The 72089-nt window shown below is 48.5% G+C and overlaps 2 non-coding genes across 2 annotated transcripts; both read right to left on the bottom strand.

Annotated features, from left to right (window-relative positions):
- Window positions 1–27759: 27759 nt before the first annotated feature.
- Trnat-ugu (transfer RNA threonine (anticodon UGU)) lies at window positions 27760–27833 on the bottom strand. Its single transcript has one exon. It is a non-coding gene; the product is annotated as a tRNA-Thr (tRNA).
- A 3085-nt stretch (window positions 27834–30918) lies between these two features.
- Trnat-ugu (transfer RNA threonine (anticodon UGU)) lies at window positions 30919–30992 on the bottom strand. The gene has a single exon. It is a non-coding gene; the product is annotated as a tRNA-Thr (tRNA).
- Window positions 30993–72089: the final 41097 nt, after the last annotated feature.

The following is a 72089-nucleotide window of genomic DNA, read 5'->3' as shown; positions in this document are numbered from 1 at the left end:
AAAGTTCCAAGTAGTTTCGATGCTCTGGTATTACAAATGCAAATTCCGTCTGTTTTTAACGTCTTAAATTGAAAGAGCCGTCACAAATTGCTACGTTTTCACTCCTTGTCGACAATCATACAGCACCTGAGGTAACAAACACATCTCGAGCCCCATTGTGCACTCCATTATTCATGCCAACTCAGTGCCTCGCTCTTTACTACTGTGTACCAATCTTGTCGTCCAACTGCAAAACACTGGGCCACAACAAGTTTCCGCGTCTCCACTGCACTGCGCATACTACGAAACGCTCCCCAAACTTGGCACTCACCCTCGCAGCCGACTTTTCCGACTTTCCACGACGCTCACGCTAGTGACAGCATTATTTATAGTTCGACGTCGCGCTAAAGCGAATGAGCACATTTCGCCTACGGCTTAGGCCGCCCTCCTAGTGTGGCTGCTCGGTGTCTGCAGGCAGCGAGGGTCTGCAAGCTTCCTGTGTTCGCACCTATGTCACCTGTGCTTGCTTGTCAGAGACACACTATCGCAAAACATACAACTCCCTCCATGAATTGATTGCTACGGCATCTGTTATCAGCAGTCACAACTAACAACACCAGTAGCAGCTGACTGCATGCAAAGAATAGGAATGTGCAGTGGGATTTACGTGAACTCAGCGCAAGGCAGATCTTTCAGACATAGTCTTGAGAATCTTACAGGAAAACTTGTACTGTTTCTAAATTAAGTGTAGGCGTGGGAGGAGGGTGCTTCCTGCGCACTAATAACAGCACGCTTGTCAATTGTGGATGCTAATCATTCGCTTGTATCTTCCTAGACACATCTGCTGGTTGTGAATTATTCCACTTGCATGGCAAGGTGCGCATGTAGGTGTGTTAAAAATTCTGGAGGCACTGGGTATTGATCCCAGTACCTCTCGCATACTAAGCGAGCGCTCTACCATCTGAGCTACGCCCGCCCCCCCTAAGATTACTGGTGCTACATACAGCCATATAGACGACACAGACCCTTGCACTCCCATTATTCAGCAGACAAACACTACTCTCTATGTATCCGTTAGGGTGTCTTTCAGGTTTCGTGCATTCTGTATCGAATCGTAGTTGGCCACAATGAAAGTGGCACGTATAACGTCGAAAATAGAATTCGGACACCGCTCTGAGTAAGACCAACGTGTTGTCCACCCTCTAGACTTCAATGAGGTTAAGCCGCGATACCTAAGACAGATCTGCACTCGATGACACCTCGATAACAGCCGGTCCCCACACTTACATCTTGCTCTCCTTACGTCAGTATACATCATATCAGTCTGTGACGCTGGCTTTGCAACATTTTGCGTGCCTTTAGGTTCGCCGCGACCAACACTTACCATGCACTGACCACAAAAAATGGAGGCGCTGCGGCTTGAACACTGGACCTTTCACATGCCAAGCGAACGCTCTACCAACTGAGCTACGCCCCATGCACGAGCAAACTGCGCTATTCCCCATTCTTTGCGACTCAGATGCGCACGGACACGATGGTTGGTTGGTTTGTAGCGGTGAAGGGAGCAGAGTACAAAGGCGCGGACCCGTTCATATACACAAAAGTACCAAGTAGTTTCGAATATCTGGTATTACAAATGCAAATTCCGTCTGTTTTTAACGTCTTAAATTGAAAGAGCCGTCACAAATTGCTCCGTTTTCACTCCTTGACGACAATCATACAGCACCTGAGGTAACAAACACATCTCGAGCCCCATTGTGCACTCCATTATTCATGCCAACTCAGTGCCTCGCTCTTTACTACTGTGTACCAATCTTGTCGTCCAACTGCAAAACACTGGGCCACAACAAGTTTCCGCGTCTCCATTGCACTGCGCATACTACGAAACGCTCCCCAAACTTGGCACTCACCCTCGAAGCCGACTTTTCAGACTTTCCACGACGCTCACGCTAGTGACAGCATTATTTATAGTTCGACGTCGCGCCATAGCGAATGAGCACATTTCGCCTACGGCTTAGGCCGCCCTCCTAGTGTGGCTGCTCGGTGTCTGCAGGCAGCGAGGGTCTGCAAGCTTCCTGTGTTCGCACCTATGTCACCTGTGCTTGCTTGTCAGAGAAAGACTATCGCAAATCATACAACTCCCTCCATGAATTGATTGCTACGGCATCTGTTATCAGCAGTCACAACTAACAACACCAGTAGCAGCTGACTGCATGCAAAGAATAGGAATGTGCAGTGGGATTTACGTGAACTCAGCGCAAGGCAGATCTTTCAGACATAGTCTTGAGAATCTTACAGGAACACTTGTACTGTTTCTAAATTAAGTGTAGGCGTGGGAGGAGGGTGCTTCCTGCGCACTAATAACAGCACGCTTGTCCATTGTGGATGCTAATCATTCGCTTGTATCTTCCTAGACACATCTGCTGGTTGTGAATTATTCCACTTGCATGGCAAGGTGCGCATGTAGGTGTGTTAAAAATTCTGTAGGCACTGGGTATTGATCCCAGTTCCTCTCGCATACTAAGCGAGCGCTCTACCATAAGAGCTACGCCCGCCCCCCCCCCCCCCCCCCCCCGAAGACTACTGGTGCTACATACAGCCATATAGACGACACAGACCCTTGCACTCCCATTATTCAGCAGACAAACACTACTCTCTATGTATCCGTTAGGGTGTCTTTCAGGTTTCGTGCATTCTGTATCGAATCGTAGTTGGCCACAATGAAAGTGGCACGTATAACGTCGAAAATAGAATTCGGACACCGCTCTGAGTAAGACCAACATGTTGTCCACCCTCTAGACTTCAATGAGGTTAAGCCGCGATACCTAAGACAGATCTGCACTCGATGACACCTCGATAACAGCCGGTCCCCACACTTACATCTTGCTCTCCTTACGTCAGTATACATCATATCAGTCTGTGACACTGGCTTTGCAACATCTTGCGTGCCTTTAGGTTCGCCGCGACCAACACTTACCATGCACTGACCACAAAAAATGGAGGCGCCGCGGCATGAACACTGGACCTTTCACATGCCAAGCGAACGCTCTACCAACTGAGCTACGCCCCATGCACGAGCAAACTGCGCTATTCCCCATTCTTTGCGACGCAGATGCGCACGGACACGATGGTTGGTTGGTTTGTAGCGGTGAAGGGAGCAGAGTACAAAGGCGCGGACCCGTTCATATACACAAAAGTTCCAAGTAGTTTCGATGCTCTGGTATTACAAATGAAAATTCCGTCTGTTTTTAACGTCTTAAATTGAAAGAGCCGTCACAAATTGCTCCGTTTTCACTCCTTGTCGACAATCATACAGCACCTGAGGTAACAAACACATCTCGAGCCCCATTGTGCACTCCATTATTCATGCCAACTCAGTGCCTCGCTCTTTACTACTGTGTACCAATCTTGTCGTCCAACTGCAAAACACTGGGCCACAACAAGTTTCCGCGTCTCCATTGCACTGCGCATACTACGAAACGCTCCCCAAACTTGGTACTCACCCTCGCAGCCGACTTTTCCGACTTTCCACGACGCTCACGCTAGTGACAGCATTATTTATAGTTCGACGTCGCGCCAAAGCGAATCAGCACATTTCGCCTACGGCTTAGGCCGCCCTCCTAGTGTGGCTGCTCGGTGTCTGCAGGCAGCGAGGGTCTGCAAGCTTCCTGTGTTCGCACCTATGTCACCTGTGCTTGCTTGTCAGAGACAGACTATCGCAAAACATACAACTCACTCCATGAATTGATTGCTACGGCATCTGTTATCAGCAGTCACAACTAGCAACACCAGTAGCAGCTGACTGCACGCAAAGAATAGGAATGTGCAGTGGGATTTACGTGAACTCAGCGCAAGGCAGATCTTTCCGACATAGGCTTGAGAATCTTACAGGAACACTTGTACTGTTTCTAAATTAAGTGTAGGCGTGGGAGGAGGGTGCTTCCTGCGCACTAATAACAGCACGCTTGTCAATTGTGGATGCTAATCATTCGCTTGTATCTTCCTAGACACATCTGCTGGTTGTGAATTATTCCACTTGCATGGCAAGGTGCGCATGTAGGTGTGTTACAGAAGTCTGGAGGCACTGGGTATTGATCCCAGTTCCTCTCGCATACTAAGCGAGCGCTCTACCATAAGAGCTACGCCCGCCCCCCCGAAGACTAATGGTGCTACATACAGCCATATAGACGACACAGACCCTTGCACTCCCATTATTCAGCAGACAAACACTACTCTCTATGTATCCGTTAGGGTGTCTTTCAGGTTTCGTGCATTCTGTATCGAATCGTAGTTGGCCACAATGAAAGTGGCACGTATAACGTCGAAAATAGAATTCGGACACCGCTCTGAGTAAGACCAACGTGTTGTCCACCCTCTAGACTTCAATGAGGTTAAGCCGCGATACCTAAGACAGATCTGCACTCGATGACACCTCGATAACAGCCGGTCCCCACACTTACATCTTGCTCTCCTTACGTCAGTATACATCATATCAGTCTGTGACGCTGGCTTTGCAACATCTTGCGTGCCTTTAGGTTCGCCGCGACCAACACTTACCATGCACTGACCAAAAAAATGGTGGTGCGGCGGCTTGAACACTGCACCTTTCACATGCCCAGCGAACGCTCTACCAAGTGAGCTACGCCCCATGCACGAGCAAACTGCGCTATTCCCCATTGTTTGCGACTCAGATGCGCACGGACACGATGGTTGGTTGGTTTGTAGCGGTGAAGGGAGCAGAGTACAAAGGCGCGGACCCGTTCATATACACAAAAGTACCAAGTAGTTTCGATGCTCTGGTATTACAAATGCAAATTCCGTCTGTTTTTAACGTCTTAAATTGAAAGAGCCGTCACAAATTGCTCCGTTTTCACTCCTTGACGACAATCATACAGCACCTGAGGTAACAAACACATCTCGAGCCCCATTGTGCACTCCATTATTCATGCCAACTCAGTGCCTCGCTCTTTACTACTGTGTACCAATCTTGTCGTCCAACTGCAAAACACTGGGCCACAACAAGTTTCCGCGTCTCCATTGCACTGCGCATACTACGAAACGCTCCCCAAACTTGGCACTCACCCTCGCAGCCGACTTTTCCGACTTTCCACGACGCTCACGCTAGTGACAGCATTATTTATAGTTCGACGTCGCGCCAAAGCGAATGAGCACATTTCGCCTACGGCTTAGGCCGCCCTCCTAGTGTGGCTGCTCGGTGTCTGCAGGCAGCGAGGGTCTGCAAGCTTCCTGTGTTCGCACCTATGTCACCTGTGCTTGCTTGTCAGAGACAGACTATCGCAAAACATACAACTCACTCCATGAATTGATTGCTACGGCGTCTGTTACCAGCAGTCACAACTAGCAACACCAGTACCAGCTGACTGCACGCAAAGAATAGTAATGTGCAGTGGGATTTACGTGAACTCAGCGCAAGGCAGATCTTTCCGACATAGGCTTGAGAATCTTACGGGAACACTTGTACTGTTTCTAAATTAAGTGTAGGCGTGGGAGGAGGGTGCTTCCTGCGCACTAATAACAGCACGCTTGTCAATTGTGGATGCTAATCATTCGCTTGTACCTTCCTAGACACATCTGCTGGTTGTGAATTATTCCACTTGCATGGCAAGGTGCGCATGTAGGTGTGTTAAAAATTCTGGAGGCACTGGGTATTGATCCCAGTTCCTCTCACATACTAAGCGAGCGCTCTACCATCTGAGCTACGCCCGCCACCCCGAAGACTAATGGTGCTACATACAGCCATATAGACGACACAGACCCTTGCACTCCCATTATTCAGCAGACAAACACTACTCTCTATGTATCCGTTAGGGTGTCTTTCAGGTTTCGTGCATTCTGTATCGAATCGTAGTTGGCCACAATGAAAGTGGCACGTATAACGTCGAAAATAGAATTCGGACACCGCTCTGAGTAAGACCAACGTGTTGTCCACCCTCTAGACTTCAATGAGGTTAAGCCGCGATACCTAAGACAGATCTGCACTCGATGACTCCTCGATAACAGCCGGTCCCCACACTTACATCTTGCTCTCCTTACGTCAGTATACATCATATCAGTCTGTGACGCTGGCTTTGCAACATCTTGCGTGCCTTTAGGTTCGCCGCGACCAACACTTACCATGCACTGACCACAAAAAATGGAGGCGCCGCGGCATGAACACTGGACCTTTCACATGCCAAGCGAACGCTCTACCAACTGAGCTACGCCCCATGCACGAGCAAACTGCGCTATTCCCCATTCTTTGCGACGCAGATGCGCACGGACACGATGGTTGGTTGGTTTGTAGCGGTGAAGGGAGCAGAGTACAAAGGCGCGGACCCGTTCATATACACAAAAGTTCCAAGTAGTTTCGATGCTCTGGTATTACAAATGAAAATTCCGTCTGTTTTTAACGTCTTAAATTGAAAGAGCCGTCACAAATTGCTCCGTTTTCACTCCTTGTCGACAATCATACAGCACCTGAGGTAACAAACACATCTCGAGCCCCATTGTGCACTCCATTATTCATGCCAACTCAGTGCCTCGCTCTTTACTACTGTGTACCAATCTTGTCGTCCAACTGCAAAACACTGGGCCACAACAAGTTTCCGCGTCTCCATTGCACTGCGCATACTACGAAACGCTCCCCAAACTTGGTACTCACCCTCGCAGCCGACTTTTCCGACTTTCCACGACGCTCACGCTAGTGACAGCATTATTTATAGTTCGACGTCGCGCCAAAGCGAATCAGCACATTTCGCCTACGGCTTAGGCCGCCCTCCTAGTGTGGCTGCTCGGTGTCTGCAGGCAGCGAGGGTCTGCAAGCTTCCTGTGTTCGCACCTATGTCACCTGTGCTTGCTTGTCAGAGACAGACTATCGCAAAACATACAACTCACTCCATGAATTGATTGCTACGGCATCTGTTATCAGCAGTCACAACTAGCAACACCAGTAGCAGCTGACTGCACGCAAAGAATAGGAATGTGCAGTGGGATTTACGTGAACTCAGCGCAAGGCAGATCTTTCCGACATAGGCTTGAGAATCTTACGGGAACACTTGTACTGTTTCTAAATTAAGTGTAGACGTGGGAGGAGGGTGCTTCCTGCGCACTAATAACAGCACGCTTGTCAATTGTGGATGCTAATCATTCGCTTGTATCTTCCTAGACACATCTGCTGGTTGTGAATTATTCCACTTGCATGGCAAGGTGCGCATGTAGGTGTGTTACAGAAGTCTGGAGGCACTGGGTATTGATCCCAGTTCCTCTCGCACACTAAGCGAGCGCTCTACCATAAGAGCTACGCCCGCCCCCCCGAAGACTAATGGTGCTACATACAGCCATATAGACGACACAGACCCTTGCACTCCCATTATTCAGCAGACAAACACTACTCTCTATGTATCCGTTAGGGTGTCTTTCAGGTTTCGTGCATTCTGTATCGAATCGTAGTTGGCCACAATGAAAGTGGCACGTATAACGTCGAAAATAGAATTCGGACACCGCTCTGAGTAAGACCAACGTGTTGTCCACCCTCTAGACTTCAATGAGGTTAAGCCGCGATACCTAAGACAGATCTGCACTCGATGACACCTCGATAACAGCCGGTCCCCACACTTACATCTTGCTCTCCTTACGTCAGTATACATCATATCAGTCTGTGACGCTGGCTTTGCAACATCTTGCGTGCCTTTAGGTTCGCCGCGACCAACACTTACCATGCACTGACCAAAAAAATGGTGGTGCCGCGGCTTGAAAACTGCACCTTTCACATGCCCAGCGAACGCTCTACCAACTGAGCTACGCCCCATGCACGAGCAAACTGCGCTATTCCCCATTGTTTGCGACTCAGATGCGCACGGACACGATGGTTGGTTGGTTTGTAGCGGTGAAGGGAGCAGAGTACAAAGGCGCGGACCCGTTCATATACACAAAAGTACCAAGTAGTTTCGATGCTCTGGTATTACAAATGCAAATTCCGTCTGTTTTTAACGTCTTAAATTGAAAGAGCCGTCACAAATTGCTCCGTTTTCACTCCTTGACGACAATCATACAGCACCTGAGGTAACAAACACATCTCGAGCCCCATTGTGCACTCCATTATTCATGCCAACTCAGTGCCTCGCTCTTTACTACTGTGTACCAATCTTGTCGTCCAACTGCAAAACACTGGGCCACAACAAGTTTCCGCGTCTCCATTGCACTGCGCATACTACGAAACGCTCCCCAAACTTGGCACTCACCCTCGCAGCCGACTTTTCCGACTTTCCACGACGCTCACGCTAGTGACAGCATTATTTATAGTTCGACGTCGCGCCAAAGCGAATCAGCACATTTCGCCTACGGCTTAGGCCGCCCTCCTAGTGTGGCTGCTCGGTGTCTGCAGGCAGCGAGGGTCTGCAAGCTTCCTGTGTTCGCACCTATGTCACCTGTGCTTGCTTGTCAGAGACAGACTATCGCAAAACATACAACTCACTCCATGAATTGATTGCTACGGCATCTGTTATCAGCAGTCACAACTAGCAACACCAGTAGCAGCTGACTGCACGCAAAGAATAGGAATGTGCAGTGGGATTTACGTGAACTCAGCGCAAGGCAGATCTTTCCGACATAGGCTTGAGAATCTTACGGGAACACTTGTACTGTTTCTAAATTAAGTGTAGGCGTGGGAGGAGGGTGCTTCCTGCGCACTAATAACAGCACGCTTGTCAATTGTGGATGCTAATCATTCGCTTGTACCTTCCTAGACACATCTGCTGGTTGTGAATTATTCCACTTGCATGGCAAGGTGCGCATGTAGGTGTGTTAAAAATTCTGGAGGCACTGGGTATTGATCCCAGTTCCTCTCGCATACTAAGCGAGCGCTCTACCATCTGAGCTACGCCCGCCCCCCCGAAGACTAATGGTGCTACATACAGCCATATAGACGACACAGACCCTTGCACTCCCATTATTCAGCAGACAAACAGTACTCTCTATGTATCCGTTAGGGTGTCTTTCAGGTTTCGTGCATTCTGTATCGAATCGTAGTTGGCCACAATGAAAGTGGCACGTATAACGTCGAAAATAGAATTCGGACACCGCTCTGAGTAAGACCAACGTGTTGTCCACCCTCTAGACTTCAATGAGGTTAAGCCGCGATACCTAAGACAGATCTGCACTCGATGACACCTCGATAACAGCCGGTCCCCACACTTACATCTTGCTCTCCTTACGTCAGTATACATCATATCAGTCTGTGACGCTGGCTTTGCAACATCTTGCGTGCCTTTAGGTTCTCCGCGACCAACACTTACCATGCACTGACCAAAAAAATGGTGGTGCCGCGGCTTGAACACTGCACCTTTCACATGCCAAGCGAACGCTCTACCAACTGAGCTACGCCCCATGCACGAGCACACTGCGCTATTCCCCATTCTTTGCGACTCAGATGCGCACGGACACGATGGTTGGTTGGTTTGTAGCGGTGAAGGGAGCAGAGTACAAAGGCGCGGACCCGTTCATATACACAAAAGTACCAAGTAGTTTCGATGCTCTGGTATTACAAATGCAAATTCCGTCTGTTTTTAAAGTCTTAAATTGAAAGAGCCGTCACAAATTGCTCCGTTTTCACTCCTTGACGACAATCATACAGCACCTGAGGTAACAAACACATCTCGAGCCCCATTGTGCACTCCATTATTCATGCCAACTCAGTGCCTCGCTCTTTACTACTGTGTACCAATCTTGTCGTCCAACTGCAAAACACTGGGCCACAACAAGTTTCCGCGTCTCCATTGCACTGCGCATACTACGAAACGCTCCCCAAACTTGGCACTCACACTCGCAGCCGACTTTTCCGACTTTCCACGACGCTCACGCTAGTGACAGCATTATTTATAGTTCGACGTCGCGCCAAAGCGAATGAGCACATTTCGCCTACGGCTTAGGCCGCCCTCCTAGTGTGGCTGCTCGGTGTCTGCAGGCAGCGAGGGTCTGCAAGCTTCCTGTGTTCGCACCTATGTCACCTGTGCTTGCTTGTCAGAGACAGACTATCGCAAAACATACAACTCACTCCATGAATTGATTGCTACGGCATCTGTTATCAGCAGTCACAACTAGCAACACCAGTAGCAGCTGACTGCACGCAAAGAATAGGAATGTGCAGTGGGATTTTCGTGAACTCAGCGCAAGGCAGACCTTTCCGACATAGGCTTGAGAATCTTAGAGGAACACTTGTACTGTTTCTAAATTAAGTGTAGGCGTGGGAGGAGGGTGCTTCCTGCGCACTAATAACAGCACGCTTGTCAATTGTGGATGCTAATCATTCGCTTGTATCTTCCTAGACACATCTGCTGGTTGTGAATTATTCCACTTGCATGGCAAGGTGCGCATGTAGGTGTGTTAAAAATTCTGGAGGTACTGGGTATTGATCCCAGTACCTCTCGCATACTAAGCGAGCGCTCTACCATCTGAGCTACGCCCGCCCCCCCGAAGACTAATGGTGCTACATACAGCCATATAGACGACACAGACCCTTGCACTCCCATTATTCAGCAGACAAACACTACTCTCTATGTATCCGTTAGGGTGTCTTTCAGGTTTCGTGCATTCTGTATCGAATCGTAGTTGGCCACAATGAAAGTGGCACGTATAACGTCGAAAATAGAATTCGGACACCGCTCTGAGTAAGACCAACGTGTTGTCCACCCTCTAGACTTCAATGAGGTTAAGCCGCGATACCTAAGACAGATCTGCACTCGATGACACCTCGATAACAGCCGGTCCCCACACTTACATCTTGCTCTCCTTACGTCAGTATACATCATATCAGACTGTGACGCTGGCTTTGCAACATCTTGCGTGCCTTTAGGTTCGCCGCGATCAACACTTACCATGCACTGACCACAAAATATGGAGGCGCCGCGGCTTGAACCCTGGACCTTTCCAATGCCAAGCGAACGCTCTACCAACTGAGCTACGCCCCAGGCACGAGCAAACAGCGCTATTCCCCATTCTTTGCGACTCAGATGCGCACGGACACGATGGTTGGTTGGTTTGTAGCGTGAAGGGAGCAGAGTACAAAGGCGCGGACCCGTTCATATACACAAAACTTCCAAGTAGTTTCGATGCTCTGGTATTACAAATGCAAATTCCGTCTGTTTTTAACGTCTTAAATTGAAAGAGCCGTCACAAATTGCTCCGTTTTCACTCCTTGACGACAATCATACAGCACCTGAGGTAACAAACACATCTCGAGCCCCATTGTGCACTCCATTATTCATGCCAACTCAGTGCCTCGCTCTTTACTACTGTGTACCAATCTTGTCGTCCAACTGCAAAACACTGGGCCACAACAAGTTTCCACGTCTCCATTGCACTGCGCATACTACGAAACGCTCCCCAAACTTGGCACTCACCCTCGCAGCCGACTTTTCCGACTTTCCACGACGCTCACGCTAGTGACAGCATTATTTATAGTTCGACGACGCGCCAAAGCGAATGAGCACATTTCGCCTACGGCTTAGGCCGCCCTCCTAGTGTGGCTGCTCGGTGTCTGCAGGCAGCGAGGGTCTGCAAGCTTCCTGTGTTCGCACCTATGTCACCTGTGCTTGCTTGTCAGAGACAGACTATCGCAAAACATACAACTCACTCCATGAATTGATTGCTACGGCTTCTGTTATCAGCAGTCACAACTAGCAACACCAGTAGCAGCTGACTGCACGCAAAGAATAGGATTGTGCAGTGGGATTTACGTGAACTCAGCGCAAGGCAGATCTTTCCGACATAGGCTTGAGAATCTTACGGGAACACTTGTACTGTTTCTAAATTAAGTGTAGGCGTGGGAGGAGGGTGCTTCCTGCGCACTAATAACAGCACGCTTGTCAATTGTGGATGCTAATCATTCGCTTGTATCTTCCTAGACACATCTGCTGGTTGTGAATTATTCCACTTGCATGGCAAGGTGCGCATGTAGGTGTGTTAAAAATTCTGGAGGCACTGGGTATTGATCCCAGTTCCTCTCGCATACTAAGCGAGCGCTCTACCATCTGAGCTACGCCCGCCCCCCCAGAGACTGATGGTGCTACATACAGCCATATAGACGACACAGACCCTTGCACTCCCATTATTCAGCAGACAAACACTACTCTCTATGTATTCGTTAGGGTGTCTTTCAGGTTTCGTGCATTCTGTATCGAATCGTAGTTGGCAACAATGAAAGTGGCACGTATAGCGTCGAAAATAGAATTCGGACACCGCTCTGAGTAAGACCAACGTGTTGTCCACCCTCTAGACTTCAATGAGGTTAAGCCGCGATACCTAAGACAGATCTGCACTCGATGACACCTCGATAACAGCCGGTCCCCACACTTACATCTTGCTCTCCTTACGTCAGTATACATCATATCAGTCTGTGACGCTGGCTTTGCAACATCTTGCGTGCCTTTAGGTTCGCCGCGACCAACACTTACCATGCACTGACCAAAAAAATGGTGGCGCCGCAGCTTCAACACTGGACCTTTCACATGCCAAGCGAACGCTCTTCCAACTGAGCTACGCCCCATGCACGAGCAAACTGCGCTATTCCCCATTCTTTGCGACTCAGATGCGCACGGACACGATGGTTGGTTGGTTTGTAGCGGTGAAGGGAGCAGAGTACAAAGGCGCGGACCCATTCATATACACAAAAGTACCAAGTAGTTTCGATGCTCTGGTATTACAAATGCCAATTCCGTCTGTTTTTAACGTCTTAAATTGAAAGAGCCGTCACAAATTGCTCCGTTTTCACTCCTTGACGACAATCATACAGCACCTGAGGTAACAAACACATCTCGAGCCCCATTGTGCACTCCATTATTCATGCCAACTCAGTGCCTCGCTCTTTACTACTGTGTACCAATCTTGTCGTCCAACTGCAAAACACTGGTCCACAATAAGTTTCCGCGTCTCCATTGCACTGCGCATACTACGAAACGCTCCCCAAACTTGGCACTCACCCTCGCAGCCGACTTTTCCGACTTTCCACGACGCTCACGCTAGTGACAGCATTATTTATAGTTCGACGACGCGCCAAAGCGAATGAGCACATTTCGCCTACGGCTTAGGCCGCCCTCCTAGTGTGGCTGCTCGGTGTCTGCAGGCAGCGAGGGTCTGCAAGCTTCCTGTGTTCGCACCTATGTCACCTGTGCTTGCTTGTCAGAGACAGACTATCGCAAAACATACAACTCACTCCATGAATTGATTGCTACGGCTTCTGTTATCAGCAGTCACAACTAGCAACACCAGTAGCAGCTGACTGCACGCAAAGAATAGGAATGTGCAGTGGGATTTACGTGAACTCAGCGCAAGGCAGATCTTTCCGACATAGGCTTGAGAAACTTACGGGAACACTTGTACTGTTTCTAAATTAAGTGTAGGCGTGGGAGGAGGGTGCTTCCTGCGCACTAATAACAGCACGCTTGTCAATTGTGGATGCTAATCATTCGCTTGTATCTTCCTAGACACATCTGCTGGTTGTGAATTATTCCACTTGCATGGCAAGGTGCGCATGTAGGTGTGTTAAAAATTCTGGAGGCACTGGGTATTGATCCCAGTTCCTCTCGCATACTAAGCGAGCGCTCTACCATATGAGCTACGCCCCCCCCCCCCCCCCCGAAGACAAATGGTGCTACATACAGCCATATAGACGACACAGACCCTTGCACTCCCATTATTCAGCAGACAAACACTACTCTCTATGTATCCGTTAGGGTGTCTTTCAGGTTTCGTGCATTCTGTATCGAATCGTAGTTGGCCACAATGAAAGTTGCACGTATAACGTCGAAAATAGAATTCGGACACAGCTCTGAGTAAGACCAACGTGTTGTCCACCCTCTAGACTTCAAAGAGGTTAAGCCGCGATACCTAAGACGTATCTGCACTCGATGACACCTCGATAACAGCCGGTCCCCACACTTACATCTTGCTCTCCTTACGTCAGTATACATCATATCAGTCTGTGACGCTGGCTTTGCAACATCTTGCGTGCCTTTAGGTTCGCCGCGACCAACACTTACCATGCACTGACCAAAAAAATGGTGGCGCCGCAGCTTCAACACTGGACCTTTCACATGCCAAGCGAACGCTCTACCAACTGAGCTACGCCCCATGCACGAGCAAACTGCGCTATTCCCCATTCTTTGCGACTCAGATGCGCACGGACACGGTGGTTGGTTGGTTTGTAGCGGTGAAGGGAGCAGAGTACAAAGGCGCGGACCCGTTCATATACACAAAAGTACCAAGTAGTTTCGATGCTCTGGTATTACAAATGCAAATTCCGTCTGTTTTTAACGTCTTAAATTGAAAGAGCCGTCACAAATTGCTCCGTTTTCACTCCTTGACGACAATCATACAGCACCTGAGGTAACAAACACATCTCGAGCCCCATTGTGCACTCCATTATTCATGCCAACTCAGTGCCTCGCTCTTTACTACTGTGTACCAATCTTGTCGTCCAACTGCAAAACACTGGGCCACAATAAGTTTCCGCGTCTCCATTGCACTGCGCATACTACGAAACGCTCCCCAAACTTGGCACTCACCCTCGCAGCCGACTTTTCCGACTTTCCACGACGCTCACGCTAGTGACAGCATTATTTATAGTTCGACGACGCGCCAAAGCGAATGAGCACATTTCGCCTACGGCTTAGGCCGCCCTCCTAGTGTGGCTGCTCGGTGTCTGCAGGCAGCGAGGGTCTGCAAGCTTCCTGTGTTCGCACCTATGTCACCTGTGCTTGCTTGTCAGAGACAGACTATCGCAAAACATACAACTCACTCCATGAATTGATTGCTACGGCATCTGTTATCAGCAGTCACAACTAGCAACACCAGTAGCAGCTGACTGCTCGCAAAGAATAGGAATGTGCAGTGGGATTTACGTGAACTCAGCGCAAGGCAGATCTTTCCGACATAGGCTTGAGAATCTTACGGGAACCCCTTTACTGTTTCTAAATTAAGTGTAGGCGTGGGAGGAGGGTGCTTCCTGCGCACTAATAACAGCACGCTTGTCAATTGTGGATGCTAATCATTCGCTTGTATCTTCCTAGACACATCTGCTGGTTGTGAATTATTCCACTTGCATGGCAAGGTGCGCATGTAGGTGTGTTAAAAATTCTGGAGGTACTGGGTATTGATCCCAGTACCTCTCGCATACTAAGCGAGCGCTCTACCATCTGAGCTACGCCCGCCCCTCCCCGAAGACTAATGGTGCTACATACAGCCATATAGACGACACAGACCCTTGCACTCCCATTATTCAGCAGACAAACACTACTCTCTATGTATCCGTTAGGGTGTCTTTCAGGTTTCGTGCATTCTGTATCGAATCGTAGTTGGCCACAATGAAAGTGGCACGTATAACGTCGAAAATAGAATTCGGACACCGCTCTGAGTAAGACCAACGTGTTGTCCACCCTCTAGACTTCAATGAGGTTAAGCCGCGATACCTAAGACAGATCTGCACTCGATGACACCTCGATAACAGCCGGTCCCCACACTTACATCTTGCTCTCCTTACGTCAGTATACATCATATCAGACTGTGACGCTGGCTTTGCAACATCTTGCGTGCCTTTAGGTTCGCCGCGATCAACACTTACCATGCACTGACCACAAAATATGGAGGCGCCGCGGCTTGAACCCTGGACCTTTCCAATGCCAAGCGAACGCTCTACCATCTGAGCTACGCCCCAGGCACGAGCAAACAGCGCTATTCCCCATTCTTTGCGACTCAGATGCGCACGGACACGATGGTTGGTTGGTTTGTAGCGTGAAGGGAGCAGAGTACAAAGGCGCGGACCCGTTCATATACACAAAACTTCCAAGTAGTTTCGATGCTCTGGTATTACAAATGCAAATTCCGTCTGTTTTTAACGTCTTAAATTGAAAGAGCCGTCACAAATTGCTCCGTTTTCACTCCTTGACGACAATCATACAGCACCTGAGGTAACAAACACATCTCGAGCCCCATTGTGCACTCCATTATTCATGCCAACTCAGTGCCTCGCTCTTTACTACTGTGTACCAATCTTGTCGTCCAACTGCAAAACACTGGGCCACAACAAGTTTCCACGTCTCCATTGCACTGCGCATACTACGAAACGCTCCCCAAACTTGGCACTCACCCTCGCAGCCGACTTTTCCGACTTTCCACGACGCTCACGCTAGTGACAGCATTATTTATAGTTCGACGACGCGCCAAAGCGAATGAGCACATTTCGCCTACGGCTTAGGCCGCCCTCCTAGTGTGGCTGCTCGGTGTCTGCAGGCAGCGAGGGTCTGCAAGCTTCCTGTGTTCGCACCTATGTCACCTGTGCTTGCTTGTCAGAGACAGACTATCGCAAAACATACAACTCACTCCATGAATTGATTGCTACGGCTTCTGTTATCAGCAGTCACAACTAGCAACACCAGTAGCAGCTGACTGCACGCAAAGAATAGGATTGTGCAGTGGGATTTACGTGAACTCAGCGCAAGGCAGATCTTTCCGACATAGGCTTGAGAATCTTACGGGAACACTTGTACTGTTTCTAAATTAAGTGTAGGCGTGGGAGGAGGGTGCTTCCTGCGCACTAATAACAGCACGCTTGTCAATTGTGGATGCTAATCATTCGCTTGTATCTTCCTAGACACATCTGCTGGTTGTGAATTATTCCACTTGCATGGCAAGGTGCGCATGTAGGTGTGTTAAAAATTCTGGAGGCACTGGGTATTGATCCCAGTTCCTCTCGCATACTAAGCGAGCGCTCTACCATCTGAGCTACGCCCGCCCCCCCAGAGACTGATGGTGCTACATACAGCCATATAGACGACACAGACCCTTGCACTCCCATTATTCAGCAGACAAACACTACTCTCTATGTATTCGTTAGGGTGTCTTTCAGGTTTCGTGCATTCTGTATCGAATCGTAGTTGGCAACAATGAAAGTGGCACGTATAGCGTCGAAAATAGAATTCGGACACCGCTCTGAGTAAGACCAACGTGTTGTCCACCCTCTAGACTTCAATGAGGTTAAGCCGCGATACCTAAGACAGATCTGCACTCGATGACACCTCGATAACAGCCGGTCCCCACACTTACATCTTGCTCTCCTTACGTCAGTATACATCATATCAGTCTGTGACGCTGGCTTTGCAACATCTTGCGTGCCTTTAGGTTCGCCGCGACCAACACTTACCATGCACTGACCAAAAAAATGGTGGCGCCGCAGCTTCAACACTGGACCTTTCACATGCCAAGCGAACGCTCTTCCAACTGAGCTACGCCCCATGCACGAGCAAACTGCGCTATTCCCCATTCTTTGCGACTCAGATGCGCACGGACACGATGGTTGGTTGGTTTGTAGCGGTGAAGGGAGCAGAGTACAAAGGCGCGGACCCATTCATATACACAAAAGTACCAAGTAGTTTCGATGCTCTGGTATTACAAATGCCAATTCCGTCTGTTTTTAACGTCTTAAATTGAAAGAGCCGTCACAAATTGCTCCGTTTTCACTCCTTGACGACAATCATACAGCACCTGAGGTAACAAACACATCTCGAGCCCCATTGTGCACTCCATTATTCATGCCAACTCAGTGCCTCGCTCTTTACTACTGTGTACCAATCTTGTCGTCCAACTGCAAAACACTGGTCCACAATAAGTTTCCGCGTCTCCATTGCACTGCGCATACTACGAAACGCTCCCCAAACTTGGCACTCACCCTCGCAGCCGACTTTTCCGACTTTCCACGACGCTCACGCTAGTGACAGCATTATTTATAGTTCGACGACGCGCCAAAGCGAATGAGCACATTTCGCCTACGGCTTAGGCCGCCCTCCTAGTGTGGCTGCTCGGTGTCTGCAGGCAGCGAGGGTCTGCAAGCTTCCTGTGTTCGCACCTATGTCACCTGTGCTTGCTTGTCAGAGACAGACTATCGCAAAACATACAACTCACTCCATGAATTGATTGCTACGGCATCTGTTATCAGCAGTCACAACTAGCAACACCAGTAGCAGCTGACTGCACGCAAAGAATAGGAATGTGCAGTGGGATTTACGTGAACTCAGCGCAAGGCAGATCTTTCCGACATAGGCTTGAGAATCTTACGGGAACACTTGTACTGTTTCTAAATTAAGTGTAGGCGTGGGAGGAGGGTGCTTCCTGCGCACTAATAACAGCACGCTTGTCAATTGTGGATGCTAATCATTCGCTTGTATCTTCCTAGACACATCTGCTGGTTGTGAATTATTCCACTTGCATGGCAAGGTGCGCATGTAGGTGTGTTAAAAATTCTGGAGGCACTGGGTATTGATCCCAGTTCCTCTCGCATACTAAGCGAGCGCTCTACCATATGAGCTACGCCCCCCCCCCCCCCCCCGAAGACAAATGGTGCTACATACAGCCATATAGACGACACAGACCCTTGCACTCCCATTATTCAGCAGACAAACACTACTCTCTATGTATCCGTTAGGGTGTCTTTCAGGTTTCGTGCATTCTGTATCGAATCGTAGTTGGCCACAATGAAAGTTGCACGTATAACGTCGAAAATAGAATTCGGACACAGCTCTGAGTAAGACCAACGTGTTGTCCACCCTCTAGACTTCAAAGAGGTTAAGCCGCGATACCTAAGACGTATCTGCACTCGATGACACCTCGATAACAGCCGGTCCCCACACTTACATCTTGCTCTCCTTACGTCAGTATACATCATATCAGTCTGTGACGCTGGCTTTGCAACATCTTGCGTGCCTTTAGGTTCGCCGCGACCAACACTTACCATGCACTGACCAAAAAAATGGTGGCGCCGCAGCTTCAACACTGGACCTTTCACATGCCAAGCGAACGCTCTACCAACTGAGCTACGCCCCATGCACGAGCAAACTGCGCTATTCCCCATTCTTTGCGACTCAGATGCGCACGGACACGGTGGTTGGTTGGTTTGTAGCGGTGAAGGGAGCAGAGTACAAAGGCGCGGACCCGTTCATATACACAAAAGTACCAAGTAGTTTCGATGCTCTGGTATTACAAATGCAAATTCCGTCTGTTTTTAACGTCTTAAATTGAAAGAGCCGTCACAAATTGCTCCGTTTTCACTCCTTGACGACAATCATACAGCACCTGAGGTAACAAACACATCTCGAGCCCCATTGTGCACTCCATTATTCATGCCAACTCAGTGCCTCGCTCTTTACTACTGTGTACCAATCTTGTCGTCCAACTGCAAAACACTGGGCCACAATAAGTTTCCGCGTCTCCATTGCACTGCGCATACTACGAAACGCTCCCCAAACTTGGCACTCACCCTCGCAGCCGACTTTTCCGACTTTCCACGACGCTCACGCTAGTGACAGCATTATTTATAGTTCGACGACGCGCCAAAGCGAATGAGCACATTTCGCCTACGGCTTAGGCCGCCCTCCTAGTGTGGCTGCTCGGTGTCTGCAGGCAGCGAGGGTCTGCAAGCTTCCTGTGTTCGCACCTATGTCACCTGTGCTTGCTTGTCAGAGACAGACTATCGCAAAACATACAACTCACTCCATGAATTGATTGCTACGGCATCTGTTATCAGCAGTCACAACTAGCAACACCAGTAGCAGCTGACTGCTCGCAAAGAATAGGAATGTGCAGTGGGATTTACGTGAACTCAGCGCAAGGCAGATCTTTCCGACATAGGCTTGAGAATCTTACGGGAACCCCTTTACTGTTTCTAAATTAAGTGTAGGCGTGGGAGGAGGGTGCTTCCTGCGCACTAATAACAGCACGCTTGTCAATTGTGGATGCTAATCATTCGCTTGTATCTTCCTAGACACATCTGCTGGTTGTGAATTATTCCACTTGCATGGCAAGGTGCGCATGTAGGTGTGTTAAAAATTCTGGAGGTACTGGGTATTGATCCCAGTACCTCTCGCATACTAAGCGAGCGCTCTACCATCTGAGCTACGCCCGCCCCTCCCCGAAGACTAATGGTGCTACATACAGCCATATAGACGACACAGACCCTTGCACTCCCATTATTCAGCAGACAAACACTACTCTCTATGTATCCGTTAGGGTGTCTTTCAGGTTTCGTGCATTCTGTATCGAATCGTAGTTGGCCACAATGAAAGTGGCACGTATAACGTCGAAAATAGAATTCGGACACCGCTCTGAGTAAGACCAACGTGTTGTCCACCCTCTAGACTTCAATGAGGTTAAGCCGCGATACCTAAGACAGATCTGCACTCGATGACACCTCGATAACAGCCGGTCCCCACACTTACATCTTGCTCTCCTTACGTCAGTATACATCATATCAGTCTGTGACGCTGGCTTTGCAACATCTTGCGTGCCTTTAGGTTCGCCGCGATCAACACTTACCATGCACTGACCACAAAATATGGAGGCGCCGCGGCTTGAACCCTGGACCTTTCACATGCCAAGCGAACGCTCTACCAACTGAGCTACGCCCCAGGCACGAGCAAACTGCGCTATTCCCCATTCTTTGCGACTCAGATGCGCACGGACACGATGGTTGGTTGGTTTGTAGCGGTGAAGGGAGCAGAGTACAAAGGCGCGGACCCGTTCATATACACAAAAGTACCAAGTAGTTTCGATGCTCTGGTATTACAAATGCAAAATCCGTCTGTTTTTAACGTCTTAAATTGAAAGAGCCGTCACAAATTGCTCCGTTTTCACTCCTTGACGACAATCATACAGCACCTGAGGTAACAAACACATCTCGAGCCCCATTGTGCACTCCATTATTCATGCCAACTCAGTGCCTCGCTCTTTACTACTGTGTACCAATCTTGTCGTCCAACTGCAAAACACTGGGCCACAACAAGTTTCCGCGTCTCCATTGCACTGCGCATACTACGAAACGCTCCCCAAACTTGGCACTCACCCTCGCAGCCGACTTTTCCGACTTTCCACGACGCTCACGCTAGTGACAGCATTATTTATAGTTCGACGACGCGCCAAAGCGAATGAGCACATTTCGCCTACGGCTTAGGCCGCCCTCCTAGTGTGGCTGCTCGGTGTCTGCAGGCAGCGAGGGTCTGCAAGCTTCCTGTGTTCGCACCTATGTCACCTGTGCTTGCTTGTCAGAGACAGACTATCGCAAAACATACAACTCACTCCATGAATTGATTGCTACGGCATCTGTTATCAGCAGTCACAACTAGCAACACCAGTAGCAGCTGACTGAACGCAAAGAATAGGAATGTGCAGTGGGATTTACGTGAACTCAGCGCAAGGCAGATCTTTCCGACATAGGCTTGAGAATCTTACGGGAACACTTGTACTGTTTCTAAATTAAGTGTAGGCGTGGGAGGAGGGTGCTTCCTGCGCACTAATAACAGCACGCTTGTCAATTGTGGATGCTAATCATTCGCTTGTATCTTCCTAGACACATCTGCTGGTTGTGAATTATTCCACTTGCATGGCAAGGTGCGCATGTAGGTGTGTTAAAAATTCTGGAGGTACTGGGTATTGATCCCAGTACCTCTAGCATACTAAGCGAGCGCTCTACCATCTGAGCTACGCCCGCCCCCCCGAAGACTAATGATGCTACATACAGCCATATAGACGACACAGACCCTTGCACTCCCATTATTCAGCAGACTAACACTACTCTCTATGTATCCGTTAGGGTGTCTTTCAGGTTTCGTGCATTCTGTATCGAATCGTAGTTGGCCACAATGAAAGTGGCACGTATAACGTCGAAAATAGAATTCGGACACCGCTCTGAGTAAGACCAACGTGTTGTCCACCCTCTAGACTTCAATGAGGTTAAGCCGCGATACCTAAGACAGATCTGCACTCGATGACACCTCGATAACAGCCGGTCCCCACACTTACATCTTGCTCTCCTTACGTCAGTATACATCATATCAGTCTGTGACGCTGGCTTTGCAACATCTTGCGTGCCTTTAGGTTCGCCGCGATCAACACTTACCATGCACTGACCACAAAATATGGAGGCGCCGCGGCTTGAACCCTGGACCTTTCACATGCCAAGCGAACGCTCTACCAACTGAGCTACGCCCCAGGCACGTGCAAACTGCGCTATTCCCCATTCTTTGCGACTCAGATGCGCACGGACACGATGGTTGGTTGGTTTGTAGCGGTGAAGGGAGCAGAGTACAAAGGCGCGGTCCCGTTCATATACACAAAAGTTCCAAGTAGTTTCGATGCTCTGGTATTACAAATGCAAATTCCGTCTGTTTTTAACGTCTTAAATTGAAAGAGACGTCACAAATTGCTCCGTTTTCACTCCTTGACGACAATCATACAGCACCTGAGGTAACAAACACATCTCGAGCCCCATTGTGCACTCCATTATTCATGCCAACTCAGTGCCTCGCTCTTTACTACTGTGTACCAATCTTGTCGTCCAACTGCAAAACACTGGGCCACAATAAGTTTCCGCGTCTCCATTGCACTGCGCATACTACGAAACGCTCCCCAAACTTGGCACTCACCCTCGCAGCCGACTTTTCCGACTTTCCACGACGCTCACACTAGTGACAGCATTATTTATAGTTCGACGTCGCGCCAAAGCGAATGAGCACATTTCGCCTACGGCTTAGGCCGCCTTCCTAGTGTGGCTGCTCGGTGTCTGCAGGCAGCGAGGGTCTGCAAGCTTCCTGTGTTCGCACCTATGTCACCTGTGCTTGCTTGTCAGAGACAGACTATAGCAAAACATACAACTCACTCCATGAATTGATTGCTACGGCATCTGTTATCAGCAATCACAACTAGCAACACCAGTAGCAGCTGACTGCACGCAAAGAATAGGAATGTGCAGTGGGATTTACGTGAACTCAGCGCAAGGCAGATCTTTCCGACATAGGCTTGAGAATCTTGCGGGAACACTTGTACTGTTTCTAAATTAAGTGTAGGCGTGGGAGGAGGGTGCTTCCTGCGCACTAATAACAGCACGCTTGTCAATTGCGGATGCTAATCATTCGCTTGTATCTTCCTAGACACATCTGCTGGTTGTGAATTATTCCACTTGCATGGCAAGGTGCGCATGTAGGTGTGTTAAAAATTCTGGAGGTACTGGGTATTGATCCCAGTTCCTCTCGCATACTAAGCGAGCGCTCTACCATATGAGCTACGCCCGCCCCCCCGAAGACTAATGGTGCTACATACAGCCATATAGACGACACAGACGCTTGCACTCCCATTATTCAGCAGACAAACACTACTCTCTATGTATCCGTTAGGGTGTCTTTCAGGTTTCGTGCATTCTGTATCGAATCGTAGTTGGCCACAATGAAAGTGGCACGTATAACGTCGAAAATAGAATTCGGACACCGCTCTGAGTAAGACCAACGTGTTGTCCACCCTCTAGACTTCAATGAGGTTAAGCCGCGATACCTAAGACAGATCTGCACTCGATGACACCTCGATAACAGCCGGTCCCCACACTTACATCTTGCTCTCCTTACGTCAGTATACATCATATCAGTCTGTGACGCTGGCTTTGCAACATCTTGCGTGACTTTAGGTTCGCCGCGATCAACACTTACCATGTACTGACCACAAAATATGGAGGCGCCGCGGCTTGAACCCTGGACCTTTCACATGCCAAGCGAACGCTCTACCAACTGAGCTACGCCCCAGGCACGAGCAAACTGCGCTATTCCCCATTCTTTGCGACTCAGATGCGCACGGACACGATGGTTGGTTGGTTTGTAGCGGTGAAGGGAGCAGAGTACAAAGGCGCGGACCCGTTCATATACACAAAAGTTCCAAGTAGTTTCGATGCTCTGGTATTACAAATGCAAATTCCGTCTGTTTTTAACGTCTTAAATTGAAAGAGCCGTCACAAATTGCTCCGTTTTCACTCCTTGACGACAATCATACAGCACCTGAGGTAACAAACACATCTCGAGCCCCATTGTGCACTCCATTATTCATGCCAACTCAGTGCCTCGCTCTTTACTACTGTGTACCAATCTTGTCGTCCAACTGCAAAACACTGGGCCACAACAAGTTTCCGCGTCTCCATTGCACTGCGCATACTACGAAACGCTCCCCAAACTTGGCACTCACCCTCGCAGCCGACTTTTCCGACTTTCCACGACGCTCACGCTAGTGACAGCATTATTTATAGTTCGACGTCGCGCCAAAGCGAATGAGCACATTTCGCCTACGGCTTAGGCCGCCCTCCTAGTGTGGCTGCTCGGTGTCTGCAGGCAGCGAGGGTCTGCAAGCTTCCTGTGTTCGCACCTATGTCACCTGTGCTTGCTTGTCAGAGACAGACTATCGCAAAACATACAACTCACTCCATGAATTGATTGCTACGGCATCTGTTATCAGCAGTCACAACTAGCAACACCAGTAGCAGCTGACTGCACGCAAAGAATAGGAATGTGCAGTGGGATTTACGTGAACTCAGCGCAAGGCAGATCTTTCCGACATAGGCTTGAGAATCTTACGGGAACACTTGTACTGTTTCTAAATTAAGTGTAGGCGTGGGAGGAGGGTGCTTCCTGCGCACTAATAACAGCACGCTTGTCAATTGTGGATGCTAATCATTCGCTTGTATCTTCCTAGACACATCTGCTGGTTGTGAATTATTCCACTTGCATGGCAAGGTGCGCATGTAGGTGTGTTAAAAATTCTGGAGGTACTGGGTATTGATCCCAGTACCTCTAGCATACTAAGCGAGCGCTCTACCATCTGAGCTACGCCCGCCCCCCCCCCCCCCCCCGAAGACTAATGGTGCTACATACAGCCATATAGACGACACAGACCCTTGCACTCCCATTATTCAGCAGACAAACACTACTCTCTATGTATCCGTTAGGGTGTCTTTCAGGTTTCGTGCATTCTGTATCGAATCGTAGTTGGCCACAATGAAAGTGGCACGTATAACGTCGAAAATAGAATTCGGACACCGCTCTGAGTAAGACCAACGTGTTGTCCACCCTCTAGACTTCAATGAGGTTAAGCCGCGATACCTAAGACAGATCTGCACTCGATGACACCTCGATAACAGCCGGTCCCCACACTTACATCTTGCTCTCCTTACGTCAGTATACATCATATCAGTCTGTGACGCTGGCTTTGCAACATCTTGCGTGCCTTTAGGTTCGCCGCGATCAACACTTACCATGCACTGACCACAAAATACGGAGGCGCCGCGGCTTGAACCCTGGACCTTTCACATGCCAAGCGAACGCTCTTCCAACTGAGCTACGCCCCAGGCACGAGCAAACTGCGCTATTCCCCATTCTTTGCGACTCAGATGCGCACGGACACGATGGTTGGTTGGTTTGTAGCGGTGAAGGGAGCAGAGTACAAAGGCGCGGTCCCATTCATATACACAAAAGTTCCAAGTAGTTTCGATGCTCTGGTATTACAAATGCAAATTCCGTCTGTTTTTAACGTCTTAAATTGAAAGAGCCGTCACAAATTGCTCCGTTTTCACTCCTTGACGACAATCATACAGCACCTGAGGTAACAAACACATCTCGAGCCCCATTGTGCACTCCATTATTCATGCCAACTCAGTGCCTCGCTCTTTACTACTGTGTACCAATCTTGTCGTCCAACTGCAAAACACTGGGCCACAATAAGTTTCCGCGTCTCCATTGCACTGCGCATACTACGAAACGCTCCCCAAACTTGGCACTCACCCTCGCAGCCGACTTTTCCGACTTTCCACGACGCTCACACTAGTGACAGCATTATTTATAGTTCGACGTCGCGCCAAAGCGAATGAGCACATTTCGCCTACGGCTTAGGCCGCCCTCCTAGTGTGGCTGCTCGGTGTCTGCAGGCAGCGAGGGTCTGCAAGCTTCCTGTGTTCGCACCTATGTCACCTGTGCTTGCTTGTCAGAGACAGACTATCGCAAAACATACAACTCACTCCATGAATTGATTGCTACGGCATCTGTTATCAGCAATCACAACTAGCAACACCAGTAGCAGCTGACTGCACGCAAAGAATAGGAATGTGCAGTGGGATTTACGTGAACTCAGCGCAAGGCAGATCTTTCCGACATAGGCTTGAGAATCTTGCGGGAACACTTGTACTGTTTCTAAATTAAGTGTAGGCGTGGGAGGAGGTTGCTTCCTGCGCACTAATAACAGCACGCTTGTCAATTGCGGATGCTAATCATTCGCTTGTATCTTCCTAGACACATCTGCTGGTTGTGAATTATTCCACTTGCATGGCAAGGTGCGCATGTAGGTGTGTTAAAAATTCTGGAGGCACTGGGTATTGATCCCAGTTCCTCTCGCATACTAAGCGAGCGCTCTACCATATGAGCTACGCCCGCCCCCCCCCGAAGACTAATGGTGCTACATACGGCCATATAGACGACACAGACGCTTGCACTCCCATTATTCAGCAGACAAACACTACTCTCTATGTATCCGTTAGGGTGTCTTTCAGGTTTCGTGCATTCTGTATCGAATCGTAGTTGGCCACAATGAAAGTGGCACGTATAACGTCGAAAATAGAATTCGGACACCGCTCTGAGTAAGACCAACGTGTTGTCCACCCTCTAGACTTCAATGAGGTTAAGCCGCGATACCTAAGACAGATCTGCACTCGATGACACCTCGATAACAGCCGGTCCCCACACTTACATCTTGCTCTCCTTACGTCAGTATACATCATATCAGTCTGTGGCGCTGGCTTTGCAACATCTTGCGTGCCTTTAGGTTCGCCGCGATCAACACTTACCATGCACTGACCACAAAATATGGAGGCGCCGCGGCTTGAACCCTGGACCTTTCACATGCCAAGCGAACGCTCTACCAACTGAGCTACGCCCCATGCACGAGCAAACTGCGCTGTTCCCCATTCTTTGCGACTCAGATGCGCACGGACACGATGGTTGGTTGGTTTGTAGCGGTGAAGGGAGCAGAGTACAAAGGCGCGGACCCGTTCGTATACAAAAAGTTCCAAGTAGTTTCGATGCTCTGGTATTACAAATGCAAATTCCGTCTGTTTTTAACTTCTTAAATTGAAAGAGCCGTCACAAATTGCTCCGTTTTCACTCCTTGACGACAATCATACAGCACCTGAGGTAACAAACACATCTCGAGCCCCATTGTGCACTCCATTATTCATGCCAACTCAGTGCCTCGCTCTTTACTACTGTGTACCAATCTTGTCGTCCAACTGCAAAACACTGGGCCACAACAAGTTTCCGCGTCTCCATTGCACTGCGCATACTACGAAACGCTCCCCAAACTTGGCACTCACCCTCGCAGCCGACTTTTCCGACTTTCCACGACGCTCACGCTAGTGACAGCATTATTTATAGTTCGACGTCACGCCAAAGCGAATGAGCACATTTCGCCTACGGCTTAGGCCGCCCTCCTAGTGTGGCTGCTCGGTGTCTGCAGGCAGCGAGGGTCTGCAAGCTTCCTGTGTTCGCACCTATGTCACCTGTGCTTGCTTGTCAGAGACAGACTATCGCAAAACATACAACTCACTCCATGAATTGATTGCTACGGCATCTGTTATCAGCAGTCACAACTAGCAACACCAGTAGCAGCTGACTGCACGCAAAGAATAGGAATGTGCAGTGGGATTTACGTGAACTCAGCGCAAGGCAGATCTTTCCGACATAGGCTTGAGAATCTTACGGGAACACTTGTACTGTTTCTAAATTAAGTGTAGGCGTGGGAGGAGGGTGCTTCCTGCGCACTAATAACAGCACGCTTGTCAATTGTGGATGCTAATCATTCGCTTGTATCTTCCTAGACACATCTGCTGGTTGTGAATTATTCCACTTGCATGGCAAGGTGCGCATGTAGGTGTGTTAAAAATTCTGGAGGCACTGGGTATTGATCCCAGCACCTCTCGCATACAAAGCGAGCGCTCTACCATCTGAGCTACGCCCGCCCCCCCGAAGACTAATGGTGCTACATACAGCCATATAGACGACACAGACCCTTGCACTCCCATTATTCAGCAGACAAACACTACTCTCTATGTATCCGTTAGGGTGTCTTTCAGGTTTCGTGCATTCTGTATCGAATCGTAGTTGGCCACAATGAAAGTGGCACGTATAACGTCGAAAATAGAATTCGGACACCGCTCTGAGTAAGACCAACGTGTTGTCCACCCTCTAGACTTCAATGAGGTTAAGCCGCGATACCTAAGACAGATCTGCACTCGATGACACCTCGATAACAGCCGGTCCCCACACTTACATCTTGCTCTCCTTACGTCAGTATACATCATATCAGTCTGTGACGCTGGCTTTGCAACATCTTGCGTGCCTTTAGGTTCGCCGCGATCAACACTTACCATGCACTGACCACAAAATACGGAGGCGCCGCGGCTTGAACCCTGGACCTTTCACATGCCAAGCGAACGCTCTACCAACTGAGCTACGCCCCAGGCACGAGCAAACTGCGCTATTCCCCATTCTTTGCGACTCAGATGCGCACGGACACGATGGTTGGTTGGTTTGTAGCGGTGAAGGGAGCAGAGTACAAAGGCGCGGTCCCATTCATATACACAAAAGTTCCAAGTAGTTTCGATGCTCTGGTATTACAAATGCAAATTCCGTCTGTTTTTAACGTCTTAAATTGAAAGAGCCGTCACAAATTGCTCCGTTTTCACTCCTTGACGACAATCATACAGCACCTGAGGTAACAAACACATCTCGAGCCCCATTGTGCACTCCATTATTCATGCCAACTCAGTGCCTCGCTCTTTACTACTGTGTACCAATCTTGTCGTCCAACTGCAAAACACTGGGCCACAATAAGTTTCCGCGTCTCCATTGCACTGCGCATACTACGAAACGCTCCCCAAACTTGGCACTCACCCTCGCAGCCGACTTTTCCGACTTTCCACGACGCTCACACTAGTGACAGCATTATTTATAGTTCGACGTCGCGCCAAAGCGAATGAGCACATTTCGCCTACGGCTTAGGCCGCCCTCCTAGTGTGGCTGCTCGGTGTCTGCAGGCAGCGAGGGTCTGCAAGCTTCCTGTGTTCGCACCTATGTCACCTGTGCTTGCTTGTCAGAGACAGACTATCGCAAAACATACAACTCACTCCATGAATTGATTGCTACGGCATCTGTTATCAGCAATCACAACTAGCAACACCAGTAGCAGCTGACTGCACGCAAAGAATAGGAATGTGCAGTGGGATTTACGTGAACTCAGCGCAAGGCAGATCTTTCCGACATAGGCTTGAGAATCTTGCGGGAACACTTGTACTGTTTCTAAATTAAGTGTAGGCGTGGGAGGAGGTTGCTTCCTGCGCACTAATAACAGCACGCTTGTCAATTGCGGATGCTAATCATTCGCTTGTATCTTCCTAGACACATCTGCTGGTTGTGAATTATTCCACTTGCATGGCAAGGTGCGCATGTAGGTGTGTTAAAAATTCTGGAGGCACTGGGTATTGATCCCAGTTCCTCTCGCATACTAAGCGAGCGCTCTACCATATGAGCTACGCCCGCCCCCCCCCGAAGACTAATGGTGCTACATACGGCCATATAGACGACACAGACGCTTGCACTCCCATTATTCAGCAGACAAACACTACTCTCTATGTATCCGTTAGGGTGTCTTTCAGGTTTCGTGCATTCTGTATCGAATCGTAGTTGGCCACAATGAAAGTGGCACGTATAACGTCGAAAATAGAATTCGGACACCGCTCTGAGTAAGACCAACGTGTTGTCCACCCTCTAGACTTCAATGAGGTTAAGCCGCGATACCTAAGACAGATCTGCACTCGATGACACCTCGATAACAGCCGGTCCCCACACTTACATCTTGCTCTCCTTACGTCAGTATACATCATATCAGTCTGTGGCGCTGGCTTTGCAACATCTTGCGTGCCTTTAGGTTCGCCGCGATCAACACTTACCATGCACTGACCACAAAATATGGAGGCGCCGCGGCTTGAACCCTGGACCTTTCACATGCCAAGCGAACGCTCTACCAACTGAGCTACGCCCCATGCACGAGCAAACTGCGCTGTTCCCCATTCTTTGCGACTCAGATGCGCACGGACACGATGGTTGGTTGGTTTGTAGCGGTGAAGGGAGCAGAGTACAAAGGCGCGGACCCGTTCGTATACAAAAAGTTCCAAGTAGTTTCGATGCTCTGGTATTACAAATGCAAATTCCGTCTGTTTTTAACTTCTTAAATTGAAAGAGCCGTCACAAATTGCTCCGTTTTCACTCCTTGACGACAATCATACAGCACCTGAGGTAACAAACACATCTCGAGCCCCATTGTGCACTCCATTATTCATGCCAACTCAGTGCCTCGCTCTTTACTACTGTGTACCAATCTTGTCGTCCAACTGCAAAACACTGGGCCACAACAAGTTTCCGCGTCTCCATTGCACTGCGCATACTACGAAACGCTCCCCAAACTTGGCACTCACCCTCGCAGCCGACTTTTCCGACTTTCCACGACGCTCACGCTAGTGACAGCATTATTTATAGTTCGACGTCACGCCAAAGCGAATGAGCACATTTCGCCTACGGCTTAGGCCGCCCTCCTAGTGTGGCTGCTCGGTGTCTGCAGGCAGCGAGGGTCTGCAAGCTTCCTGTGTTCGCACCTATGTCACCTGTGCTTGCTTGTCAGAGACAGACTATCGCAAAACATACAACTCACTCCATGAATTGATTGCTACGGCATCTGTTATCAGCAGTCACAACTAGCAACACCAGTAGCAGCTGACTGCACGCAAAGAATAGGAATGTGCAGTGGGATTTACGTGAACTCAGCGCAAGGCAGATCTTTCCGACATAGGCTTGAGAATCTTACGGGAACACTTGTACTGTTTCTAAATTAAGTGTAGGCGTGGGAGGAGGGTGCTTCCTGCGCACTAATAACAGCACGCTTGTCAATTGTGGATGCTAATCATTCGCTTGTATCTTCCTAGACACATCTGCTGGTTGTGAATTATTCCACTTGCATGGCAAGGTGCGCATGTAGGTGTGTTAAAAATTCTGGAGGCACTGGGTATTGATCCCAGCACCTCTCGCATACAAAGCGAGCGCTCTACCATCTGAGCTACGCCCGCCCCCCCGAAGACTAATGGTGCTACATACAGCCATATAGACGACACAGACCCTTGCACTCCCATTATTCAGCAGACAAACACTACTCTCTATGTATCCGTTAGGGTGTCGTTCAGGTTTCGTGCATTCTGTTTCGAATCGTAGTTGGCCACAATGAAAGTGGCACGTATAACGTCGAAAATAGAATTCGGACACCGCTCTGAGTAAGACCAACGTGTTGTCCACCCTCTAGACTTCAATGAGGTTAAGCCGCGATACCTAAGACAGATCTGCACTCGATGACACCTCGATAACAGCCGGTCCCCACACTTACATCTTGCTCTCCTTACGTCAGTATACATCATATCAGTCTATGACGCTGGCTTTGCAACATCTTGCGTGCCTTTAGGTTCGCCGCGACCAACACTTACCATGCACTGACCAAAAAAATGGTGGCGCCGCGGCTTGAACACTGGACCTTTCACATGCCAATCGAACGCTCTACCAACTGAGCTACGCCCCATGAACGAGCAAACTGCGCTATTCCCCATTCTTTGCGACTCAGATGCGCACGGACACGATGGTTGGTTGGTTTGTAGCGGTGAAGGGAGCAGAGTACAAAGGCGCGGACCCGTTCATATACACAAAAGTACCAAGTAGTTTCGATGCTCTGGTATTACAAAAGGAAAATCCGTCTGTTTTTAACGTCTTAAATTGAAAGAGCCGTCACAAATTGCTCCGTTTTCACTCCTTGACGACAATCATACAGCACCTGAGGTAACAAACACATCTCGAGCCCCATTGTGCACTCCATTATTCATGCCAACTCAGTGCCTCGCTCTTTACTACTGTGTACCAATCTTGTCGTCCAACTGCAAAACACTGGGCCACAACAAGTTTCCGCGTCTCCATTGCACTGCGCATACTACGAAACGCTCCCCAAACTTGGCACTCACCCTCGCAGCCGACTTTTCCGACTTTCCACGACGCTCACGCTAGTGACAGCATTTTTTATAGTTCGACGACGCGCCAAAGCGAATGAGCACATTGCTTCTACGGCTTAGGCCGCCCTCCTAGTGTGGCTGCTCGGTGTCTGCAGGCAGCGAGGGTCTGCAAGCTTCCTGTGTTCGCACCTATGTCACCTGTGCTTGCTTGTCAGAGACAGACTATCGCAAAACATACAACTCACTCCATGACTTGATTGCTACGGCATCTGTTATCAGCAGTCACAACTAGCAACACCAGTAGCAGCTGACTGCACGCAAAGAATAGGAATGTGCAGTGGGATTTACGTGAACTCAGCGCAAGGCAGATCTTTCCGACATAGGCTTGAGAATCTTACGGGAACACTTGTACTGTTTCTAAATTAAGTGTAGGCGTGGGAGGAGGGTGCTTCCTGCGCACTAATAACAGCACGCTTGTCAATTGTGGATGCTAATCATTCGCTTGTATCTTCCTAGACACATCTGCTGGTTGTGAATTATTCCACTTGCATGGCAAGGTGCGCATGTAGGTGTGTTAAAAATTCTGGAGGTACTGGGTATTGATCCCACTATCATTGTGGCCAACTACGATTCGATACAGAATGCACGAAACCTGAAAGACACCCTAACGGATACATAGAGAGTAGTGTTTGTCTGCTGAATAATGGGAGTGCAAGGGTCTGTGTCGTCTATATGGCTGTATGTAGCACCATTAGTCTTCGGGGGTGCGGGCGTAGCTCAGATGGTAGAGCGCTCGCTTAGTATGCGAGAGGTACTGGGATCAATACCCAGTACCTCTCGCATACTAAGCGAGCGCTCTACCATCTGAGCTACGCCCGCACCCCCGAAGACTAATGGTGCTACATACAGCCATATAGACGACACAGACCCTTGCACTCCCATTATTCAGCAGACAAACACTACTCTCTATGTATCCGTTAGGGTGTCTTTCAGGTTTCGTGCATTCTGTATCGAATCGTAGTTGGCCACAATGATAGTGGCACGTATAACGTCGAAAATAGAATTCGGACACCGCTCTGAGTAAGACCAACGTGTTGTCCACCCTCTAGACTTCAATGAGGTTAAGCCGCGATACCTAAGACAGATCTGCACTCGATGACACCTCGATAACAGCCGGTCCCCACACTTACATCTTGCTCTCCTTACGTCAGTATACATCATATCAGTCTGTGACGCTGGCTTTGCAACATATTGCGTGCCTTTAGGTTCGCCGCGATCAACACTTCACATGCACTGACCACAAAATATGGAGGCGCCGCGGCTTGAACCCTGGACCTTTCACATGCCAAGCGAACGCTCTACCAACTGAGCTACGCCCAAGGCACGGGCAAACTGCGCTATTCCCCATTCTTTGTGACTCAGATGCGCACGGACACGATGGTTGGTTGGTTTGTAGCGGTGAAGGGAGCAGAGTACAAAGGCGCGGACCCGTTCATATACACAAAAGTTCCAAGTAGTTTCGATGCTCTGGTATTACAAATGCAAATTCCGTCTGTTTTTAACGTCTTAAATTGAAAGAGCCGTCACAAATTGCTCCGTTTTCACTCCTTGACGACAATCATACAGCACCTGAGGTAACAAACACATCTCGAGCCCCATTGTGCACTCCATTATTAATGCAACTCAGTGCCTCGCTCTTTACTACTCTGTACCAATCTTGTCGTCCAACTGCAAAACACTGGGCCACAACAAGTTTCCGCGTCTCCATTGCACTGCGCATACTACGAAACGCTCCCCAAACTTGGCACTCACCCTCGCAGCCGACTTTTCCGACTTTCCACGACGCTCACGCTAGTGACAGCATTATTTATAGTTCGACGACGCGCCAAAGCGAATGAGCACATTTCGCCTACGGCTTAGTTGCTGCTCGGTGTCTGCAGGCAGCGAGGGTCTGCAAGCTTCCTGTGTTCGCACCTATGTTACCTGTGCTTGCTTGTCAGAGACAGACTATCGCAAAACATACAACTCACTCCATGGATTGATTGCTACGGCATCTGTTATCAGCAGTCACAACTAGCAACACCAGTAGCAGCTGACTGCACGCAAAGAATAGGAATGTGCAGTGGGATTTACGTGAACTCAGCGCAAGGCAGATCTTTCCGACATAGGCTTGAGAATCTTACGGGAACACTTGTACTGTTTCTAAATTAAGTGTAGGCGTGGGAGGAGGGTGCTTCCTGCGCACTAATAACAGCACGCTTGTCAATTGTGGATGCTAATCATTCGCTTGTATCTTCCTAGACACATCTGCTGGTTGTGAATTATTCCACTTGCATGGCAAGGTGCGCATGTAGGTGTGTTAAAAATTCTGGAGGTACTGGGTATTGATCCCAGTACCTCTCGCATACTAAGCGAGCGCTCTACCCTCTGAGCTACGCCCGCCCCCCTAAGACTAATGGTGCTACATACAGCAATATAGACGACACAGACCCTTGCACTCCCATTATTCAGCAGACAAACACTACTCTCTATGTATCCGTTAGGGTGTCTTTCAGGTTTCGTGCATTCTGTATCGAATCGTAGTTGGCCACAATGAAAGTGGCACGTATAACGTCGAAAATAGAATTCGGACACCGCTCTGAGTAAGACCAACGTGTTGTCCACCCTCTAGACTTCAATGAGGTTAAGCCGCGATACCTAAGACAGATCTGCACTCGATGACACCTCGATAACAGCCGGTCCCCACACTTACATCTTGCTCTCCTTACGTCAGTATACATCATATCAGTCTGTGACGCTGGCTTTGCAACATCTTGCGTGCCTTTAGGTTCGCCGCGATCAACACTTACCATGCACTGACCACAAAATATGGAGGCGCCGCGGCTTGAACCCTGGACCTTTCACATGCCAAGCGAACGCTCTACCAACTGATCTACGCCCCAGGCACGAGCAAACTGCGCTATTCCCCATTCTTTGCGACTCAGATGCGCACGGACACGATGGTTGGTTGGTTTGTAGCGGTGAAGGGAGCAGAGTACAAAGGCGCGGACCCGTTCATATACGCAAAAGTTCCAAGTAGTTTCGATGCTCTGGTATTACAAATGCAAATTCCGTCTGTTTTTAACGTCTTAAAATGAAAGAGCCGTCACAAATTGCTCCGTTTTCACTCCTTGACGACAATCATACAGCACCTGAGGTAACAAACACATCTCGAGCCCCATTGTGCATTCCATTATTCATGCCAACTCAGTGCCTCGCTCTTTACTACTTTGTACCAATCTTGTCGTCCAACTGCAAAACACTGGGCCACAACAAGTTTCCGCGTCTCCATTGCACTGCGCATACTACGAAACAATCCCCAAACTTAGCACTCACCCTCGCAGCCGACTTTTCCGACTTTCCACGACGCTCACGCTAGTGACAGCATTATTTATAGTTCGACGTCGCGCCAAAGCGAATGAGCACATTTCGCCTACGGCTTAGGCCGCCTTCCTAGTGTGGCTGCTCGGTGTCTGCAGGCAGCGAGGGTCTGCCACCTTCCTGTGTTCGCACCTATGTCACCTGTGCTTGCTTGTCAGAGACAGACTATCGCAAAACATACAACTCACTCCATGAATGGATTGCTACGGCATCTGTTATCAGCAATCACAACTAGCAACACCAGTAGCAGCTGACTGCACGCAAAGAATAGGAATGTGCAGTGGGATTTACGTGAACTCAGCGCAAGGCAGATCTTTCCGACATAGTCTTGAGAATCTTACGGGAGCACATGTAGTGTTTCTAAATTAAGTGTAGGCGTGGGAGGGGGGTGCTTCCTGCGCACTAATAACAGCACGCTTGTCAATTGTGGATGCTAATCATTCGCTTGTATCTTCCTAGACACATCTGCTGGTTGTGAATTATTCCACTTGCATGGCAAGGTGCGCATGTAGGTGTGTTAAAAATTCTAGAGGCACTGGGTATTGATCCCAGTTCCTCTCACATACTAAGCGAGCGCTCTACCATATGAGCTACGCCCGACCCCCCGAAGACTAATGGTGCTACATACAGCCATATAGACGACACAGACCCTTGCACTCCCATTATTCAGCAGACAAACACTACTCTCTATGTATCCGTTGGGGTGTCTTTCAGGTTTCGTGCATTCTGTATCGAATCGTAGTTGGCCACAATGAAAGTGGCACGTATAACGTCGAAAATAGAATTCGGACACCGCTCTGAGTAAGACCAACGTGTTTTCCACCCTCTAGACTTCAATGATGTTAAGCCGCGATACCTAAGACAGATCTGCACTCGATGACACCTCGATAACAGCCGGTCCCCACACTTACATCTTGCTCTCCTTACGTCAGTATACATCATATCAGTCTGTGACGCTGGCTTTGCAACATCTTGCGTGCCTTTAGGTTCGCCGCGACCATCACTTAACATGCACTGACCACAAAAAATGGAGGCGCCGCGGGTTGAACCCTGGACCTTTCACATGCCAAGCGAACGCTCTACCAACTGAGCTACGCCCCATGCACGAGCAAACTGCGCTATTCCCCATTCTTTGCGACTCAGATGCGCACGGACACGATGGTTGGTTGGTTTGTAGCGGTGAAGGGAGCAGAGTACAAAGGCGCGGACCCGTTCATATACACAAAAGTTCCAAGTAGTTTCGATGCTCTGGTATTACAAATGCAAATTCCGTCTGTTTTTAACGTCTTAAATTGAAAGAGCCGTCACAAATTGCTCCGTTTTCACTCCTTGACGACAATCATACAGCACCTGAGGTAACAAACACATCTCGAGCCCCATTGTGCACTCCATTATTCATGCCAACTCAGTGCCTCGCTCTTTACTACTGTGTACCAATCTTGTCGTCCAACTGCAAAACACTGGGCCTCAATAAGTTTCCGCGTAACCATTACACTGCGCATACTACGAAACGCTCCCCAAACTTGGCACTCACCCTCGCAGCCGACTTTTCCGACTTTCCACAACGCTCACGTTAGTGGCAGCATTATTTATAGTTCGACGTCGCGCCAAAGCGAATGAGCACATTTCGCCTACGGCTTAGGCCGCCCTCCTAGTGTGGCTGCTCGGTGTCTGCAGGCAGCGAGGGTCTGCAAGCTTCCTGTGTTCGCAACTATGTCACCTGTGCTTGCTTGTCAGAGACAGACTATCGCAAAACATACAACTCACTCCATGAATTGATTGCTACGGCATCTGTTATCAGCAGTCACAACTAGCAACACCAGTAGCAGCTGACTGCACGCAAAGAATACGAATGTGCAGTGCGATTTACGTGAACTCGGAGCAAGGCAGATCTTTCCCACATAGGCTTGAGATTCTTACGGGATCTACGCCCGCCCCCCCGAAGACTAATGGTGCTACATACAGCCATATAGACGACACAGACCCTTGCACTCCCATTATTCAGCAGACAAACACTACTCTCTATGTATCCGTTAGGGTGTCTTTCAGGTTTCGTGCATTCTGTATCGAATCGTAGTTGGCCACAATGAAAGTGGCACGTATAACGTCGAAAATAGAATTCGGACACCGCTCTGAGTAAGACCAACGTGTTGTCCACCCTCTAGACTTCAATGAGGTTAAGCCGCGATACCTAAGACAGATCTGCACTCGATGACACCTCGATAACAGCCGGTCCCCACACTTACATCTTGCTCTCCTTACGTCAGTATACATCATATCAGTCTGTGATGCTGGCTTTGCAACATCTTGCGTGCCTTTAGGTTCGCCGCGACCAACACTTACCATGCACTGACCACAAAAAATGGATGCGCCGCGGCTTGAACCCTGCACCTTTCACATGCCAAGCGAACGCTCTACCAACTGAGCTACGCCCCATGCACGAGCAAACTGCGCTATTCCCCATTCTTTGCGACTCAAATGCGCACGGACACGATGGTTGGTTGGTTTGTAGCGGTGAAGGGAGCACAGTACAAAGGCGCGGACCCGTTCATATACACAAAAGTTCCAAGTAGTTTCGATGCTCTGGTATTACAAATGCAAATTCCGTCTGTTTTTAACGTCTTAAATTGCTCCGTTTTCACTCCTTGTCGACAATCATACAGCACCTGAGGTAACAAACACATCTCGTGCCGCATTGTGCACTCCATTATTCATGCCAACTCAGTGCCTCGCTCTTTACTACTGTGTACCAATCTTGTCGTCCAACTGCAAAACACTGGCCCACAACAAGTTTCCGCGTCTCCATTGCACTGCGCATACTACGAAACGCTCCCCAAACTTGGCACTCACCCTCGCAGCCGACTTTTCCGACTTTCCACGACGCTCACGCAACGCTCACACTAGTGACAGCATTATTTATAGTTCGACGTCGCGCCAAAGCGAATGAGCACATTTCGCCTACGGCTTAGGCCGCCCTCCTAGTGTGGCTGCTCGGTGTCTGCAGGCAGCGAGGGTCTGCAAGCTTCCTGTGTTCGCACCTATGTCACCTGTGCTTGCTTGTCAGAGATAGACTATCGCAAAGCATACAACTCACTCGACGAATTGATTGCTACGGCATCTGTTATCAGCAGTCACAACTAGCAACACCAGTAGCAGCTGGCTGCACGCAAAGAATTGGAATGTGCAGTGGGATTTACGTGAACTCGGCGCAAGCTTGTATCTTCCTAGACACATCTGCTGGCTGTGAATTATTCCACTTGCATATTAAAGTGCGCATGTACGTGTCTTAAAATTTCTGGAGGCACTGTGTATTGATCCCAGTACCTCCCGCATACTAAGCAAGCGCTCTACCATCTGAGCTACGCCCGCCCCGCCGAAGACTAATGGTGCTACATACAGCCATATAGACGACACAGACCCTTGCACTCCCATTATTCAGCAGACAAACACTACTCTCTATGTATCCGTTAGGGTGTCTTTCAGGTTTCGTGCATTCTGTATCGAATCGTAGTTGGCCACAATGAAAGTGGCACGTATAACGTCGAAAATAGAATTCGGACACCGCTCTGAGTAAGACCAACATGTTGTCCACCCTCTATACTTCAATGAGGTAAAGCCGCGATACCTAAGACAGATCTGCACTCGATGACACCTCGATAACAGCCGGTCCCCACACTTACATCTTGCTCTCCTTACGTCAGTATACATCATATCAGTCTGTGACGCTGGCTTTGCAACATCTTGCGTGCCTTTAGGTTCGCCGCGATCAACACTTACCATGCACTGACCACAAAAAATGGAGGCGCCGCGGCTTGAACCCTGGACTTTTCACATGCCAAGCGAACGCTCTACAAACTGAGCTACGCCCCATGCACGAGCAAACTGCGCTATTCCCCATTGTTTGCGACTCAGATGCGCACGGACACGATGGTTGTTGGTTTGTAGTTGTGAAGGGAGCAGAGTACAAAGGCGCGGACCCGTTCATATACACAAAAGTTCCAAGTAGTTTCGACGCTCTGGTATTACAAATGCAAATTCCGTCTGTTTTTAACGTCTTAAATTGAAAGAGCCGTCACAAATTGCTCCGTTTTCACTCCTTGTCGACAATCATACAGCACCTGAGGTAACAAACACATCTCGAGCCCCATTGTGCACTCCATTATTCATGCCAACTCAGTGCCTCGCTCTTTACTACTGTGTACCAATCTTGTCGTCCAACTGCAACACACTGGGCCACAACAAGTTGCCGCGTCTCCATTGCACTGCGCATACTACGAAACGCTCCCCAAACTTGGCACTCACCCTCGCAGCGACTTTTCCGAATTTCCACGACGCTCACGCTAGTGACAGCATTATTTATAGTTCGACGTCGCGCCAAAGCGAATGAGCACATTTCGCCTACGGCTTAGGCCGCCCTCCTAGTGTGGCTGCTCGGTGTCTGCAGGCAGCGTGGATCTGCAAGCTTCCTGTGTTCGCACCTATGTCACCTGTGCTTGCTTGTCAGAGACAGACTATCGCAAAACATACAACTCACTCCATGAATTGATTGCTACGGCATCTGTTATCAGCAGTCACAACTAGCAACACCAGTAGCAGCTGACTGCACGCAAAGAATAGGAATGTGCAGTGGGATTTACGTGAACTCGGCGCAAGCTTGTATCTTACTAGACACATCTGCTGGCTGTGAATTATTCCACCTGCATATCAAGGTGCGCATGTAGGTGTGTTAAAAATTCTGGAGGCACTGGGTATTGATCCCAGTACCTCTCGCATACTAAGAAAGCACTCTACCATCTGAGCTACGCCCGCCCCCCCGAAAACTAATGGTGCAACATACAGCCACATAGACGACACAGACCCTTGCATTTCCATTATTTAGCAGACAAACACTACTCTCTATGTATCCGTTAGGGTGTCTTTCAGGTTTCGTGCATTCTGTATCGAATCGTAGTTGGCCACAATGAAAGTGGCACGTATAACGTCGAAAATAGAATTCGGACACCGCTCTGAGTAAGACCAACATGTTGTCCACCCTCTAGACTTCAATGAGGTAAAGCCGCGATACCTAAGACAGATCTGCACTCGATGACACCTCGATAACAGCCGGTCCCCACACTTACATCTTGCTCTCCTTACGTCAGTATACATCATATCAGTCTGTGACGCTGGCTTTGCAACATCTTGCGTGCCTTTAGGTTCGCCGCGACCAACACTTACCATGCACTGACCACAAAACATGGAGGCGCCGCGGCTTGAACCCTGGACCTTTCATATGCCAAGCGAACGCTGTACCAGCTGAGCTACGCCCCATGCAGGAGCAAACTGCGCTATTCCCCATTGTTTGCGACTCAGATGCGCACGGACACGATGGTTGTTGGTTTGTAGCGGTGAAGGGAGCAGAGTACAAAGGCGCGGACCCGTTCATATACACAAAAGTTCCAAGTAGTTTCGATGCTCTGGTATTACAAATGCAAATTCCGTCTGTTTTTAACGTCTTAAATTGAAAGAGCCGTCACAAATTGCTCCGTTTTCACTCCTTGTCGACAATCATACAGCACCTGAGGTAACAAACACATCTCGAGCCCCATTGTGCACTCCATTATTCATGCCAACTCAGTGCCTCGCTCTTTACTACTGTGTACCAATCTTGTCGTCCAACTGCAAAACACTGGGCCACAACAAGTTTCCGCGTCTTCATTGCACTGCACATACTACGAAACGCTCCCCAAACTTGGCACTCACCCTCGCAGCCGACTTTTCCGACTTTCCACGACGCTCACGCTAGTGACAGCATTATTTATAGTTCGACGTCGCGCCAAAGCGAATGAGCACATTTCGCCTACGGCTTAGGCCGCCCTCCTAGTGTGGCTGCTCGGTGTCTGCAGGCAGCGAGGGTCTGCAAGCTTCCTGTGTTCGCACCTATGTCACCTGTGCTTGCTTGTCAGAGACAGACTATCGCAAAACATACAACTCACTCCATGAATTGATTGCTACGGCATCTGTTATCAGCAGTCACAACTAGCAACACCAGTAGCAGCTGACTGCACGCAAAGAATAGGAATGTGCAGTGGGATTTACGTGAACTCGGCGCAAGCTTGTATCTTCCTAGACACATCTGCTGGCTGTGAATTATTCCACCTGCATATCAAGGTGCGCATGTAGGTGTGTTAAAAATTCTGGAGGCACTGGGTATTGATCCCAGTACCTCTAGCATACTAAGCACGCGCTCTACCATCTGAGCTACGCCCGCCCCCCCGAAGACTAATGGTGCTACATACAGCCATATAGACGACACAGACCCTCGCACTCCCATTATTCAGCAGACTAACACTACTCTCTATGTATCCGTTAGGGTGTCTTTCAGGTTTCGTGCATTCTGTATCGAATCGTAGTTGGCCACAATGAAAGTGGCACGTATAACGTCGAAAATAGAATTCGGACACCGCTCTTAGTAAGACCAACGTGTTGTCCACCCTCTAGACTTCAATGAGGTAAAGCCGCGATACCTAAGACAGATCTGCACTCGATGACACCTCGTTAACAGCCGGTCCCCACACTTACATCTTGCTCTCCTTACGTCAGTATACATCATATCAGTCTGTGACGCTGGCTTTGCAACATCTTGCGTTCTTTTAGGTTCGCCGCGACCAACCCTTACCATGCACTGACCACAAAAAATGAAGACGCCGCGGCTTGAACCCTGGACCTTTCACATGCCAAGCGAACGCTCTACCAACTGAGCTACGCCCCATGCACGAGCAAACTGCGCTATTCCCCATTCTTTGCGACTCAGATGCTCACGGACACGATGGTTGTTGGTTTGTAGCGGTAAAGGGAGCAGAGTACAAAGGCGCGGACCGGTTCATATACACAAAAGTTCCAAGTAGTTTCGATGCTCTGGTATTACAAATGCAAATTCCGTCTGTTTTTAACGTCTTAAATTGAAAGAGCTGTCACAAATTGCTCCGTTTTCACTCCTTGTCGACAATCATACAGCACCTGAGGTAACAAACACATCTCGAGCCCCATTGTGCACTCCATTATTCATGCCAACTCAGTGCCTCGCCCTTTACTACTGTGTACCATTCTTGTCTTCCAACTGCAAAACACTGGGCCACAACAAGTTTATGCGTCTCCATTGCACTGCGCATACTACGAAACGCTCCCCAAACTTGGCACTCACCCTCGCAGCCGGCTTTTCCGACTTTCCACGACGCTCACGCTAGTGACAGCATTATTTATAGTTCGACGTCACGCCAAAGCGAATGAGCACATTTCGCCTACGGCTTAGGCCGCCCTCCTAGTGTGGCTGCTCGGTGTCTGCAGGCAGCGAGGGTCTGCAAGCTTCCTGTGTTCGCACCTATGTCACCTTTGCTTGCTTGTCAGAGACAGACTATCGCAAAACATACAACTCACTCCATGAATTGATTGCTACGGCATCTGTTATCAGCAGTCACAACTAGCAACACCAGTAGCTGCTGACTGCACGCAAAGAATAGGAATGTGCAGTGGGATTTACGTGAACTCGGCGCAAGCTTGTATCTTCCTAGACACATCTGCTGGCTGTGAATTATTCCACTTGCATATCAATGTGGGCATGTAGGTGTGTTAAAAATTCTGGAGGCACTGGGTATTGATCCCAGTACCTCTCGCATACTAAGCAAGCGCTCTACCATCTGAGCTACGCCCGCCCCCCCCCCCCCCCGCAGACTAATGGTGCTACATACAACCATATAGACGACACAGACCCTTGCACTCCCATTATTCAGCAGACTAACACTACTCTCTATGTATCCGTTAGGGTGTCTTTCAGGTTTCGTGCATTCTGTATCGAATCGTAGTTGGCCACAATGAAAGTGGCACGTATAACGTCGAAAATAGAATTCGGACACCGCTCTGAGTAAGACCAACGTGTTGTCCACCCTCTAGACTTCAATGAGGTAAAGCCGCGATACCTAAGACAGATCTGCACTCGATGACACCTCGATAACAGCCGGTCCCCACACTTACATCTTGCTCTCCTTACGTCAGCATACATCATATCAGTCTGTGACGCTGGCTTTGCAACATCTTGCGTGCCTTTAGGTTCGCCGCGACCAACACTTACCATGCACTGACCACAAAAAATGGAGGCGCCGCGGCTTGAACCCTGGACCTTTCACATGCGAAGCGAACGCTGTACCAACTGAGCTACGCCCCATGCACGAGCAAACTGCGCTATTCCCCATTCTTTGCGACTCAGATGCACAAGGACACGATGGTTGTTGGTTTGTATCGGTGAAGGGAGCAGAGTACAAAGGCGCGGACCCGTTCATATACACAAAAGTTCCAAGTAGTTTCGATGCTCTGGTATTACAAATGTAAATTCCGTCTGTTTTTAACGTCTTAAATTGAAAGAGCCGTCACAAATTGCTCTGTTTTCACTCCTTGTCGACAATCATACAGCGCCTGAGGTAACAAACACATCTCGAGCCCCATTGTGCACTCCATTATTCATGCCAACTCAGTGCCTCGCTCTTTACTACTGTGTACCAATCTTGTCGTCCAACTGCAAAACACTGGGCCACAACAAGTTTCCGCGTCTCCGTTGCACTGCGCATACTACGAAACGCTCCCCAAACTTGGCACTCACCCTCGAAGCCGACTTTTCCGACTTTCCACGACGCTCACGCTAGTGACAGCATTATTTATAATTCGACGTCGCGCCAAAGCGAATGAGCACATTTCGCCTACGGCTTAGGCCGCCCTCCTAGTGTGGCTGCTCGGTGTCTGCAGGCAGCGAGGGTCTGCAAGCTTCTTGTGTTCGCACTTATGTCACCTGTGCTTGCTTGTCAGAGACAGACTATCGCAAAACATACAACTCACTCCATGAATTGATTGCTACGGCATCTGTTATCAGCAGTCACAACTAGCAACACCAGTAGCAGCTGACTGCACGCAAAGAATAGGAATGTGCAGTGGGATTTACGTGAACTCGGCGCAAGCTTGTATCTTCCTAGACACATCTGCTGGCTGTGAATTATTCCTCTTGCATATCAAGGTGGGCATGTAGGTGTGTTAAAAACTCTGGAGGCACTGGGTATTAATCCCAGTACCTCTCGCATACTAAGCAACCGCTCTACCATCTGAGCTACGCCCGCCCCCTTGAACACTAATGGTGCTACATACAGCCATATAGACGACACAGACCCTTGCACTCCCATTATTCAGCAGACTAACACTACTCTCTATGTATCCGTTAGGGTGTCTTTCAGGTTTCGTGCATTCTGTATCGAATCGTAGTTGGCCAAAATGAAAGTGGCACGTATAACGTCGAAAATAGAATTCGGACACCGCTCTGAGTAAGACCAACGTGTTGTCCACCCTCTAGACTTCAATGAGGTTAAGCCGCGATACCTAAGACAGATCTGCACTCGATGACACCTCGATAACAGCCGGTCCCCACACTTACATCTTGCTCTCCTTACGTCAGTATACATCATATCAGTCTGTGACGCTGGCTTTGCAACATCTTGCGTGCTTTTAGGTTCGCCGCGACCAACCCTTACCATGCACTGACCACAAAAAATGGAGGCGCCGCGGCTTCAACCCTGGACCTTTCACATGCGAAGCCAACGCTCTACCAACTGAGCTACGCCCCATGCACGAGCAAACTGCGCTATTCCCCATTCTTTGCGACTCAGATGCGCACGGACACGTTGGTTGTTGGTTTGTAGCGGTGAAGGGAGCAGAGTACAAAGGCGCGGACCCGTTCATATACACAAAAGTTCCAAGTAGTTTCGATGCTCTGGTATTACAAATGCAAATTCCGTCTGTTTTTAAAGTCTTAAATTGAATGAGCCGTCACAAATTGCTCCGTTTTCACTCCTTGTCGACAATCATACAGCACCTGAGGTAACAAACACATCTCGAGCCCCATTGTGCACTCCATTATTCATGCCAACTCAGTGCCTCGCTCTTTACTACTGTGTACCATTCTTGTCGTCCAACTGCAAAACACTGGGCCACAACAAGTTTCCGCGTCTCCATTGCACTGCACATACTACGAAACGCTCCCCAAACTTGGCACTCACCCTCGCAGCCGACTTTTCCGACTTTCCACGACGCTCACGCTAGTGACAGCATTATTTATAGTTCGACGTCGCGCCAAAGCGAATGAGCACATTTCGCCTACGGCTTAGGCCGCCCTCCTAGTGTGGCTGCTCGGTGTCTGCAGGCAGCGAGGGTCTGCAAGCTTCCTGTGTTAGCACCTATGTCACCTGTGCTTGCTTGTCAGAGACAGACTATCGCAAAACATACAACTCACTCCATGAATTGATTGCTACGGCATCTGTTATCAGCAGTCACAACTAGCAACACCAGTAGCAGCTGACTGCACGCAAAGAATAGGAATGTGCAGTGGGATTTACGTGAACTCGGCGCAAGCTTGTATCTTCCTAGACACATCTGCTGGCTGTGAATTATTCCACTTGCATATCAATGTGCGCATGTAGGTGTGTTAAAAATTCTGGAGGCACTGGGTATTGATCCCAGTACCTCTCGCATACTAAGCAAGCGCTCTACCATCTGAGCTACGCCCGCCCCCCCGAAGGTTAATAGTGCTACATACAGCCATATAGACGACACAGACCCTTGCACTCCCATTATTCAGCAGACTAACACTACTCTCTATGTATCCGTTAGGGTGTCTTTCAGGTTTCGTGCATTCTGTATCGAATCGTAGTTGGCCACAATGAAAGTGGCACGTATAACGTCGAAAATAGAATTCGGACACCGCTCTGAGTAAGACCAACGTGTTGTCCACCCTCTAGACTTCAATGAGGTTAAGCCGCGATACCTAAGACAGATCTGCACTCGATGACACCTCGATAACAGCCGGTCCCCACACTTACATCTAGCTCTCCTTACGTCAGTATACATCATATCAGTCTGTGACGCTGGCTTTGCAACATCTTGCGTGCCTTTAGGTTTGCCGCGATCAACACTTACCATGCACTGACCACAAAAAATGGAGGCGCCGCAGCTTTAACCCTGGACCTTTCACATGCCAAGCGAACGCTCTACCAACTGAGCTACGCCCCATGCTCGAGCAAACTGCGCTATTCCCCATTCTTTACGACTCAGATGCGCACGGACACGATGGTTGTTGGTTTGTAGCGGTGAAGGGAGCAGAGTACAAAGGCGCGGACCCGTTCATATACACAAAAGTTCCAAGTAGTATCGATGCTCTGGTATTACAAATGCAAATTCCGTCTGTTTTTAACGTCTTAAATTGAAAGAGCCGTCACAAATTGCTCCGTTTTCACTCCTTGTCGACAATCATACAGCGCCTGAGGTAACAAACACATCTCGAGCCCCACTGTGCACTCCATTATTCATGCCAACTCAGTGCTTCGCTCTTTACTACTGTGTACCAATCTTGTCGTCCAACTGCAAAACACTGGGCCACAACAAGGTTCCGCGTCTCCATTGCACTGCGCATACTACGAAACGCTCCCCAAACTTGGCACTCACCCTCGCAGCCGACTTTTCCGACTTTCCACGACGCTCACGCTAGTGACAGCATTATTTGTAGTTCGACGTCGCGCCAAAGCGAATGAGCACATTTCGCCTACGGTTTAGGCCGCCCTCCTAGTGTGGCTGCTCGGTGTCTGCAGGCAGCGAGGGTCTGCAAGCTTCCTGTGTTCGCACCTATGTCACCTGTGCTTGCTTGCCAGAGACAGACTATCGCAAAACATACAACTCACTCCATGAATTGATTGCTACGGCATCTGTTATCAGCAGTCACAACTAGCAACACCAGTAGCAGCTGACTGCACGCAAAGAATAGGAATGTGCAGTGGGATTTACGTGAACTCGGCGCAAGCTTGTATCTTCCTAGACACATCTGCTGGCTGTGAATTATTCCACTTGCATATCAAGGTGCGCATGTAGGTGTGTTAAAAATTCTGGAGGCACTGGGTATTGATTCCAGTACCTCTCGCATACTAAGCAAGCGCTCTACCATCTGAGCTACGCCCGCCCCCCCGAAAACTAATGGTGCTACATACAGCCATATAGACGACACAGACCCTTGCACTCCCATTATTCAGCAGACTAACACTACTCTCTATGTATCCGTTAGGGTGTCTTTCAGGTTTCGTGCATTCTGTATCGAATCGTAGTTGGCCACAATGTAAGTGGCACGTATAACGTCGAAAATAGAATTCGGACACCGCTCTGAGTAAGACCAACGTGTTGTCCACCCTCTAGACTTCAATGAGGTTAAGCCGCGATACCTAAGACAGATCTGCACTCGATGACACCTCGATAACAGCCGGTCCCCACACTTACATCTTGCTCTCCTTACGTCAGTATACATCATATCAGTCTGTGACGCTGGCTTTGCAACATCTTGCGTGCCTTTAGGTTCGCCGCGACCAACCCTTACCATGCACTGACCACAAAAAATGGAGGCGCCGCGGCTTCATCTCTGGACCTTTCACATGCCAAGCGAACGCTCTACCAACTGAGCTACGCCCCATGCACGAGCAAACTGCGCTATTCCCCATTCTTTGCGACTCAGATGCGCACGGACACGATGGTTGTTGGTTTGTAGCGGTGAAGGGAGCAGAGTACAAAGGCGCGGACCAGTTCATATACACAAAAGTTCCAAGTAGTTTCGATGCTCTGGTATTACAAATGCGAGTTCCGTCTGTTTTTAACGTCTTAAATTGAAAGAGCCGTCAAAAATTGCTCCGTTTTCACTTCTTGTCGACAATCATACAGCACCTGAGGTAACAAACACATCTCGAGCCCCATTGTGCACTCCATTATTCATGCCAACTCAGTGCCTCGCTGTTTACTACTGTGTACCAATCTTGTCGTCCAACTGCAAAACACTGGGCCACAACAAGTTTCCGCGTCTCCATTGCACTGCGCATACTACGAAACGCTCCCCAAACTTGGCACTCACCCTCGCAGCCGACTTTTCCGACTTTCCATGACGCTCACGCTAGTGACAGCATTATTTATAGTTCGACGTCGCGCCAAAGCGAATGAGCACATTTCGCCTACGGCTTAGGCCGCCCTCCTAGTGTGGCTGCTCGGTGTCTGCAGGCAGCGAGGGTCTGCAAGCTTCCTGTGTTAGCACCTATATCACCTGTGCTTGCTTGTCAGAGACAGACTATCGCAAAACATACAACTCACTCCATGAATTGATTGCTACGGCATCTGTTATCAGCAGTCACAACTAGCAACACCAGTAGCAGCTGACTGCACGCAAAGAATAGGAATGTGCAGTGGGATTTACGTGAACTCGGCGCAAGCTTGTATCTTCCTAGACACATCTGCTGGCTGTGAATTATTCCACTTGCATATCAATGTGCGCATGTAGGTGTGTTAAAAATTCTGGAGGCACTGGGTATTGATCCCAGTACCTCTCGCATACTAAGCAAGCGCTCTACCATCTGAGCTACGCCCGCCCCCCCGAAGGTTAATAGTGCTACATACAGCCATATAGACGACACAGACCCTTGCACTCCCATTATTCAGCAGACTAACACTACTCTCTATGTATCCGTTAGGGTGTCTTTCAGGTTTCGTGCATTCTGTATCGAATCGTAGTTGGCCACAATGAAAGTGGCACGTATAACGTCGAAAATAGAATTCGGACACCGCTCTGAGTAAGACCAACGTGTTGTCCACCCTCTAGACTTCAATGAGGTTAAGCCGCGATACCTAAGACAGATCTGCACTCGATGACACCTCGGTAACAGCCGGTCCCCACACTTACATCTAGCTCTCCTTACGTCAGTATACATCATATCAGTCTGTGACGCTGGCTTTGCAACATCTTGCGTGCCTTTAGGTTCGCCGCGACCAACCCTTACCATGCACTGACCACAAAAAATGGAGGCGCCGCGGCTTCATCCCTGGACCTTTCACATGCCAAGCGAACGCTCTACCAACTGAGCTACGCCCCATGCACGAGCAAACTGCGCTATTCCCCATTCTTTGCGACTCAGATGCGCACGGACACGATGGTTGTTGGTTTGTAGCGGTGAAGGGAGCAGAGTACAAAGGCGCGGACCAGTTCATATACACAAAAGTTCCAAGTAGTTTCGATGCTCTTGTATTACAAATGCGAGTTCCGTCTGTTTTTAACGTCTTAAATTGAAAGAGCCGTCAAAAATTGCTCCGTTTTCACTTCTTGTCGAGGTAACAAACACATCTCGAGCCCCATTGTGCACTCCATTATTCATGCCAACTCAGTGCCTCGCTGTTTACTACTGTGTACCAATCTTGTCGTCCAACTGCAAAACACTGGGCCACAACAAGTTTCCGCGTCTCCATTGCACTGCGCATACTACGAAACGCTCCCCAAACTTGGCACTCACCCTCGCAGCCGACTTTTCCGACTTTCCACGACGCTCACGCTAGTGACAGCATTATTTATAGTTCGACGTCGCGCCAAAGCGAATGAGCACATTTCGCCTACGGCTTAGGCCGCCCTCTTAGTGTGGCTGCTCGGTGTCTGCAGGCAGCGAGGGTCTGCAAGCTTCCTGTGTTCGCACCTATGTCACCTGTGCTTGCTTGTCAGAGACAGACTATCGCAAAACATACAACTCACTCCATGAATTGATTGCTACGGCATCTGTTATCAGCAGTCACAACTAACAACACCAGTAGCAGCTGACTGCACGCAAAGAATAGGAATGTGCAGTGGGATTTACGTGAACTCGGCGCAAGCTTGTATCTTCCTAGACACATATGCTGGCTGTGAATTATTCCACTTGCATATCAAGGTGCGCATGTAGGTGTGTTAAAAATTCTGGAGGCACTGGGTATTGATCCCAGTACCTCTCGCATACTAAGCAAGCGCTCTACCATCTGAGCTACGCCCGCCTCCCCGAAGATTAATAGTGCTACATACAGCCATATAGACGACACAGACCCTTGCACTCCCATTATTCAGCAGACTAACACTACTCTCTATGTATCCGTTAGGGTGTCTTTCAGGTTTCGTGCATTCTGTATCGAATCGTAGTTGGCCACAATGTAAGTGGCACGTATAACGTCGAAAATAGAATTCGGACACCGCTCTGAGTAAGACCAACGTGTTGTCCACCCTCTAGACTTCAATGAGGTTAAGCCGCGATACCAAAGACAGATCTGCACTCGATGACACCTCGATAACAGCCGGTCCCCACACTTACATCTTGCTCTCCTTACGTCAGTATACATCATATCAGTCTGTGACGCTGGCTTTGCAACATCTTGCGTGCCTTTAGGTTCGCCGCGATCAACACTTACCATGCACTGACCACAAAAAATGGAGGCGCCGCGGCTTGAACCCTGGACTTTTCACATGCCAAGCGAACGCTCTACAAACTGAGCTACGCCCCATGCACGAGCAAACTGCGCTATTCCCCATTCTTTGCGACTCAGATGCGCACGGACACGATGGTTGTTGGTTTGTAGCGGTGAAGGGAGCAGAGTACAAAGGCGCGGACCAGTTCATATACACAAAAGTTCCAAGTAGTTTCGATGCTCTGGTATTACAAATGCGAGTTCCGTCTGTTTTTAACGTCTTAAATTGAAAGAGCCGTCAAAAATTGCTCCGTTTTCACTTCTTGTCGACAATCATACAGCACCTGAGGTAACAAACACATCTCGAGCCCCATTGTGCACTCCATTATTCATGCCAACTCAGTGCCTCGCTGTTTACTACTGTGTACCAATCTTGTCGTCCAACTGCAAAACACAGGGCCACAACAAGTTTCCGCGTCTCCATTGCACTGCGCATACTACGAAACGCTCCCCAAACTTGGCACTCACCCTCGCAGCCGACTTTTCCGACTTTCATGACGCTCACGCTAGTGACAGCATTATTTATAGTTCGACGTCGCGCCAAAGCGAATGAGCACATTTCGCCTACGGCTTAGGCCGCCCTCTTAGTGTGGCTGCTCGGTGTCTGCAGGCAGCGAGGGTCTGCAAGCTTCCTGTGTTCGCACCTATGTCACCTGTGCTTGCTTGTCAGAGACAGACTATCGCAAAACATACAACTCACTCCATGAATTGATTGCTACGGCATCTGTTATCAGCAGTCACAACTAACAACACCAGTAGCAGCTGACTGCACGCAAAGAATAGGAGTGTGCAGTGGGATTTACGTGAACTCGGCGCAAGCTTGTATCTTCCTAGACACATATGCTGGCTGTGAATTATTCCACTTGCATATCAAGGTGCGCATGTAGGTGTGTTAAAAATTCTGGAGGCACTGGGTATTGATCCCAGTACCTCTCGCATACTAAGCGAGCGCTCTATCATCTGAGCTACGCCCGCACACCCGAAGACTAATGGTGCTACATACAGCCATATAGACGACACAGACCCTTGCACTCCCATTATTCAGCAGACAAACACTACTCTCTATGTATCCGTTAGGGTGTCTTTCAGGTTTCGTGCATTCTGTATCGAATCGTAGTTGGCCACAATGAAAGTGGCACGTATAACGTCGAAAATAGAATTCGGACACCGCTCTGAGTGAGACCAACGTGTTTTCCACCCTCTAGACTTCAATGAGGTTAAGCCGCGATACCTAAGACAGATCTGCACTCGATGACACCTCGGTAACAGCCGGTCCCCACACTTACATCTTGCTCTCCTTACGTCAGTATACATCATATCAGTCTGTGACGCTGGCTTTGCAACATCTTGCGTGCCTTTAGGTTCGCCGCGACCAACACTTACCATGCACTGACCACAAAAAATGGAGGCGCCGCGGCTTGAACACTGGACCTTTCACATGCCAAGCGTACGCTCTACCAACTGAGCTACGCCCCATGCACGAGCAAACTGCGCTATTCCCCATTGTTTGCGACTCTGATGCGCACGGACACGATGGGTGGTTGGTTTGTAGCGGTGAAGGGAGCAGAGTACAAAGGCGCGGACCCGTTCATATACACAAAAGTTCCAAGTAGTTTCGATGCTCTGGTATTACAAATGCAAATTCCGTCTGTTATTAATGTCTTAAATTGAAAGAGCCGTCACAAATTGCTCCGTTTTCACTTCTTGTCGACAATCATACAGCACCTGAGGTAACAAACACATCTCGAGCCCCATTGTGCACTCCATTATTCATGTCAACTCAGTGCCTCGCTCTTTACTACTGTGTACCAATCTTGTCGTCCAACTGCAAAACGCTGGGCCACAACAAGTTTCCGCGTCTCCATTGCACTGCGCATACTACGAAACGCTCCCCAAACTTGGCACTCACCCTCGCAGCCGACTTTCCCGACTTTCCACGACGCTCACGCAATGCTCACGCTAGTGACAGCATTATTTATAGTTCGACGTCGCCACAAAGCGAATGAGCACACTTCGCCTACGGCTTAGGCCGCCCTCCTAGTGTGGCTGCTCGGTGTCCGCAGGCAGCGACGGTCTGCAAGCTTCCTGTGTTCGCACCTATGTCACCTGTTCTTGCTTGTCAGAGAGAGACTATCGCAAAACATACAACTCACTCCATGAATTGATTGCTACGGCATCTGTTATCAGCAGTCACAACCAGCAACACCAGTAGCAGCTGACTGCACGCAAAGAATGGGAGTTTGCAGTGGGATTTACGTGATCTCGGCGCAAGCTTGTATCTTCCTAGACACATCTGCTGGCTGTGAATTATTCCACTTGCATATCAAGGTGCGCATGTAGGTGTGTTAAAAATTCTGGAGGCACTGTGTATTGATCCCAGTACCTCTCGCATACTAAGCGAGCGCTCTACCATCTGAGCTACGCCCGCCACCCCGAAGACTAATGGTGCTACATACAGCCATATAGACTACACAGACCCTTGCACTCCCATTATTCAGCAGACAAACACTACTCTCTGTGTATCCGTTAGGGTGTCTTTCAGGTTTCGTGCATTCTGTATCGAATCGTAGTTGGCCAAAATGAAAGTGGCACGTATTACGTCGAAAATAGAATTCGGACACCGCTCTGAGTAAGACCAACGTGTTGTCCACCCTCTAGACTTCAATGAGGTTAAGCCGCGATACCTAAGACAGATCTGCACTCGATGACACCTCGATAACAGCCGGTCCCCACACTTACATCTTGCTCTCCTTACGTCAGTATACATCATATCAGTCTGTGACGCTGGCTTTGCAACATCTTGCGTGCCTTTAGGTTCGCCGCGACCAACACTTACCATGCACTGACCACAAAAAATGGAGGCGCCGCGGCTTGAATCCTGGACCTTTCACATGCCAAGCGAACGCTCTACCAACTGAGCTACGCCCCATGCACGAGCAAACTGCGCTATTCCCCATTCTTTGCGACTCAGATGCGCACGGACACGATGGTTGGTTGGTTTGTAGCGGTGAAGGGAGCAGAGTACAAAGGCGCGGACCCGTTCATATACACAAAAGTTCCAAGTAGTTTCGATGCTCTGGTATTACAAATGCAAATTCCGTCTGTTTTTAACGTCTTAAATTGAAAGAGCCGTCACAAATTGCTCCGTTTTCACTCCTTGTCGACAATCATACAGCACCTGAGGTAACAAACACATCTCGAGCCCCATTGTGCACTCCATTATTCATGCCAACTCAGTGCCTCGCTCTTTACTACTGTGTACCAATCTTGTCGTCCAACTGCAAAACACTGGGCCACAACAAGTTTCCGCGTCTCCATTGCACTGCGCATACTACGAAACGCTCCCCAAACTTGGCACTCATCCACGCAGCCGACTTTTCCGACTTTCCACGACGCTCACGCTAGTGACAGCATTATTTATAGTTCGACGTCGCGCCAAAGCGAATGAGCACATTTCGCCTACGGCTTAGGCCGCCCTCCTAGTGTGGTTGCTCGGTGTCTGCAGGCAGCGAGGGTCTGCAAGCTTCCTGTGTTCGCACCTTTGTCACCTGTGCTTGCTTGTCAGAGACAGACTATCGCAAAACATACAACTCACTCCATGAATTGATTGCTACGGCATCTGTTATCAGCAGTCACAACTAGAAACACCAGTAGCAGGTGACTGCACGCAAAGAATAGGAATGTGCAGTGGGATTTACGTGAACTCGGCGCAAGGCAGATCTTTCCGACATCGGCTTGAGAATCTTACGGGAACACTTGTACTGTTTCTAAATTAAGTGTAGGCGTGGGAGGAGGGTGCTTCCTGCGCACTAATAACAGCACGCTTGTCAATTGTGGATGCTAATCATTCGCTTGTATCTTCCTAGACACATCTGCTGGTTGAGAATTATTCCACTTGCATATCAAGGTGCGCATGTAGGTGTGTTAAAAATTCTGGAGGCACTGGGTATTGATCCCAGTACCTCTCGCATACTAAGCGAGCGCTCTACCATCTGAGCTACGCCCGCCCTCCCGATGACTAATGGTGCTACATACAGCCATATAGAGGACACAGACCCGTGCACTCCCATTATTCAGCAGACAAACACTACTCTCTATGTATCCGTTAGGGTGTCTTTCAGGTTTCGTGCATTCTGTATCGAATCGTAGTTGGGCACAATGAATGTGGCACGTATAACGTCGAAAATAGAATTCGGACACCGCTCTGAGTAAGACCAACGTGTTGTCCACCCTCTAGACTTCAATGAGGTTAAGCCGCGATACCTAAGACAGATCTGCACTCGATGACACCTCGATAACAGCCGGTCCCCACACTTACATCTTGCTCCCCCTACGTCAGTATACATCATATCAGTCTGTGACGCTGGCTTTGCAACATCTTGCGTGCCTTTAGGTTCGCCGCGACCAACACTTACCATGCACTGACCACAAAAAATGGAGGCGCCGCGGCTTCTACCCTGGACCTTTCACATGCCAAGCGAACGCTGTACCAACTGAGCTACAACCCATGCACGAGCAAACTGCGCTATTCCCCATTCTTTGCGACTCAGATGCGCACGCACACGATGGTTGGTTGGTTTGTGCGGTGAAGGGAGCAGAGTACAAAGGCGCGGACCCGTTCATATACACAAAAGTTCCAAGTAGTTTCGATGCTCTGTTATTACAAATGCAAATTCCGTCTGTTTTTAACGTCTTAAATTGAAAGAGCCGTCACAAATTGCTCCGTTTTCACTCCTTGTCGACAATCATACAGCACCTGAGGTAACAAACACATCTCGAGCCCCATTGTGCACTCCATTATTCATGCCAACTCAGTGCCTCGCTCTTTACTACTGTGTACCAATCTTGTCGTCCAACTGCAAAACACTGGGCCACAACAAGTTTCCGCGTCTCCATTGCACTGCGCATACTACAAAACGCTCCCCAAACTTGGCACTCACCCTCGCAGCCGACATTTCCGAGTTTCCACAACGCTCACGCTAGTGACAGCATTATTTATAGTTCGACGTCGCGCCAAAACGAATGAGCACATTTCGCCTACGGCTTAGGCCGCCCTCCTAGTGTGGTTGCTCGGTGTCTGCAGGCAGCGAGGGTCTGCAAGCTTCCTGTGTTCGCACCTATGTCACCTGTGCTTGCTTGTCAGAGACAGACTATCGCAAACCATACAACTCACTCCATGAATTGATTGCTACGGCATCTGTTATCAGCAGTCACAACTAGCAACACCAGTAGCAGCTGACTGCACGCAAAGAATAGGAATGTGCAGTGGGATTTACGTGAACTCGGCGCAAGTCAGATCTTTCCGACATCGGCTAGAGAATCTTACGGGAACACTTGTACTGTTTCTAAATTAAGTGTAGGCTTGGGAGGAGGGTGCTTCCTGCGCACTAATAACAGCACGCTTGTCAATTGTGGATGCTAATCATTCGCTTGTATCTTCCTAGACACATCTGCTGGTTGTGAATTATTCCACTTGCATATCAAGGTGCGCATGTAGGTGTGTTAAAAATTCTGGAGGCACTGGGTATTGATCCCAGTACCTCTCACATACTAAGCGAGCGCTCTACCATCTGAGCTACGCCCGCCCCCCCCCCCCCCCCCCGAAGACTAATGGTGCTACATACAGCCATATAGACGACACAGACCCTTGCACTCCCATTATTCAGCAGACAAACACTACTCTCTATGTATCCGTTAGGGTGTCTTTCAGGTTTCGTGCATTCTGTATCGAATCGTAGTTGGCCACAATGAAAGTGGCACGTATAACGTCGAAAATAGAATTCGGACACCGCTCTGAGTAAGACCAACGTGTTGTCCACCCTCTAGACTTCAATGAGGTTAAGCCGCTATACCTAAGACAGATCTGCACTCGATGACACCTCGATAACAGCCGGTCCCCACACTTACATCTTGCTCTCCTTACGTCAGTATACATCATATCAGTCTGTGACGCTGGCTTTGCAACATCTTGCGTGCCTTTAGGTTCGCCGCGACCAACACTTACCATGCACTGACCACAAAAAATGGAGGCGCCGCGGCTTCAACCCTGGACCTTTCACATGCCAAGCGAACGCTCTACCAACTTTTTTTTTTATTAGACCAGTGCTCTACTACTTTTTTTTGTCTTAATCACATCTGAGAGTAATTCTTAAAAAAACGCCTGTCGCTAATTGTTTGTCATCACAGATACTGTTTGCTATACGGCCACAACGCGCAACTGATTTCCAAAATTCATCTTTCTCCTGTGAGGATGGAACTTACGACGCCTGGTTTATTAGACCAGTGCTCTACCACTTTTTTTTTTTTTAAATTCGACTTCCTCCTTTGAGGATGGAACTCACGACCCTTGGTTTACTAGACCAGTGCTCTACCACTTTTTTTTTTACGCCTGATCCACTTCTTTTTCATTTTTTTTCTTTTTTTCGCTGTTTTTTCATTTATGTTTATTATGTCCTTTTTAGGTTTTTCTTTATTCATATTTTTTTAACACTGTTTTTTCGTTTTTCCTTTGTAATGAACCAGGGCAGGTAGGTGGAGGCGCGTTGGGCAGGGGTCGTATCCCGAGGCCTGGCCATGACGTCTCCTCCTCCCTGCACCGAAGCACAGTGTCACCAATACGTTGTAATTGTCTTTGGTTCGGAGTCTTATGATACTTATATGTGAACACGGGACTTATGAAGCGTTGTCTATCGAAACAGTTATTTTGCCTTCCTGCCAAGATTGTACCTAAGAACTAGCGAGAATGTCTTCCCTGTCATGAAGTTAGCTCAGTATGCCCCTATACCGGTTCCATTAATGATTCAGGCGCAGGAGCGGTCAATAGAAATTGAAACTTAACCAACTCCCTGCTTTTCGAAAACAATAGTAAGCATATTCGCAAAGTCCCTCTTAAGGTGTGGGAAAGACTTTTGCGTCCAGTACTCATGAAGCATGTAACCAGTAAACGAAATGAAATCGGTAATACCATGATCATCAACCACTGCAAAAATGTAACGGCCAAGAAGCCACATAACGGTGTTGTTCTTGGTCCGGGGATAAAAAACCCTGTCCGGCCAGCAGAGAATATCAGTCTTAAATGCCGATTCGGAGCTCCTGGTGAGTAAAGCCAATTGTCGGCGCAGCCAGTGCCACATGCGATGACGGTCAGCGCAGGTAAATCGGTGTTGGAGTGTATCAACACAACCACACGTTTGACAAAGCGGAGAGACACATAAACCTATACGATGAAGGCGTTCGTTCGTAGGAATCAGCTGATTAACTACCTTATACCATAGGGAGGCAACAGTTGCTGAATGAACGGGTAAGCTAATATTCGTCCATATGTTACGCCAATTAAAACTGGGATAATGCAAAACAATCGGGTTGGAAGAAGAAGACCATCGCCATTTGTCAAGCAGGGTTAGCGTAGTAATAACAGGACGACGTTGTAAGTGGAGATCTACGTAACTAATCTCAGTGTAGAAGTCCCGAACATGCCGTAGCTTCGCATTTAGAGGCCCAACGTTAATGGGCGGTAACAAGCTCGCAGGACGAACGACATGGAATAATCGCGAAGTAACAGTCGGGGACTCAGATAATAAAAGATGGAGGGTTCGCTTAACATAAAGGGCAGCAGCCTTGACACGGACGTCGGTGAACGACAAGCCGCCCTCAAGACGCGGCTTCGTAAGAACATCACAACGTAATTTAAAAATATGCCCTCGCCAAATATATCTGTTAATAAGCTGGACCATTTTTGCACCCTGCATTTGGGGAAGCGGAAACAGCTGAGCAACGTAATATACTTTACATAAAACATAAGTGTCTAATACACGCTTTTTTTGCAGTAGCGGTATCGAACGCCATGAGTGTTCTAATAAAACACCTTGCAGCTTGGAAATGGCCACTTGCCAATTTTTTGCAGCCATCCGAAGAGGACAACGTTCAAGATAGATACCTAAATGTGTATGGTGTTCAACAGCTGTAACCCACGGAACAACCACACGTTCAAAGCCCCGCAAATTCAGGAGCTTGCTTTTACGGGGATTGATACGAGAACCTGAGGCCGCAGAAAATTTATCGAGTTCCATTTTCAACTGCGGCACTTCTGCGGTGGAACGAAGCAAAACAACCAAATCATCAGCATAAGCTGTTGCCGTCTGGGTAACCCCAGAGATCGTAAGACCACGAAGTGTCGAGTTGAGACGTGTAAGGACTGGTTGAAGGGAGAGAGCATAAAGGGTCATGTATAAAGGACTACCTTGCGGGAAGCCACGTTGAATATCAATGACCTTTGTCAGCTGGCCATTAATGTCAATCTTAGCAGAAATGCCAGTCGTCATATTCTTAAGTACCAGCAGCGCCTGTTCATTAAAACCGAGCCGGCGCAGCAGAAGCTCTAAAAACGAATGGGACACACGATCAAAGGCCTTACTAAAATCAACAAATAAAAGCGCACAGGAAATATTGGTGACAGCGACAATCGACACGACATCACGATACCCCGCCAGAGACGTCAATATAGAGCGCCCTGGAAAGCAGCTTTGACAAGGAGGTATCACAGGTGTAAGCAAGAGGGATAGACGTGCATTAACAGCCCTAGCGGCCGTCTTATAGTCAAAATTTAATAGGGTTAAAGGACGAAAGTCACTAGCTGTCTTCAAACCAGCAGATTTTGGTATCAGGACAACCGTACCTCTCTTGAAATCGGCTGGAATTGTGCCACCATTCAAGATTTCATTCACAATATCCGTAAAAACAGGCCCTACAATAGGCCAAAAGCGAACAAAAAACTCCTTAGGTAGGCCATCAGGACCAGGAGATTTGTGAGATGCTGAACAAACAATGAAAGCTGAAATTTCGTCTGCAGTAAAAGGAGCTAAAAATTTCGCATTATGGTCCTCTGTTAAAACTGATGGGATAGCAGTTAAAATCTCGTCAACATCATTCGGATCAGAATCAGCCGCAGTATATAACGTCTCATAGTAGCAGGTAAGTTCATGGCTTATTTGATTCTGTAAGGTAAGCCGGCGACCATCAGCTGCCATAAGGCCGTCAATCAATACACGTCGACGGTTCTTGTGGTGACGAAACAGATGGTACATAGAAGTCATTTCATGTGCTAACGTGGACGGTGGTTTAGATTTAATCTTCAATCCTTCCATCTGAAGCCGCTTAATACTAAGTAGCTTGGCCTTAATTTTCCGAATCTCAGAAAGGTGGGCACATGTCATTGTAGAAGTATCATAAAGTTCGCGAAGCACCGAATAGTAATATTCAAAAGTCAGTTTCAGATCTCGCGCTCTATTATAACTGTAGGACATTAAAGTGCGACGTAGTTTTGGCTTCACACAGTTGATCCACCAATGAAGCTTAGACGGATAGTATCGCAGAGAACGTAAACAAAAGTCCCACGCCGTCTGTATTAGAGGTTCGATGTCAGGGTCATCGAGCAAGGAGACATTTAATTTCCACAGCGGCCTATAAAGTTTAAGAGGTTGACGCTCCAAATTAATTATAACAGCAAGGGCACAATGATCCGTAAAACTGGCTGGAATAACATCTACATCTAAAACAGAAACACTAAGGGGATCAGAAATATACAATCGGTCAAGTCGACTACTTGAGGTGGCAGTAAAAAATGTAAATTTAACTAAAGTGGGGTGTTTAACCTCCCACGCATCGCGTAGTCGTAATTGACGTACAAGAGAATGTAGCTCGAAACAATAATTAAAATGAGGGGATTGGTCTTTAGCTTGTAACACACAATTAAAATCGCCCCCCAATATCAAGGTCGCAGGATTTTTTCGTAAAAGGTAAATCAGATCCTCTTTATAAAAACGAGACCTTTCCTGCCGCTTGCTAGAACCAGAGGGGGCGTAAATGTTAACCAAGGTCGTGTCAAATAACCGACAACCAATGCCCCGTCCGAGTCTAAAAGCTCAATTTCGGTAACGGGGATACCGTCACGAATTAGGAAAGCAGTACCTGCAGAAAACTCAGGTGCAAAATTTATAATAGTGCGAAAACCAGGAACAAACAGGTGTGCAACGGAGACTTCCTGCAGGAAAACAATATCAGCTGCAGAGTCATAAATAAATTGCTGCAGAGACGCTAACTTCAGAGCAGATTGAATGCCATTTATATTTAAGGTAATAAACGTGTACGCCTGCACATCAACCAAAAAATGGGATATGAACCCAAATTACACCACACTAGAAGCAACTACATCCATATCATCAACATCAGACATGAAAGAGGGTGATTGTCCAGAATCAACGGAATCAGAGTCGTCCTTCGCATGCTTATGTTTCTTCCGCACCGCGTGGAGATTGGGGGGCACTTTCACCCGACGACGTATCTGATGCACACCAGATTCAAGAGCAGGCGGAGTGGGGGGTTCGAGATCAGGCACGTCAACCAAAGCGTCCGAAGGATTAGCAGGGCGAGAGGTATCAGAAGGAGGAGCCATCAAGGGGAAAACTGCATCAGGAACATCGGCAACGGTTTCTGAATGTGTAGGTATTGGAAGTGTAGGAGGTGGTAAGATAGGTTTGGAGTCAGCTGATGCGGAGCGCGGAGTTCTAGGAGCGGTTTTCCGACAAACAGCCGTCTCCACCGAAGTGTCGTCAACATGTTGTGATGCCTGTGGCGGTGGGGATCTGAGCTACACCCCATGCACGAGCAAACTGCGCTATTCCCCATTCTTTGCGACTCAGATGCGCACGGACACGATGGTTGGTTGGTTTGTAGCGGTGAAGGGAGCAGAGTACAAAGGCGCGGACCCGTTCATATACACAAAATTTCCAAGTAGTTTCGATGCTCTGGTATGACAAATGCAAATTCCGTCTGTTTTTAACGTCTTAAATTGAAAGAGCCGTCACAAATTGCTCCGTTTTCACTCCTTGTCGACAATCATACAGCACCTGAGGTAACAAACACATCTCGAGCCCCATTGTGCACTCCATTATTCATGCCAACTCAGTGCCTCGCTCTTTACTACTGTGTACCAATCTTGTCGTCCAACTGCAAAACACTGGGCCACAACAAGTTTCCGCGTCTCCATTGCACTGCGCATACTACGAAACGCTCCCCAAACTTGGCACTCACCCTCGCAGCCGACTTTTCCGACTTTCCACGACGCTCACGCTAGTGACAGCATTATTTATAGTTCGACGACGCGCCAAAGCGAATGAGCACATTTCGCCTACGGCTTAGGCCGACCTCCTAGTGTGGCTGCTCGGTGTCTGCAGGCAGCGAGGGTCTGCCAGTTTCCTGTGTTCGCACCTATGTCACCTTTGCTTGCTTGTCAGAGACAGACTATCGCAAAACATACAACTCACTCCATGAATTGATTGCTACGGCATCTGTTATCAGCAGTCACAACTAGCAACACCAGTAGCAGCTGACTGCACGCAAAGAATAGGAATGTGCAGTGGGATTTACGTGAACTCGGGGCAAGCTTGTATCTTCCTAGACACATCTGCTGGCTGTGAATTATTCCACTTGCATATCAAGGTGCGCATGTAGGTGTGTTAAAAATTCTAGAGGCACTGGGTATTGATCCCAGTACCTCTCGCATACTAAGCAAGCGCTCTACCATCTGAGCAACGCCTGCCCCCCCGAAGACTAATGGTGCTACATACAACCATACAGACGACACAGACCCTTGCACTCCCATTATTCAGCAGACAAACACTACTCTCTATGTATCCGTTAGGGTGTCTTTCAGGTTTCGTGCATTCTGAATCGAATCGTAGTTGGCCACAATGAAAGTGGCACGTATAACGTCGAATATAGAATTCGGACACCGCTCTGAGTAAGACCAACGTGTTGTCCACCCTCTATACTTCAATGAGGTTAAGCCGCGATACCTAAGACAGATCTGCACTCGATGACACCTCGATAACAGCCGGTCCCCACACTTACATCTTGCTCTCCTTACGTCAGTATACATCATATCAGTCTGTGACGCTGGTTTTGCAACATCTTGCGTGCCTTTAGGTTCGCCGCGACCAACACTTACCATGCACTGACCACAAAAAATGGAGGCTCCGCGGCTTGAACCCTGAACCTTTCACATGCCAAGCGAACGCTCTACCAACTGAGCTACGCCCCATGTACGAGCAAACTGCGCTATTCCCCATTGTTTGCGACTCAGATGCGCACGGACACGATGGTTGGTTGGTTTGTAGCGGTGAAGGGAGCACAGTACAAAGGCGCGGACCCGTTCATATACACAAAACTTCCAAGTAGTTTCGATGCTCTGGTATGACAAATGCAAATTCCGTCTGTTTTTAACGTCTTAAATTGTAAGAGCCGTCACAAATTGCTCCGTTTTCACTCCTTGACGACAATCATACAGCACCTGAGGTAACAAACACATCTCGAGCCCCATTGTGCACTCCATTATTCATGCCAACTCAGTGCCTCGCTCTTTACTACTGTGTACCAATCTTGTCGTCCAACTGCAAAACACTGGGCCACAACAAGTTTCCGCGTCTCCATTGCACTGCGCATACTACGAAACGCTCCCCAAACTTGGCACTCACCCTCGCAGCCGACTTTTCCGACTTTCCACGACGCTCACGCAACGCTCACGCTAGTGACAGCATTATTTATAGTTCGACGTCGCGCCAAAGCGAATGAGCACATTTCGCCTACGGCTTAGGCCGACCTCCTAGTGTGGCTGCTCGTTGTCTGCAGGCAGCGAGGGTCTGCCAGCTTCCTGTGTTCGCACCTATGTCACCTTTGCTTGCTTGTCAGAGACAGACTATCGCAAGACATACAACTCACTCCATGAATTGATTGCTACGGCATCTGTTATCAGCAGTCACAACAAGCAACACCAGTAGCAGCTGACTGCACGCAAAGAATAGGAATGAGCAGTGGGATTTACGTGAACTCGGCGCAAGCTTGTATCTTCCTAGACACATCTGCTGGCTGTGAATTATTCCACTTGCATATCAAGGTGCGCATGTAGGTGTGTTAAAAATTCTAGAGGCACTGGGTATTGATCCCAGTACCTCTCGCATACTAAGCAAGCGCTCTACCATCTGAGCTACGCCCGCCCCCCCGAAGACTAATGGCGCTACATACAGCCATATAGACGACACAGACCCTTGCACTCCCATTATTCAGCAGACAAACACTACTCTCTATGTATCCGTTAGGGTGTCTTTCAGGTTTCGTGCATTCTGAATCGAATCGTAGTTGGCCACAATGAAAGTGGCACGTATAACGTCGAAAATATAATTCGGACACCGCTCTGAGTAAGACCAACGTGTTGTCCACCCTCTATACTTCAATGAGGTTAAGACGCGATACCTAAGACAGATCTGCACTCGATGACACCTCGATAACAGCCGGTCCCCACACTTACATCTTGCTCTCCTTACGTCAGTATACATCATATCAGTCTGTGACGCTGGCTTTGCAACATCTTGCGTGCCTTTAGGTTCGCCGCGACCAACACTTACCATGCACTGACCACAAAAAATGGAGGCGCCGCGGCTTGCACCCTGGACCTTTCACATGCCAAGCGAACGCTCTACCAACTGAGCTACGCCCCATGCACGAGCAAACTGCGCTATTCCCCATTGTTTGCGACTCAGATGCGCACGGACAAGATGGTTGGTTGGTTTGTAGCGGTGAAGGGAGCAGAGTACAAAGGCGCGGACCCGTTCATATACACAAAAGTTCCAAGTAGTTTCGATGCTCTGGTATTAGAAATGCAAATTCCGTCTGTTTTTAACGTCTTAAATTGAAAGAGCCGTCACAAATTGCTCCGTTTTCACTTCTTGTCGACAATCATACAGCACCTGAGGTAACAAACACATCTCGAGCCCCATTGTGCACTCCATTATTCATGCCAACTCAGTGCCTCGCTCTTTACTACTGTGTACCAATCTTGTCGTCCAACTGCAAAACACTGGGCCACAACAAGTTGCCGCGTCTCCATTGCACTGCGCATACTACGAAATGCTCCCCAAACTTGGCACTCACCCTCGCAGCCGACTTTTCCGACTTTCCACGACGCTCACGCTAGTGACAGCATTATTTATAGTTCGACGTCGCGCCAAAGCGAATGAGCACATTTCGCCTACGGCTTAGGCCGCCCTCCTAGTGTGGCTTCTCGGTGTCTGCAGGCAGCGAGGGTCGGCAAGCTTCCTGTGTTCGCACCTATGTCACCTTTGCTTGCTGGTCAGAGACAGACTATCGCAAAACATTCAACTCACTCAGTGAATTGTTTGCTACGGCATCTGTTATCAGCAGTCACAACTAGCAACACCAGTAGCAGCTGACTGCACGCAAAGAATAGGAATGTGCAGTGGGATTTACGTGAACTCGGCGCAAGTTTGTATCTTCCTAGACACATCTGCTGGCTGTGAATTATTCCACTTGCATATCAAGGTGCGCATGTAGGTGTGTTAAAAATTCTAGAGGCACTGGGTATTGATCCCAGTACCTCTCGCATACTAAGCAAGCGCTCTACCATCTGAGCTACGCCCGCCCCCCCAAAGACTAATGGTGCTACATACAGCCATATAGACGACACAGACCCTTGCACTCCCATTATTCAGCAGACAAACACTACTCTCTATGTATCCGTTAGGGTGTCTTTCAGGTTTCGTGCATTCTGAATCGAATCGTAGTTGGCCACAATGAAAGTGGCACGTATAACGTCGAAAATAGAATTCGGACACCGCTCTGAGTAAGACCAACGTGTTGTCCACCCTCTATACTTCAATGAGTTTAAGCCGCGATACCTAAGACAGATCTGCACTCGATGACACCTCGATAACAGCCGGTCCCCACACTTACATCTTGCTCTCCTTACGTCAGTATACATCATATCAGTCTGTGACGCTGGTTTTGCAACATCTTGCGTGCCTTTAGGTTCTCCGCGACCAACACTTACCATGCACTGACCACAAAAAATGGAGGCGCCGAGGCTTGAACCCTGGACCTTTCACATGCCAAGCGAACGCTCTACCAACTGAGCTACGCCCCATGAACGAGGAAACTGCGCTATTCCCCATTCTTTGCGACTCAGATGCGCACGGACACGATGGTTGGTTGGTTTGTAGCGGTGAAGGGAGCAGAGTACAAAGGCGCGGACCCGTTCATATACACAAAACTTCCAAGTAGTTTCGATGCTCTGGTATGACAAATGCAAATTCCGTCTGTTTTTAACGTCTTAAATTGAAAGAGCCGTCACAAATTGCTCCGTTTTCATTCCTTGTCGACAATCATACAGCACCTGAGGTAACAAACACATCTCGAGCCCCATTGTGCACTCCATTAATCATGCCAACTCAGTGCCTCGCTCTTTACTACTGTGTACCAATCTTGTCGTCCAACTGCAAAACACTGGGCCACAACAAGTTTCCGCGTCTCCATTGCACAGCGCATACTACGAAATGCTCCCCAAACTTGGCACTCACCCTCGCAGCCGACTTTTCCGACTTTCCACGACGCTCACGCAACGCTCACGCTAGTGACAGCATTATTTATAGTTCGACGTCGCGCCAAAGCGAATGAGCACATTTCGCCTACGGCTTAGGCCGCCTTCCTAGTGTGGCTGCTCGGTGTCTGCAGGCAGCGAGGGTCGGCAAGCTTCCTGTGTTCGCACCTATGTCACCTTTGCTTGCTTGTCAGAGACAGACTATCGCAAAACATTCAACTCACTCAATGAATTGATTGCTACGGCATCTGTTATCAGCAGTCACAACTAGCAACACCAGTAGCAGCTGACTGCACGCAAAGAATAGGAATGTGCAGTGGGATTTACGTGAACTCGGCGCAAGCTTGTATCTTCCTAGACACATCTGCTGGCTGTGAATTATTCCACTTGCATATCAAGGTGCGCATGTAGGTGTGTTAAAAATTCTAGAGGCACTTGGTATTGATCCCAGTACCTCTCGCATTCTAAGCAAGCGCTCTACCATCTGAGCTACGCCCGCCCCCCCTAAGACTAATGGTGCTACATACAGCCATATAGACGACACAGACCCTTGCACTCCCATTATTCAGCAGACAAACACTACTCTCTATGTATCCGTTAGGGTGTCTTTCAGGTTTCGTGCATTCTGAATAGAATCGTAGTTGGCCAAAATGAAAGTGGCACGTATAACGTCGAAAATAGAATTCGGACACCGCTCTGAGTAAGACCAACGTGTTGTCCACCCTCTATACTTCAATGAGGTTAAGCCGCGATACCTAAGACAGATCTGCACTCGATGACACCTCGATAACAGCCGGTCCCCACACTTACATCTTGCTCTCCTTACGTCAGTATACATCATATCAGTCTGTGACGCTGGCTTTGCAACATCTTGCGTGCCTTTAGGTTCGCCGCGACCAACACTTACCATGCACTGACCACAAAAAATGGAGGCGCCGCGGCTTGAACCCTGGACTTTTCACATGCCAAGCGAAGGCTCTACCAACTGAGCTACGCCCCATGCACGAGCAAACTGCGCTATTCCCCATTCTTTGCGACTCAGATGCGCACGGACACGATGGTTGGTTGGTTTGTAGCGGTGAAGGGAGCAGAGTACAAAGGCCCGGACCCGTTCAAATACACAAAAGTTCCAAGTAGTTTCGATGCTCTGGTATTACAAATGCAAATTCCGTCTGTTTTTAACGTCTTAAATTGAAAGAGCCGTCACAAATTGCTCCGTTTTCACTCCTTGTCGACAATCATACAGCACCTGAGGTAACAAACACATCTCGAGCCCCATTGTGCACTCCATTATTCATGCCAACTCAGTGCCTCGCTCTTTACTACTGTGTACCAATCTTGTCGTCCAACTGCAAAACACTGGGCCACAACAAGTTTCCGCGTCTCCATTGCACAGCGCATACTACGAAATGCTCCCCAAACTTGGCACTCACCCTCGCAGCTGACTTTTCCGACTTTCCACGACGCTCACGCTACGCTCACGCTAGTGACAGCATTATTTATAGTTCGACGTCGCGCCAAAGCGAATGAGCACATTTCGCCTACGGCTTAGGCCGCCCTCCTAGTGTGGCTGCTCGGTGTCTGCAGGCAGCGAGGGTCGGCAAGCTTCCTGTGTTCGCACCTATGTCACCTTTGCTTGCTTGTCAGAGACAGACTATCGCAAAACATTCAACTCACTCAATGAATTGATTGCTACGGCATCTGTTATCAGCAGTCACAACTAGCAACACCAGTAGCAGCTGACTGCACGCAAAGAATAGGAATGTGCAGTGGGATTTACGTGAACTCGGCGCAAGCTTGTATCTTCCTAGACACATCTGCTGGCTGTGAATTATTCCACTTGCATATCAAGGTGCGCATGTAGGTGTGTTAAAAATTCTAGAGGCACTTGGTATTGATCCCAGTACCTCTCGCATTCTAAGCAAGCGCTCTACCATCTGAGCTACGCCCGCCCCCCCTAAGACTAATGGTGCTACATACAGCCATATAGACGACACAGACCCTTGCACTCCCATTATTCAGCAGACAAACACTACTCTCTATGTATCCGTTAGGGTGTCTTTCAGGTTTCGTGCATTCTGAATAGAATCGTAGTTGGCCAAAATGAAAGTGGCACGTATAACGTCGAAAATAGAATTCGGACACCGCTCTGAGTAAGACCAACGTGTTGTCCACCCTCTATACTTCAATGAGGTTAAGCCGCGATACCTAAGACAGATCTGCACTCGATGACACCTCGATAACAGCCGGTCCCCACACTTACATCTTGCTCTCCTTACGTCAGTATACATCATATCAGTCTGTGACGCTGGCTTTGCAACATCTTGCGTGCCTTTAGGTTCGCCGCGACCAACACTTACCATGCACTGACCACAAAAAATGGAGGCGCCGCGGCTTGAACCCTGGACTTTTCACATGCCAAGCGAAGGCTCTACCAACTTTTTTTTTTTTTTTTTTTTTTTTTTTTTTTTTTTTTTTTTTTTTTTTTTTTTTGAACAAAGGGCCTCCTTCCTCCCCTTCAGCCCCGCCTTGCGCTCGCCATAAATCGCCTTCGTCGGCGTCGGCTTCATCTGCCATGATTTCTGAAGTACTTATTCTTCTGAACTATTCCGATTTCCAAACCAAAGATACTTCTAAACCTATTGCATAGTCCCGCAATGGTGACAAAGTAGAATATATATATATTTTTTTTTTTTTTTTTTTTTTTTTTTTAAATAGAAAATGAAAAAGGAACTCTGGTCCGCTAGAAAAACAGAAGAAAATAAAATAGTCCTTGTCGTAACACTGTTCAGTATACGTCACTGTGACATTTGAAGAAGAAAAGAGAAAAAACAAAGCAATGTAGAATGAAGGAAAGAAAAAAATACTTCTTTCATCGAAGAACGACTTCTAAAAAATTCGCATATCGTTTCCTGTAATGTCTCGTCTGTGAAAGTATGTGAAACTGTAATGCCAGGTAAAGACAGAACGCCGCCTCACTCTTGGGTTCTTGCGTCTGTAAATAATGAACATAATGACCCTTCAACCAATTGACAGAGTTCCGTTTGGTGTTCGGGTACGGCACTGAATCCGGATACAGGAAATCTTCAGGTTTAATACAAAGCTGGGAAGTCCTCATAATCGTAGCCAGTTTTCGGCGAATGCATGGCCAAACTGCTTGGACAGTGGTGCACAGAAAACGATGTTCATCAGTATCAGGCAAGTTGCACGTTAGGCACAAAGGTGAGTCAGCCAAATGTAGAGCATGAAGTCGTGAATTGGTACTTATTTTACGGTTCACGACCCTGTACCAAGAGGCTTTCACTGACGTTGGTAAATCACGGCTATGTATGTTTTTCCATATCACTGGCCAGCGATGATTGGGGTATTTGTGTTCGATGTTGTTCCTGTTCTTGGTTGCCAGTAGTTTATTATAAACTAACTTCACCACGGAAAGCTCATTTTCTGGGAGAGTTGACCGTACGTAACTGAACTCAATGAAAAAGCTCTTAAAGTGAGTCAGCGCAGGCGGAATATGTTGAACAGAGACAGGAGGCTGCAGGCAGGCCGGCGCTATTTCGGTTAACAAGTGAGCCGTTAGACTGTTCGGTAACGACCTCCACCGTTTGTAGGTGGTGCATACGTACAAAGCTCGTGACTTGGAACGAACATCTGTTAAATTTAAGCCTCCATCGGTCGTGGAGAGAGTGAGCGTATCGTACTTGACTTTAAAAATGTGTCCACGTGTTACAAAATGGCCTAGAGCGGACATCATACGCTTCGCTGTCTCCTGTGGCATGGGCAGTACTTGTGCAACGTAGTTAATCTTTGAGGTGAGGTAGACATTAGCGAAGGTGACTTTCTGCAGTTCATCAAGGCTTCTTAGGTAGTGGGTCTGCATGCAAGCACGCATACTTGCCAGGAGATTCCTATAGTTCACCGCAATTGTGTGCTGTATGTTGCTCCTGTACTCAATACCAAGGCATTTCATTTTAGAAATTAGTTGCAACTGACCGTGATGGTGCAGCGAGATGCCGCGTCCTATGTTCATAATGCCAGATTTCCTGGCATTCAACTTCGCACCCGCAACAAGTTCGTAGTTTTTGACGATCTGAAGGGCTTCCTCGACTTCACCTTCGTCCATGACCAAAAATCCGACGTCATCCGCATATGCAGTACAAACAATCTTAATGCCGTGGATGGTTAATCCTTGTAGACGCTGTGTCAAGGTGACAAGCAAAGGCTCAATGGCAATGGCAAACAAGGCCATCGACATAGGGCATCCCTGTCGCACTGAATTAGTAATATTAATTGATGCGCTCAGCTGGCCATTCACCATGAGTCGAGTTACTCCTTTACGAAGGAGCTCATGTATAAGATTGATAAAACGTAGTGGAAATCCCATGGCATGCATCGTCCGGATGAGAAACTGATGGTTTACTCTGTCGAATGCCTTTGAAAAGTCAAGGGAAACTAGCGCACACCGTATCTTACACGCATCTGCAATGGCTATAACGTCCCTGTATTGAGACAAATTTTGGAAGATCGTCCTACCGACACCTACACTGGTCTGGTACTGACCAATGACAGTATTCATCAACATTTTCAATCTATTAGAAATAATACGTGCTAAAATTTTGTAGTCACTGTTCAGTAAAGTAAGCGGCCGAAAATCGTCAACAGAACTGCACATTGGGCGTTTAGGGATTAAAACCACGATGCCTTCCACGAGAGCCTGAGGAACATTAAAATCTGGCCGTAAAATTTCATTAAACATACTCAACAACTTGGGCTTTAATTTGTCGCAGAAAGTAAGATAAAATTCGGCAGTGAGACCGTCGGGTCCCGGCGATTTATTTTTCGGACTTCGTGATAGCGCAGAATCCAATTCGTCTTCATCAATTTCTCGCATGAGAGTTTCGACTTCAGCAGCACCCAAAGTCCTTTGCAAGTTATTGAGTAATTCATCGTGAGTTCCATCGTCGGTATGTGTCGTTGTCAGGAGACCTGCCAAGTGATTGTGAAGTGCGTTCCGTATGTCTTGTTGCCGCGTGAGCGCAACGCCTTCACTCAACTGAAGACGAGTTATTAATCTCCGCCGCCCCCTCTTATTTTCACGAATGACGTGAAACATGGATGTCATTTCGTCGTCTATCACATTCTGGGGCCTGGACCTTATTTGAAAGCCTTCTGCCTGCTGCCGCTGAAGTTTTAATAATTTTGCCTTAATTTTTTTAATCTGCATAAAATTTTCAGGTACAGTCACATCGGACTGGTAAAGCTCCCTGAGACAAGTAAAATAAAACTCAGACGTTTGCCGTTGCCACCAGGATTTGTCCCGAGCGTAGCGTTTAAACATTTTTGATAAAGTTGGTTTGGCATGTGTTATCCACCATTCAGTAACGGAGGCATACTGTGCAACCCGTCGTTCACATGCCTCCCATGTTTCGTTAAAGACACGGTGACAGTCAACATCGTTAAGGAGAGCATTGTTAAGTTTCCAGAAACCTCTGCCGCGAAATGTGCCTTGCTTGACCATGTTAACAGTACAAATATATGCGGCATGATCGGAAAAAATTGTGGGCCAAACTTCGGATTGGAGGACTTGAGTCTTCATACACGCCGATACATAGATTCTGTCTAGCCGGCTTGCAGAGTGGTTCGTGACATGAGTGAACCCAGGTGCCGCTCCGTGCGTATGCTCCCATGTGTCAATGAGGTTCATTTCTTGGACGATACGTTCTAGTTCTCCAGATTTGTTAAAATTAGGCGTCTGGTCTTTTGGACTTAAGACACAATTGAAGTCACCCGCAAAAATTATACGATCGTAGGTTCCCCTAAAAAGTGGGACTATGGCGCTTGTGAAGAACTCAGCCCTAGCACGCCTATTGCTACTGCCGGACGGGGCGTAAACATTGATTATGCGTGTCCGATGGAAAGTGACAGCGATCCCTCTATGATCAGGCAGTTTTTCTACGTCGG

This window comes from Schistocerca gregaria, chromosome 9 (assembly GCF_023897955.1).
Source record: "Schistocerca gregaria isolate iqSchGreg1 chromosome 9, iqSchGreg1.2, whole genome shotgun sequence".
Classification (NCBI taxonomy): domain Eukaryota; kingdom Metazoa; phylum Arthropoda; class Insecta; order Orthoptera; family Acrididae; genus Schistocerca; species Schistocerca gregaria.
Note: the sequence above shows the minus strand (reverse complement) of the source record. Positions and strands in the feature narration are given on the sequence as shown.